Raw genomic sequence first — 66,421 nt, 5'->3', positions numbered from 1 at the left:
TGGTATCTCTTCTAACAACGACAGATTACCTTGCTCATGCTATGCACCAAGTTACCAAGTAATTTTTCTCTTCTAAATAATTAGTAACACTAGGTGCTACTGCCTGCCCTCGCTTTGTGTTCTTTGTATGTTGTACTAAACAGAATGTACTTAGTCTGGTTTGCACCTCTGTTTTCATATATTATACATTTCAATTAATATTAAATATATATTTTAGTTTGGTAAGTGAGATGCTAAATGCCACCACATTGTAACATACTCTGTATGTACATATGGAAAGTGTGCCCTAATTCCAACGTGTTTCATAGTCAAAAAAAACAGTTAAAGACACACAATTGTGTTTTTGTTGCTCTTGTGTATATTTTAAGCATGAAGTGTAGACAGTAAATAGAAAACTGGAACTTTCTCTTCAAAATCATTGTTTTGCTCTAAGCAGTGTTCACATTTTTTAATGTTCCTGTTTGTAGAAGGAAAATAAAAATTGTTAAATGTTTGGTTTTGTGAAGAGATTGGAGGACGTTTATCAGAAACACATAATTATGACTTCATAAAGTATGTTAAAATGTTTTGTACTGTGAACACTGAACATAACACTTTCTTAGCATGGAAGTAACAGTTTTACATAGTATATACACAAATGTGTTTCCAAATTTGTAAAGCATGTTGGAAGGACTTTCACATTTTGATATATTTTTAAGAAACAATCATCTATTATACTCCATATAATCATAGATTGTTAAAATAAAGGTTCTCTTCTAATTAACTAATGTGTAAAGGTCACTTTATTATCCAAATATATGAAGATAATCAAAATATATATATATGAAAACAGTTTCAGTGTTTGTGGTATTCTGTATATATATCTGCCACTATTAATGGTAGATATATTGTTAAGTACAATATGTCTTGACTGATATAGATCAAGTCATGCAGCTCTTTCCAAAGTATATACCCGAAGTCGTTGTCCAGACAAGTTAATTAAGATAACTATTATAATAAACATAAATCACAACTTGAAGATCCCAGGAAACTAATGATACTATACTTGTCTTTGCTCTGCTGTAGATGTTTACCAGACATAAAGGTTGCTTGAAGAAAAGAAACGCTAGGCTTAACAAACCCTGTGAGAACATGGATGTTGTCAGTGGTTTTCAGCCACCACTACCACCTATAACGAAAAGTGATGGTGTAGATATGTTGATTTGTAATAAAACAAAAGTAATTGATTTCAAACCGAAAGATTTTCCAAGGAATCTAGTGTGTGGAAGATGTACAAATTAGAAATTGCATTGTAAGCAATGAGTATCATGTGTAATTGCGATTGTTACCTGGTTCGCACAGACCTGGAAAATTCCTCCAATTTTAAGGTAGTTTTATATAACACATTTTCATGAGTGTAAGGTTTTTACCCTTAACTTTGAGTAAAATAAATCATTTTTTGCTGAAACAACCCTTGAACACTTCCTAGAAATAAAATTACTTTTTAAATTTTATTCCAATTCAATTTTTTTTAAGTATTGTTAAGGCGCTGGTGTCGCAAAACGTACATTATCTATAACTACAATTTCTTGGAATGTTCAGTACTGCGTGTTTGTATTTTGACGTGTCGTTTACTTGCGTCTAAAAGCTGAAGATAGTTTAGGTGTTTGCATAACGTGACATTCCGTCGAAATGAATTATTCGTCCAACTAACTGGTTAATTATGTAAGAATTTCCCATTTTAGTGAATTTTAAGGGTACAGGAAGACGAATACGACTCGCTAGTGGTAAGTAAAGAAGTATACATTTAAATAAAACTTTATTCAAGGCCTTAATATATTTGATTAACTTTTCCATGAACTGAGAATTTAAACTAGTTTGTAGGGTGAGTAGTAACGAATCAGAGTAATTTAAGCCTACAGTAATCTTCATTAAAATTCTAGTTTTGGTGGTTTGGTTTGTGTAGAATTTCTCACAAAGCTGCACAAGAGCTATCTACGCTAGCTGTTTCTCATTTAGCAACGATAGATTGAAGGGCAGCTAGTGTACAGCCCTTCCCCCACGGGCAAATCTTGGACTACTTTTTTCTTTTTCAACCAATAAGTAGGAGGAGTGAATGTAACATAATAACGCCACCACCACTGAAATGGTGGGTATATTCGATGTGATATGATAGAAAAAACAACCTTCGCGTATGCATAACAACACATTGATTCTAGAACTCCAATACTCGTAATATTAGCATTAAAGTTTTTAAATGCATGGTTTACAACAACATTTTAATAATACTTTTATTTGAATTATGGGTTTTCTTTAAGTTTAATTAAAGTACCATCAAGAATATATTAATACAAATATAACAGAATACTTAAGGGAATGTTACAGCATATCTGCTTTAAAAAGTTTACCAACTGCGTCGTCCTTTGCTGGCTGAATGAGTGGCGTCTGTATGCAACATCTGACAGATGCTTCGAACGTTCAATCAAATGACAACCCAAATAATACGATGTTTTGTGAATGATCGGAGCTTTTATCCTTTAAAAAGTTTTACCCAGTTAAGAATGTGTTTAGTTCATCATGAGAAATGGAAGGATATATATTTACTGAATAAGCCAGTAAAGGCCTACTTGTTCACAAACTCTTTGTGTATAATAAATATTTTCATCCTTCTTCAAACATGTCTGGTCTGTTTATTTCTCAAATAACTTAACTCACCCGAGTTTTCAGATTCGTATTACTCTCAAATATCCTGCTTCACCCTGGTAGTTATTACGTATACCTATCTACTATTTGTATTGTGAAATCAGTTCTAGAACACCACATAAAGTTATTAATTTAAGTTAAAAAAACAAGTAGGGAAGTTGTTATATACAAAGATGATCGTAAACCATTCTATGATAAGTTAAACTTTTCAGGTATCAAACAATAAAGTTACTTCGTTTATTTAAGATAAAATTACTATCAATGAGGTCAAATCTTAAGATCAGTTAAAAGGTTTCCTCTTTCCAATAAGAATTGTAAACCAACATAATGTCATACTGAATATCCTAAAAGTACCTCTAGTTTAACTCAATGGTTTGAACATATAAATGTGACATATTAACGTTTAACAACAGAATCCTTTCGCATCTTGAACATTTTCCTTCTGAAGAAAGAAGTCTTTGAAAAATGCATTGCTGAACAACACTCACGATCTGTTGTTGTGGAACATGATATATTAAAGAAAGTGTTTGAAAGGATAAAACAGAATAATTAAACCAAAAATGGATTATCATAGTTCTATGTTGTTGTTTTTTTTCCTTTCTAGTTAAATAAATATCTAGAATTCAAAAGTGTTTGGAGAAACTGCAAGACATAACGCACAAAAAAAAAAAAAATATATTTCACTTACGTAAAAAGTATAACACCAGTTTAGCCTACCTAGTGCACATGTCAGAACATTACAACTGGGATTGTATTGTTAGATCCACAAAATGGATAACAGATGGTGATATTCCATCTCAGTAAATCCATGAGCTCAGCTTTTACATCACAAGTAAAACATAATGGTAAACATCATCCAATTGTATATATGGTTATATCAACTCATGATCTACGAAATAATATACCTTGGGTAGTTGTTTTTTTGTAATAGGTAAATACCACGTTCATTAGTTTGTGAGAGAAAAAATTTATATCACGATAGCTAATGCAAACGTGAACAAAACTTTCCTATAAAAATAATTTATTTTCCTTTTTTAATTAAATTACATTAAACGAATATTTAAATAGTTAAGAAATTTTGAGACTAATAAAAATCTATACACTAATCAATGATAATTTTTAAAAAATTTTGGAAAGAGGCCGAAATGAAGTCTTCATTCTTTGTAAGAAAGATGAAACACAAGATGTGTGAGAGATTAATGGAAGAACTTGAGGCATCTGCGACTATCAATAAGAAGCCATAGAAACTAAACACTATTCTGTATGTCACATTCCAGCAGAATATAAAATTTGGTCAAGATCTGAAAGTGACATTTAAACTGTATTTGTTCTGAAAGCAGACGTTAATGAATTCATTTAAAAGACACCACTAAACATTTAATAAGAAGCCAATATGTATTTACTTAACCATATTTAAACTTCGTAAAAATTCAAAGTCAGAAGTAAATGTATGAGTATTGATTCAAAGAGAATGCTGTGAAAATGGTCCAAATATGGCCCAGTGGTTAGTGTTCTGGATTATGGATTTGTAGCTCCATTGTTTGCATTCAGTTACCACCCAAAAACTAGTCCTGCACTTTATTGTGGACCATTAATGCGTTATAAAGATTAAAGGCTGTTTCACCTCTAGTTTATCAGTAGAAAATGAGGATAACTAACGTAGATAGCTCAAGGTAACTTTGCACGAACGAGTATCTGAGCAACAGATACGTATGACATTAGAATTAGTAATAATCTAGCATGTACCTCTTTGATAAGTACGTCTTATGTCTCCAATATTTTAAACAGCAGTCCAATATAAATTCATTTGCAAATCTAGTCCATAACACTATCATGGTAAACAAAAAATCTTTGTTGTTTCCAGCAATTTATTCCACAGAATAAACGTTTGTTGTTTAGCTCGGATAAAATGAATTTGTGTTAAGGATTATGTAAGCATCCATTTCTTTGCTATTTCGCTTACAATGCTTTTAGTCAGTATACAAAAATTCAGTATTCATGTTAACACTCTCTGAAAGAAGCTTAGCTATTTGCATTTCTATAAAATCGTTACATGACTCGGCAGATAGAACTGTCTTTTGGTTTTACATATAGCTCTGAAAAAATTTTTATGTATTTTTTACACCACCAGGAGAATGTGTGTGTGTTTTCTTATAGCAAAGCCACATCGGACTATCCACTGAGTTCACGGAGGGTAATCGAACTCCTGATTTTAACGTTGTAAATCTGTAGACTGGCAAGTCTCTACCAGCGGGGACCACAACACAGGAGAAAAATTACAAAACATTCTGACCGATGTGCTTATAAAAATGTAAACTTGACTTTATAACATCAGTCACAATCTATCACACTTCATGGCAAACATTTAAATAACTCCATTATGTAAGTTCAAAATGAGGCCAATTAAAAGTCATGTGACATAAAGTAAAGATTTGATTTGTTTCCTGAATCTACTGTATTTTACTGCTAGTTTAAAATATTACATTCGAAACATATATAAAATTTGGTAACTACAAAGTCCATGAAAATATGTAAATAAAAGTCGTTTTTGTACACAACTCTACTATGTAAAGACGAAACGTTGCGGTACTTTCAAAACTAAACGATAACGTTTTCTGCAACAAGAAGCAAGTGTTAAAATACATTTTCCAGCCATGTATATACATACACATATAAAGAACGAGGCGTTTCTTTGGATATGTATTCAGATGTAAAGGCAGGTTGTAAATATGACCACGTGATGAACGAATTATACACAAAAATATCTGATTAGTTTAAAAGTTAAAAGAATATTTTTATAAAAGGACAAAGTGTGAAGTTCCTTGAAGATACATTTTGAAAGAGGTATATAAAAATGTGTATCATATTACAACAATAGTTAGTATGCTAATATATTAAATTTTATAAACAAATAAGACTAATTACAGTCTAAGAAAACGAACGTGTTTTTTTTTTCCCATATAAATTTTATCCAGTGGCGGCGCCAGGATATTTCCGTGGAGGGGTTTCCCAAAATACCATCAATATGAAGTATAGATGGTAAATTATAATAATGTAAATACCAAGGTACATTTCAAAAAGGTGTGCTATTTTGAACTGCGTTTTTAATGCAGTTTACATTGGAAACTCGTACTCTGATTAATAATTCATTATTACAAATTAGAAATAATCTTTCTTCCTGACAATTAGCCGGTTCAACTGGTAGACGTCCACTGCAAGGTCATCCTCTACCACACCATAAGTTCACATTGTTCATACAGGCCAAACTGTGATTGTGATATTGTTCTTGTTATCATAAGTGTGACAAGCACCTGTTATAATAATGTAACTACTACATTACATTAAATTAGCCACTTCTAAATAGCCCAATGACAACTTCAAAATTCATTCTAGAATTTAGAAATATTATTTGGTCAGTTAACATGTAAGGTTATTATCTAATCATAAATATAACAATAATTGGATTGTAAGTCACAATTTTAAGTGTATGCCACAATGATTTTAGATGGCTGATACACAATGCAAAATGATCTCACAGAGGACACAATATCGGCTAAATGCTTCATAGTTTTGACCTATACACAATACACTTATGCATGCATGCTATGTTTTACTTTTCAATAAAAGATAAATAAAATTAATGGGTAAATACCTGTGAAACCTTTGGTTTATCAAGTAAAATCCCTGATAATCTGTTGTAACTTGAAATCAACGTGGTTGTCTAATCTTCGTCAAAGCTCAAGATAGAATGGCATTACACAGGGAGCGGCAGTACAGTGCATGAGTTTCAGTGCATTCAGTACGTTGTTATGGGACGCATGACACATACTTCCGTTTTAATGAAGACGTTGGGTTCTACAGATCTAGGTCTCTTTGATGTTAATTGTTAAGCAACAACGACGATTGTGTTTTCCATATTTTATGAATATACATAGGTAACAATATTGGGGGGCTTGGCTTATTTGGGACGGGGGCTTAAGCCCCCCTTTGGCGCCGCCACTGATTTTATCAGTAAATTATTAAATACTACATATGTTGTAAGATAAATATTAGTTTCCAACAGATTAAATGCAATTGCATCATCAAACCTGATCTGAATTCCAAGTGATTGGACACTGGAGTTTTTAATATATACGGTCTACAAATACACCTTCAGAAGTAAATCCATTTCATACAATTGACAAACACGAAACAATAAACTCAAAATCGGAATTTGGTCGATCTGTCCTTTCCAATTCCTAAGCCAAAAACACATTACATTTACAAGATCTCTGATTAAGAACTGCACCCCCACTCCTATCAATTGTTTGTTTTGAATTTCGCACAAAGCTACTCGAGGGCTATCTGCGCTAGCCGTCCCTAATTTAGTAGTGTAAGACTAGAAGGAAGGCAGCTAGTCATCACCACCCACTGCCAACTCTTTGGCTACTCCTTTACCACAGAATAGTGGGATTGAACGTAACATTATAACGCCCCCACGGCTGAAATGGCATTTTTGGCGCGACGGGGATGCGAACCCGCGACCCTTAGATTACGAGTCGCACGCCTTAACACGCTTGGCCATGCCGAGCCACTCCTGTCAAAGAACTTGAATGAGGATGTCACTAGAAACTGGTTATTTTGAATCTTTCACTGATAAATGGTTAAGAATGGAGTATACAAACGCACACGCTAGATTGGGTTCATACTTGGTACCATATGAGAGAGGTTGAGGTAACACTTATTTTGAGCTATCGTTTTGTGACTTGGGTCGAATGAACAAGTCTGATCTTTTGTTTTTGAATTTTGCGCAAAGCTAAATGAGGGCTATCTGCTCTAGCGTCCCTAATTTAGCAGTGAAAGACTAGAGGGAAGGTGGTTAGTCATCACCATCCACTGCCAACTCTTGGGATACTCTTTTATCAACGATTAGTGGAATTGGTTGTCACATAGTAACTTGCTCACGGCTGAAAGGGCGAGAATGTTTGGTGGCAGGAATTCGAAACCGCGACCTTCAGATTACGAGTCGAGCGCCTTAACCACCTGGCCATACCAAGCCCTAATCTTACATGAGAAAACTGCTTTGTTCTGGTAAGTTGTTCATTGATGTAGACATTTTGGAAACTGTGATGTTAATAGACAACAGTGATCATTTCTTAACATAAAAAAAAAAGAGAGACTGTCATAGTTTTCAGATGGTTCAACTAAATTTCTTACAAATTTTGTCACCAAATCCACATGCGTGTACTACCAGATAATTGTGCAGCTCTGCACTCATTGGGATAAAATAAAAATTATCATAAAAGTCAGGAAAGCGTAGCCAGTATCTCTTTTATCCAGTAATGATCAAGTACAATACTTCCTGAAGCGAGTTCTCTGTTTTAACAAAGCCACATCGGGCTATTTGCCGTGTTCACCAAAGGAATCGAACCCCTGATTTTAACATTGTAATTGGGTTATATCTAGTTACTATGCTATTACAACCTATATCATGAAGCTAACTTCTGTTGATACTGTGGCTGTTGTTGTTTATTATAAAGCACAAAGCTACACAAATGGCTGTCCTTTATCACCCACAGGTATCGAAACTTGATTTCTAGTAGTATAAGTCCGTAGACCTACTACTTTGCTACTAGGAGACGATACTGAGAGTAATCGACTTTTTTGAGTAGTTTTTTACCCTTCAAAACTATTTTATTACAAGTTCTGGTTGTCCTTTGTTTTCAGCAATATTCAATATACATCATTACAAATAATGTTCTACCAACTTACACTTCAGAGATTAAGTTATTCTATATCAATCCTCAGTTTTATGTAGAAAATCATAATTTTATTATCTGTGGCTCGTACAGTATTAGTTTCTATACCTCATACATAAGTATATATGTAAATATATTCATTTACAGATGTTTATTTATCTGTGGCAGGTGCTGATAACCGTTTTGGTGCCTTGTTTCCAGTTGAAACAACAGCATAATAATATATCCAAAACATGTCATCTTCACCGAACGAATGTTAAACACGCACATGGGCGTCCTTTCAGTCGTGTGGGCGTTATAACGTAACAGTCAATTGCACTATTCGTTGGTAAAAGAACAACGGTGATGACTAGTTTCCCTGTAGTTTTACACTGATAAATTAGTGACGGCTTGCACCGATAGTCCTCGTGCATTTTGGCGTGAAATTGATAATGAATCCGAACACTTTTCCCTTGTAGTACCTCTCAGTAAATAATAATCTATTTTTATACAATATATTTTTAACTTGTTTCAGTAAAGTACGAATAATAAGGTTTCCCGACCCGCCGCCTACAGTGCGAAGTTTCTGCTGGTGTTAATACGAAGTATATTTATATATAGAGAGAAGGATTTTGAAAACTAGCCTCTATCCTGGATGGGTCTCTTTTTGTATATTGAGATATTTCATAGGAAATATACCCGGTAACGTAACAAAATAACCAATAATCACAGAACTATGTAAGTCACTTAACGTGTAAACTGTAGCAGTTTATTTCGTGAGTGAATCTGTGTTATGTTTGCTGGTCGAAATTAAAGACGTCCAATGTCAGGAGCAGTTATCATTCACGTGGTGCGTTAATTAATATCACTGTTAACACTAAGATTCGTTACAAGGCAATAAGTTTACGCATGAGCAGTCAGTCACTACAATACACGTGCTTGTTAAAAAGTATGTTTACGTAGTAAACAGAATCATAAACAGGGTGTATTTAAGTGCAAGACAAAGTCATAAAAAGTAGATTTTTACGTGTGAGACAAAGTCATGTTCAATAATTACAATCACAGTTAATAGGGTGGATATCGGACCTGTAATTGTTGGAAACTAATAACAGTGATATTTGTTGCTGATGGTTACGGTGCAGCACCAGTAGTGTAGATACAACCAGTGCTATGTATTAACAGTAATACAACAGTTGTAGATGTTCAACCAGAACCCATGGTCAAATTGCTTGATCAGTGTTGGCCAAACAATATATTGAATATGCCCATACCATAATAGTAAGAGGTACATAAAAGTGTGTATGACTTAAGGGAAATTAACTTGTACAGAGGAGAAAGTATTCAATACTTTATTTAATGTTGTGTATAATAAAAGAAAACGTATTATAATGAATATTAAGTGATGTCCTTAACAATCCATGATTACGTATAATTCCTACAAATAAGGAAATGTATTATAAGGGTGAAGTAGGAAACCCATAACTTCTGATTAAGAACTAAGCACACAGAATCACACATAAATGTTGTATTGGTTTTCAAACGATACCCAAAACGTATTTTCAAATAGTTCACTATTCTTTTTGCTTTTTTCCTTTCTTTTCATGAAATTTGGACAGCTGAGGTCAACTGATTCCATTGTCAATCTTGGACCTTCTATCTTTCTGTTGGTGATTTCAATTTGTATTATTCTCTCTGTTTTCAGTCTCTTCTCTGCCTACCATCTTCTCTCTCTCAAGTTTTTATTGCTCAACAAACTCCCGATCTTTTAGTCCAAGTTGCACACTTCTTTCTGTCCATTTATTAAAATCATTCCACATGGTTACGTACAGTGATTGTAACTTCTACATCACTTTTGTCACAACTACAGTTGTGCGTACAGAGGCCTACTTCCACTGTCGTTCATGCCGTTTTGTTTCTGTTTTACCCACCATTTACCACTGTGTCATCCTCGCTGGCTCACCAAATGTCAGATTTTTGTATGGACCAGATTCTGTGACGTAAGATAACTTTCAACAATAAATGAACAGCATGCAATCTACTTGTTTAAAAATAATATATCTTTTAAAATTTGTCAAAAATTCGTTACATTATTGTTTATCACAGTCGTATCCAGAACTCTAAATAGTTACATTACATTCACAACATACAACTTGCATATCAGGTCTTGTCATAACTATCAGTTTTTAAGTAATTAACTTTTGACACTTATACCATCAAACACTAGTTCACTAAATAAACCAAACAACAACTCTTAAGTATGATCCTGTCATGATCTTACTGTTGCTGGTCAACCAAACAAGTACAATCTCACTTGCTTCGGATTCTACTGTGAATAAACTGAATCACCCAATTTCTGCCACTGGCCATTCACCCAACAACATCGCTCTCTCCACACAGATTCTGTCCATGCAGTTACATCTTTCATGACTACTCTTACGATCAATGTTACTACTGATCTGTTCTTCAACATGTTAAACTTAATGCTATCTACTTGGATTCAATCAGTACTCATGAAGTTTTCCTGTGGATAAGTTTCCTCAGACTTCATCTTGGCCTCATTGACTCATAACTGGACGAATTTCAGTCTCTACGGTACTACTTCATTTGTAGACTAATAGATGTTGAATTATGGTCAGTACAAGACACAGAGGGAACTGAGAAACAATTGACAGTCGAATAAAATAATCATTAATACAAGTAATCATTAGGATAGAACAGATGAAGAAGCACAAATGATTTTATAAATAAAAGAACAGTTGATAAGTAGCTGAAATATTTAGTAGAGAGAGTAGATAAGATGAAACTTTTGAGTTTACTACTTAGTTTAGGATGTGTCACAAAAGACGGGTTAATGTTCTGATAAAATCAATTCTGTGTGTTTGTATCTGAATTAATGTCACCATGTAGGTTTTAAATGAATGTGCTTGTGCATACAGTTGTTCTTCCATTTACCCATCTTTATTTTGTCCACGTACATGATCAACAAGGGGCTCAGTCCCCTCCCCTCTCCTGGGGTGTTAACATTTAACAAGGTCATGTGTGTAATTTTATCTTCCGAGATTTTCCCTTTGTCTCAAATAAATCTTAATAATTAGTATTATGTACTTTCATAGAATATATTTCTAACCTGACAAAACACTCTGGATCAACAGTTCTAATCTTAAAACCTAAAACATTATTTTTCCAGTAATAGTTGTTGTTTTTTTTTATATCTTGCTTTATAATATAAATCCTGTCAAGTACTGAGCATTTCAAATAAATAACTACATAAACCAGGAAGTAAAACATTCATCTCACTTTGATTTACTTATGTTTAATGTCTCTATATTGATATACCTAATATAATTTGTAGTCATATATTTTATTTGTTGTTTTGGCTTTAAATTACTGTAGAATGTATTCGTTAAATATGGACAATATAAACACGATTTTTTCAAATACTTTAGAGTCAAACTGATACATATTACATAATGAGTTATGAAATGTACTGAGTCAAACTGATACATATTACATAATGAGAGTTATGAAATGTACTGAGTCAAACTGATACGTATTACATAATGAGTTATGAAATGTACTGAGTCAAACTGATACGTATTACATAATGAGTTATGAAATGTACTGAGTCAAACTGATACATATTACATAATGAGAGTTATGAAATGTACTGAGTCAAACTGATACATATTACATAATGAGAGTTATGAAATGTACTGAGTCAAACTGATACATATTACATGATGAGTTATGAAATGTACTGAGTCAAACTGATACATATTACATAATGAGAGTTTACTGTTAAACACTCATTTTTAGTTCCAATTCCATTACAGCTTTGAATTCTGTCTTAAGCACATGCTGTATAAATAATTTGTTTCTCAATGTAATTACTGAATGTTTTTAAAATCTACCACTTGTTACGTTTCTACTCATATGTAATACTTAACAGTAAAATGACAAAATAACTTACAAAATTATCAACAAGTAGTGAATAATACCTATTGTATTTATTGAAACACCACTTGTATAGGATTAGCCAGCTATGATGATTGTACTGCTACAGAAATGTTTTGGTACCTGTATAAAGACTTACAGCCCTGGTGTTTAAACCTTACAATACTTTCATAATGTTACCACATCTAAACAAATCTAGGTTTACAGGTGACTAATTTTACCAACTTGTAAGGCCATTTATAAACATCCTAGCCTGCATAAACATGGCTTACAGACCACACTGTTGGTATTTATTAATGTTACCAGTGGAAGGCAGCAGAATTCTTTAACAATTACTAAATATTTACACTTTTACTTTTTCCTGACTGTCCCAACATCCTGTTCTTTATCTTCAAAAGTTATTGTTACATCACGAAAATTATGAAGATCTTCATCATACAGTTCTTCAGGGAGTGGATTTGAACTGTCTGGGTAGTAAGTAGGAAAATACGGAGGTGGTTTATCTTCTGAAAATCTTCGGTTCTCTGCACTTGCATCCATTATGTAGACGTAGTGGTGTACGTGACCGGGAACAGCAGGCCCATGCACCCATATCACATTATACTTGGTGTTGATACGCCAAATCTGGACAAAAGATTCAGTAAACTACTTAAACACACTATCTTTGTTCACCTGAGGACCTTCAAGTACTAGAAAACAAATGAGGGATAAACCTCAAAATGTGCAACTTTTTTTACAATATTTTAAAATCATTTTATTATGTTAAAATTAATTTTGAAAGGTAGATTTAAAGTGTCAAAAAATTTCCAATAAAAATTCCTTTTGCATAAGACAGAAAACACAATAATAAAATATGATTTTGCAAAATTATTCTATGATGTCATGTGAAATTCATTGAACTGTTGAAAACAATTAATTACGAGAAAAACGTTACATGCTACTTAATAGTTACCTTCAATCCTCGAAGAATTCTCTTTTCTTGTCCCATGTGTCCTGGCATCTTTTTTCCTTTCCATATATTTGCCTTTTTCTTGACGAACAATTCATATACATTTTAATATATGCTAAATTATATTAAAAAAAGGACAACTTTCCCATTTATTTAATAATGAAGTATTAACAACGAGGCTGGATGATAAACACTGCGATAACACTTAACAGTTAGCAATCTTGTATAGAAGATTTCAGTATAATTACTGGAGAATGGTTTTCATAAGATCACTAAAACTGCAAAAGTATTAAAAGATATAATGAATAAATCTTCAGATATATAACTAAACTGAATTAACAATGGATAATGAACTATATAACTAAACTGAATTAACAATGGATAATGAACTATATAACTAAACTGAATTAACAAAGCGATAATGAACTATATAACTAAACTGAATTAACAAAGGGATAATGAACTATATAACTAAACTGAATTGACAAAGGGATAATGAACTATATAACTAAACTGAATTAACAAAGGGAAAATGAACTACATGACTAAACTGAATTAACAAAGGGATAATGAACTATATGACTAAACTGAATTAACAAAGGGATAATGAACTATATAACTAAACTGAATTAACAAAGGGATAATGAACTATATAACTAAACTCAATTAACAAAGGGATAATGAACTATATAACTAAACTCAATTAACAAGGGGATAATGAACTATATAACAAAACTGAATTAACAAAGGGATAATGAACTATATAACTAAACTGAATTAACAAAGGGATAATGAACTATATAACAAAACTGAATTAACAAAGGCATAATGAACTATATAACTAAACTGAATTAACAAAGGCATAATGAACTATATAACTAAACTGAATTAACAAAGAGATAATGAACTATATAACTAAACTGAATTAACAAAGAGATAATGAACTATATAACTAAACTGAATTAACAAACGGATAATGAACTATATAACTAAACTGAATTGACAAAGGGATAATGAACTATATAACTAAACTGAATTAACAAAGGGAAAATGAACTACATGACTAAACTGAATTAACAAAGGGATAATGAACTATATGACTAAACTGAATTAACAAAGGGATAATGAACTATATAACTAAACTGAATTAACAAAGGGATAATGAACTATATAACTAAACTCAATTAACAAAGGGATAATGAACTATATAACTAAACTCAATTAACAAGGGAATAATGAACTATATAACAAAACTGAATTAACAAAGGGATAATGAACTATATAACTAAACTGAATTAACAAAGGGATAATGAACTATATAACAAAACTGAATTAACAAAGGCATAATGAACTATATAACTAAACTGAATTAACAAAGGCATAATGAACTATATAACTAAACTGAATTAACAAAGAGATAATGAACTATATAACTAGAATGAATTAACAAAGAGATAATGAGCTATATAACTAAACTGAATTAACAAATGGATAATGAACTATATAACTAAACTGAATTAACAAATGGATAATGAACTATATGACTAAACTGAATTAACAAACGGATAATGAACTACATAACTAAACTGAATTAACAAGGGGATAATGAACTATATGACTAAACTGAATTAACAAAGAGATAATGAACTATATGACTAAACTGAATTAACAAGGGGATAATGAACTATATAACTAAACTGAATTAACAAAGAGATAATGAACTATATAACTAAACTGAATTAACAAACGGATAATGAACTACATAACTAAACTGAATTAACAAGGGGATAATGAACTATATGACTAAACTGAATTAACAAAGAGATAATGAACTATATGACTAAACTGAATTAACAAGGGGATAATGAACTATATAACTAAACTGAATTAACAAAGAGATAATGAACTATATAACTAAACTGAATTAACAAAGGGAAAATGAACTATATGACTAAACTGAATTAACAATGGGAAAATGTACTATATAACTAAACTGAATTAACAAAGGGAAAATTAACTATATGACTAAACTGAATTAACAAAGGGATAATGAACTATATAACTAAACTGAATTAACAAAGGGATAATGAACTATATAACTAAACTGAATTAACAAAGGGATAATGAACTATATAACTAAACTGAATTAACAAGGGAATAATGAACTATATAACAAAACTGAATTAACAAACGAATAATGAACTATATAACTAAACTGAATTAACAAAGGGATAATGAACTATATAACTAAACTTAATTAACAAAGGGATAATGAACTATATAACTAAACTGAATTAACAAACGGATAATGAACTATATAACTAAACTGAATTAACAAATGGATAATGAACTACATAACTAAACTGAATTAACAAGGGGATAATGAACTATATAACTAAACTGAATTAACAAAGGGAAAATGAACTATATGACTAAACTGAATTAACAATGGGAAAATGAACTATATGACTAAACTGAATTAACAAAGGGAAAATGAACTATATGACTAAACTGAATTAACAATGGGAAAATGAACTATATGACTAAACTGAATTAACAAAGGGAAAATGAACTATATGACTAAACTGAATTAACAAAGGGATAATGAACTATATAACTAAACTGAATTAACAAGGGGATAATGAACTATATAACTAAACTGAATTAACAAGGGGATAATGAACTATATAACTAAACTGAATTAACAAATGGATAATGAACTATATAACTAAACTGAATTAACAAACGGATAATGAACTATATAACTAAACTGAATTAACAAGGGGATAATGAACTACATAACTAAACTGACTTGACAAGAGGATAATGAACAATATAACTAAACTGAATTAACAAGGGGATAATGAACTATATAACTAAACTGAATTAACAAGGGGATAATGAACTATATAACTAAAGTGAATTAAGGGGATAATGAACTACATAACTAAACTGAATTAACAAAGGGATAATGAACTACATAACTAAACTGAATTAACAAAGGGATAATGAACTACATAACTAAACTGAATTAACAAAGGGATAATGAACTATATAACTAAACTGAATTAACAAGGGGATAATGAACTATATAACTAAAGTGAATTAAGGGGATAATGAACTACATAACTAAACTGAATTAACAAGGGATAATGAACTACATAACTAAACTGAATTAACAAAGGGATAATGAACTACATAACTAAACTGAATTAACAAGGGGATAATGAACTATATAACTAAAGTGAATTAAGGGGATAATGAACTACATAACTAAACTGAATTAAGGGGATAATGGACTACATAACTAAACTGAATTAACAAAGGGATAATGAACTACATAACTAAACTGAATTAACAAGGGGATAATGAACTATATAACTAAACTGAATTAACAAAGGGATAATGAACTATATAACTAAACTGAATTAACAAGGGAATAATGAACTATATAACAAAACTGAATTAACAAACGAATAATGAACTATATAACTAAACTTAATTAACAAAGGGATAATGAACTATATAACTAAACTGAATTAACAAACGGATAATGAACTATATAACTAAACTGAATTAACAAATGGATAATGAACTACATAACTAAACTGAATTAACAAGGGGATAATGAACTATATAACTAAACTGAATTAACAAAGGGAAAATGAACTATATGACTAAACTGAATTAACAATGGGAAAATGAACTATATGACTAAACTGAATTAACAAAGGGAAAATGAACTATATGACTAAACTGAATTAACAAAGGGATAATGAACTATATAACTAAACTGAATTAACAAGGGGATAATGAACTATATAACTAAACTGAATTAACAAGGGATAATGAACTATATAACTAAACTGAATTAACAAATGGATAATGAACTATATAACTAAACTGAATTAACAAACGGATAATGAACTATATAACTAAACTGAATTAACAAGGGGATAATGAACTACATAACTAAACTGACTTGACAAGAGGATAATGAACAATATAACTAAACTGAATTAACAAGGGGATAATGAACTATATAACTAAACTGAATTAACAAGGGATAATGAACTATATAACTAAAGTGAATTAAGGGATAATGAACTACATAACTAAACTGAATTAAGGGGATAATGAACTACATAACTAAACTGAATTAAGGGGATAATGAACTACATAACTAAACTGAATTAACAAAGGGATAATGAACTACATAACTAAACTGAATTAACAAAGGGATAATGAACTATATAACTAAACTGAATTAACAAAGGGATAATGAACTATATAACTAAACTGAATTAACAAGGGGATAATGAACTATATAACTAAACTGAATTAAGGGGATAATGAACTACATAACTAAACTGAATTAACAAAGGGATAATGAACTACATAACTAAACTGAATTAAGGGGATAATGAACTACATAACTAAACTGAATTAAGGGGATAATGAACTACATAACTAAACTGAATTAACAAAGGGATAATGAACTACATAACTAAACTGAATTAACAAAGGGATAATGAACTATATAACTAAACTGAATTAACAAAGGGATAATGAACTATATAACTAAACTGAATTAACAAGGGGATAATGAACTATATAACTAAAGTGAATTAAGGGGATAATGAACTACATAACTAAACTGAATTAAGGGGATAATGAACTACATAACTAAACTGAATTAACAAAGGGATAATGAACTACATAACTAAACTGAATTAAGGGATAATGAACTACATAACTAAACTGAATTAAGGGGATAATGAACTACATAACTAAACTGAATTAACAAAGGGATAATGAACTACATAACTAAACTGAATTAACAAAGGGATAATGAACTATATAACTAAACTGAATTAACAAAGGGATAATGAACTATATAACTAAACTGAATTAACAAGGGGATAATGAACTATATAACTAAAGTGAATTAAGGGGATAATGAACTACATAACTAAACTGAATTAACAAAGGGATAATGAACTACATAACTAAACTGAATTAACAAGGGGATAATGAACTATATAACTAAAGTGAATTAAGGGGATAATGAACTACATAACTAAACTGAATTAAGGGGATAATGAACTACATAACTAAACTGAATTAACAAAGGGATAATGAACTACATAACTAAACTGAATTAACAAAGGGATAATGAACTATATAACTTAACTGAATTAACAAAGAGATAATGAACTATATAACTAGAATGAATTAACAAAGGGATAATGAACTATATAACTAAACTGAATTAACAAAGGGATAATGAACTATATAACTAAACTGAATTAACAAAGGGAAAATGAACTATATGACTAAACTGAATTAACAATGGGAAAATGTACTATATAACTAAACTGAATTAACAAAGGGAAAATTAACTATATGACTAAACTGAATTAACAAAGGGATAATGAACTATATAACTAAACTGAATTAACAAAGGGATAATGAACTACATAACTAAACTGAATTAACAAAGGGATAATGAACTACATAACTAAACTGAATTAACAAAGGGATAATGAACTATATAACTAAACTGAATTGACAAAGGGATAATGAACTATATAACTAAACTGAATTAACAAGGGGATAATGAACTATATAACTGAACTGAATTAACAAAGGGATAATGAACTACATAACTAAACTGAATTAACAAGGGGATAGTGAACTATATAACTAAACTGAATTAACAAGGGAATAATGAACTATATAACTAAACTGAATTAATAAGTGGATAATGAACTACATTTCAGATAAAACATAAATTAAACCTACTGTACTTCCTGCACAAAAAGTTCACAACGTTTGATTTAATAATCATGTTAAGGCACATGGTAACACTTGACTCTAACTACAAATTCCATGAAGAGAGTTTAGACACAAAACTTCAATCATGCACAGAAATGTTGGGTCATTCCCATTAAAAATATAAACAAAGGCATTACATGTATTTATGTTTTCCTGTTACTGACTTTTAAACAAGGTTGATTTGCATATATAAAGATAAGTTCTCAAGGCACACAACTGTTTAACCAATCTGATCCAACATGCATACCTACACAGTCTGTAATGAAATGAAACATGAGTTTAATCATCAACAATGAAGATGTAGATCTGTCAAGGTTGATTTGCATATATGAAGATAAGTTCTCAAGGCACACAACTGTTTAACCAATCTGATCCAACATGCATACCTACACAGTCTGTAATGAAATGAAACATGAGTTTAATCATCAACAATGAAGATGTAGATCTGTCAAGGTTGATTTGCATATATGAAGATAAGTTCTCAAGGCACACAACTGTTCAGCCAATCTGATCAGTCCAACATGGATACCTACACAGTCTGTAATGAAATGAAACATGAGTTTAATCATCAACAATGAAGATGTAGATCTGATGATATGTTCAGTAACTCTGTGGTGAGAAGTGGGCTCACTCCATTGTAACCTGCAAACAAGTGCAAAGTTATCCACACATGTGAGCAACCAAAGTTTCAGATATCGCAAGAAGATGAAACCTATATTCAAAATAGAGGAAAGGAAGCCAAGTAGATAGATTTGGGAAGCAACCTACCAAACATAGTTCCCTGGCTCAGAGACTGGGTGTTAAAAGCTCAATCCACAAAAAATGTATGTACTTCTATATTTAATACAAGAATTAGACATAGTTATTTAAAATATAAAAGTATGCTAAGAAGTAACTTTAATAACATTTACAGTAATTGTGGACTCACCACTCCTCCACCTATTGCTCCAGGTCTGCGATGTGATTTCGTGTTTCCATGAGTTTTGGGTCCTCCTTTCATTCCCCAACGTTTCACTACCCCTTGGAAACCATGACCAATTCTACAATAGTGAACAAAGTTACACATGAATATTATTAACTAAACCAAACATTCTATACAGATAAATCTCTTCATAATTCATTAAGATGTCTATCAAGGTCCTATAAGATGGAATTATAATAATTTATTTACAAAAAATCAGTATGTACAAACATAGTTTGATCTTAAATTTAAATTAAAGTTATTTTCATATAAAAATGTATAATTAGAAATTTTATGATTCAGTGGTGAAAAATCAAAGTGACACTGCCAGGGCAGCATTATAAAGAAATTCACACATCTTGTATTTCATGTGTCAGTTCTTGAATAGTAAATTACACAAAACATTTAGCGTAAATATTTCACATTCATCACAAAATTCTCACCAGATAAAACAGAAAATAATCATTAAACAAGTTGAATTATGAAAAATAGAAATCACGTGGAAAACAGTAAGTTATTACTGGTTTGTAACAAATAATTAAGTACACAAGACAGCTAAATATGTTGTATTAAAACAATTTTGAACACACAACTCATCAAGTCGCATGACAATCATAGCAAATATGAAGTTGCAGTGGAATGGTATGTATAAAAACTATATTTTTACATTGTTTAGAATTTATAGGTAGTGTGGTGCCACCAAAAAGTTCTTACTGTTGGGAAGAGTATGCGACAGTCCTTTCGAATGACATTCAAATACTCAAATTATTTTAATGTGTTCAGAATGAAGACTTGGTTATATCCAAGATGCGGCTATCTTTATACATAATGGTGTTGAAAAAAGAAGGAATACTGATCAACTTGGAATTCTGGGATCTTCCAAAAAGAGATTTGTAAGAAGTTTAGCTTCAGTTGTGGCAAGAAAAGTGTTGAATCTTGAAACAGGTGAGAATCAGTGGCAAAAGAAAGCAGGAAGGAGTGTTGTACTATCGACAATGATAGCCTTACAATGGAACCTTTTGCAGTGGAAAATAAGTTTCAGGACTGTTGTAAAGATACGTGGTTGTCACACAGATCAGGAATAAATTCCAAAATTGTTTTGATGTGTTACACTCCACCCTCTAGAGCAAGTTTTATGAAGTTACTTTTGATTTGAAACATAAGTTGCAACTAATGCTGAGTTTTATGAAGTAGTCAAAAACAAAAATACATAATGTGTAAACATTATTACACTGCAAAAAGCATACAAACTACTGACTCAAAAAACCAAGATACATCTGAATTTGTGACTGAAAATGATTAAGGTTCAATAACTTGATAAAAAATAAGTACCAACAAAATCTAAGTACCTAAGACAAGTTACCATACATGTGTTTAATTTCAGCTAAGTACCTAAGACAAGTTACCATATATGTGTTTAATTTCAGCTAAGTACCTAAGTTACCATATATGTGTTTAATTTCAACTATATACTCTCAAGTAATTTAAATGCATATCGCTTAAACTGGAAACTATAAAGTTTACAGTAATTTTTATTAATACAGAAATACTTAAAAATTTTCATGAAGTTTTACTTCTGTTACTAAATGAGAGCTTTTCTATTCATAAACTACAGCTTCTACATGTAATTACTAGTTATTACCTACTGAAATCAATCCACGAGTTATCTTCAGCAATAGCAGATGCATAAATGTAAAGGAGTTTGAGGAAAGGCTTTATAAATATCTCAAGGGAATGTTTCATCTTTCTAAGCCTAGTTTAGTGTCTGGGAACAACTTTGATTGACCTACAGACTCATTGTTGTTCTTACATATTATGTTTATATATATAGACATGCACACACCATATATATATATATATATATAATTGTACATAAATAAATATATAACATGTCAGAGCACAGACAAAATAGGAATGTTTGTTTATTTGAATTCTGCACTTGAGGGCTACCTGTATCAGCTGTCTCTCACTCTGAAGTGAAAGACTAGAGAAGGCAGCTAATCATTATCCACTGTCAACTCTTGGACTATACTTTTATTTATGAACAGTGGGATTGAGTATCACATTATAATACCTTGTTGACTCACATCCAAAACTTTATTGGACTACTATGAATTCATGTCAGTAAGTTTGGACTTAAAATGTAGATAGATTATAATTCAAACTTTAATGTTATATATGAGTTATTTTTTCAATTTAAAAGTGAATTTTAGTGAGTCATATGGTATGTTGAATTCAGCATTGTTTAACATTAGATGTTTGTGATGTCAAAATATGGAGTCTCTAATTTTCTACAAATTAGGAACTAAAGTTAGTAATATAGACAAGCTAGAATATAAAATAAGAACCTTGTATATTTTTGTTTTGTTTGTGATGTCCATCTTTAAAATATTAAAGATGTGGTGGAACACATCCATGTTCTGCTGTTTTTGTATTTAAATTCCTTCTGGTCTATCCTGCAAAACAACTTTTGCAATTTATAAATTCTACACTTTTGCTTCATAATAGTTACACGTTAACTTACCATGATAGCTGTACGTAACCTGGGTTACATGTTAACTTACCACGATAGCTGTACGTAACCTGGGTCACACGTTAACTTACCACGATAGCTGTACGTAACCTGGGTCACACGTTAACTTACCACGATAGCTGTACGTAACCTGGGTCACACGTTAACTTACCACGATAGCTGTACGTAACCTGGGTGACACTTTAACTTACCACGATAGCTGTACGTAACCTGGGTTACATGTTAACTTACCACGATAGTTGTACGTAACCTGGGTTACATGTTAACTTACCACGATAGTTGTACGTAACCTGGGTTACATGTTAACTTACCACGATAGTTGTACGTAACCTGGGTTACATGTTAACTTACCACGATAGCTGTACGTAACCTGGGTTACATGTTAACTTAGCATGATAGCTGTACGTAACCTGGGTTACATGTTAACTTAGCATGATAGCTGTACGTAACCTGGGTTACATGTTAACTTACCATGATAGCTGTACGTAACCTGGGTTACATGTTAACTTACCATGATAGCTGTACGTAACCTGGGTTACATGTTAACTTACCATGATAGCTGTACGTAACCTGGGTTACATGTTAACTTACCATGATAGCTGTACGTAACCTGGGTTACATGTTAACTTACCATGATAGCTGTACGTAACCTAGGTTACATGTTAACTTACCATGATAGCTGTACGTAACCTGGGTTACATGTTAACTTACCATGATAGCTGTACATAACCTGGGTTACATGTTAACTTACCATGATAGCTGTACGTAACCTGGATTACATGTTAACTTACCATGATAGCTGTACATAACCTGGGTTACATGTTAACTTACCATGATAGCTGTACGTAACCTGGGTTACATGTTAACTTACCATGATAGCTGTACGTAACTTGGGTTACATGTTAAATTACCATGATAGTTGTACGTAACCTGGATTACATGTTAACTTACCATGATAGTTGTACGTAACCTGGGTTACATGTTAACTTACCACGATTACTTGGATTACTTTTCATTTACATTTTTCATTATTGTTCCTTCTGGTTATTTTTGGTTCGTACCACTTCTTTAATTTCCAGATTGTTTTTTTGTCACTGGTGGTGCTTAAGCTAAACTAAACTAACAAAGATGTCCTCTGTATCATTTCACTGTTATGACCACCACAAGGTCAGGGGTGACTGGTGAAGTCCTGTTTTCTAATATTACAAATATTGACAAGCTAGAATATAAATTAAGAACCTCAAATCTTTTTATTTTGCTGAGATATGGCTTATGTACTGAATCAAACACAGTTGCCCTACTCACCTCTTTCCATTTTCAGAAACAGTTCCTTATACATACATACTTCAATATATGAGATATGAATAACCAATACACAGATTTCAATTATTATACATTATATATGCGTATATAAATTATTATTATTTAGAAATAAATTATTAAACTTATTTTTATTAAAACAGAGAACAACAAATCAAGAAATATAGTAAACAGTTACTTTTCTTGCTACGACCTTTGAACTTGGTTGCTGCTGGACATAGGTTACTAAGCCTTTTAATATTTCACATGTAGAGGATTATCAAACAAAATTTTAAGTATTGTATGTACAGGTGAATAGCCAGCAAATGATAAACATCTATTCTGATACTATAGGTTGGTTGGTTGGTTTGGCATTTTATGGCACAAAGCAGCTAGGCTATCTGCACCAAACATCCAGTAAAAAGTTAAAATTAAAGAAATTGATTGATTGATTTAGTGTTTTATGGCACAAAGCAGCTAGGCTATCTGCGTCAAACGTCAAAATAAATTAAATGTAGTAAAATACAAAAAAGAAAATGAAGGTAAAACAAAACAACATTGAAAAACAGAAAAAGCATAAAAACAATGTTGACACCTAGTCTACAATGTTAATAGAGAAAGCAGAGTAAAAGAAGTTGTAAAGGACTTACTCCAGCATAAAGGTAATGATCATAACCCGCCAGGAAGACTAACAGTAAGTACAAGAACCACCGTCAGTCACCTGAAGATAGTGCCTTTCCAGTCCTGGTTCTGAGTTGTGTCATAAGAGCCATTATCAAAAGGTAAAGTAATAAAAGTTTTAAAAGACATGTAGCAAAATCGTAATAATAATTAGCCAAATGTCCAGTAAAAAGGTAAAAGTAAAGTAAATGAAGTAAAATACATAAAAGGAAATGAAGGTAAAAACAAAACAGCAATTAAAACATAAAATGACATAAAACCAATGTTGACATCCAGTCTACAAAGTTGTAAAGGGCTTTCTGTAGCAGAATAGTAATGATCATAACCCGCCAGGAAGACTAACAGGTAAGTACAAGAACCACCGTCAGTCACCTGAAGTTGGTCTTTCCAGTCCTGGTTCAGGGTCATGTGTCATTATGACCAGTACCAAAAAGTAAAGTAATAAAAGTGTTAAAAGACATGCAGCAAAAGTGTAATAGCAACTTGCCAGGACGACTAACGGGTAGTTCAAACGAAGGATGTTCAGTGCTCTTGTGCATTTGACCCGTAGCTGCTTTAAGTGTGGTATAAAGGTCAGCTTACGGTCAAAGATAAGTCCCAAGAACTTGGTCTCAGGGACCAATGGCAGCAGAACTTCACCGATACGGAGTTCAGGAACAGGGTGGATACCCCGTTGGCGGTATGCAAACGGTTTTAGAGAGAGAAAAATTAAAGCCATTCGCCAAAGTCCACTTCAGTACACGATTAAAGGCAGTTTGTAGTTGCCGCTCAATATACCTGATGTTCAACGACTGACACGAGATGCGAAAGTCTTCAACATAGAGCCCGTTTGCAACAGTGAGAGTGAGTTGTTCAGTGATGGCATTTATCTTTATACTGAAAAGTGTGACACTCAAAACACAGCCCTGAGGAGCCTCAAGTTCCTGTACAAAACAACGGGAAAGTGTCGAACCCACACGAACTTGGAATCTCCTGTCCATTAAAACATTTTTAATAAACATCGGTAAATGGCCACGTAAACCATATATATGGAGGTCTCGCAAAATGCCATACCTCCATGTTGTGTCATAAGCCTTCTCAATGTCAAAGAATATTGAAACAAGATGTTGGTGTTTGAGAAAGGCTTCTCTGATTGATGTTTCAAGTCGTATTAGATGGTCCGTGGTGGAATGCTGTCGTTGGAACCCACACTGGGTGGGCGAGAGGAGGTTGTTTGATTCGAGAAACCAAACAAGACGAGCATTAACCATTTTCTCTAAGGTCTTACAGAGATAGGTCATTAAAGCAATTGGACAGTAGTGTGAAGGAATCTTGGGATCTTTCCCAAGTTTAGAGAAAGGTAAGATAATAGCCTGGCACTAGGCATCAGGAAAAACATTCTCCTGCCAGATCCAGTTCAAAACAATTAGAAGAATATCAAGAGAAGCAGGAGAGAGATAGCGCAGCATGTCATAGTGTACATCATCAGGTCCAACAGATGTACTGCCAGACCAATGAAGGGCCATTTTCAGTTCCACCTGTGTAAAGGGACAATTATAGTCAAAAAGACAGTCAGTACGAAAAGAAAGAGGTGAACACTCTGCCTGAGTCTTGATGGCCAAGAAGGTGGAGGAACAAGCAGAAGTGCTAAATACCCGGCAAAGGCTTTTGCCTAGAGTATCAGCGATGCTCCAGACATCAACTACCTCTTGCCCATCAGAGAGTAAGATGGAGAGGGGGACAGAATTGTAGTGCCCACTGACCTTTCGAATCCTGTCCCATATGACCTTGGAACTGGTTGTAGAAAATATGCTAGTTGTGAATTTAATCCAAGATTCCTTCTGGCTTTGACGTCTTACCCACCTAACATGTGCAAGGGCCCATTGAAAAGCGATGCAGTTCAAAAGTGTGGAATATCTACGGAAAGTATTCCACTCCCGTTTTTGAGCTTTCCATGCCAAGTGGCAAGCAGGATTCCACCACGGACGAGGATATCGTGGAAAACGTGTATAGGTTTTAGGAATACACTGAGCAGCTGCTTGTATAATACAGTCAGTTACTGCTACTACACAGTCGTCTATTGATGGCTGATTCACGATGGCAGGATCAAGTTCTGTGAGAGCAGTGAAAGTGGACCAGTCTGCCTGATCCAGCTTCCACGTGGGTAGGGTGGCATCAACCACGGCCAGTCTCTCTAAAATGTATAGGAAAATGATCACTGCCTAGTGGATTATTGTCAACCCTCCATGAAAAAGGGAAAATAATGAAGGGGAGCAAACCAAGAGATCAATAGTGGAAAAGGACTGACTAGGTACGTGAAAATAAGTGGAAGAACCAGTACTGAAAAGATTGTGTTCAGAGAGCATATGCTCTCCAGAGGACCCGTCCTATCAATAACAGCACTTCCCCAGAGGGGATGATATTCATTAAAGTCCCCCAGGATTAAAAATGGAGACAGCAACTGTTCAATGAGAGCATCATGGTCTGATTGATCATAGGTCTCTCCAGGCGACAGGTAGAGAGAACAAACAGTGATTGTATGACCCACATGGAAACACGGATGGCTACAGCCTCCAAGGGTGTGTTTAGTGACAAAGACAGGGTGGACACATGCTGATCAACCAACAGTGCCACCCCTCAATGCACTCATCCAACACACAGCTTGTCATTTCTGCACAAAGAAAACTGCCAAAAAGTGACTGTATTGGCAGGTTTCAAAAATATTTTCTGTAAAGATATACAGGATGGTAGGAAGCAATCAGTGTTTTGATATCATCCAGATTAGAACGTAAACCTCGACAGTTCCATTGTATCAAGTTGGCCATTTTTAATGACGGGTAGGCGAAGTGGCTGGAGAACCCTTCTGTTTACGACCATGTCTTTTTTCCTTACTGTCCTTATTCGGAGGAGGTCTATCAACCACCATGGATCCTGCCCTGGGTCGATTGGGCCGGTCTTTGTTGTTGGAAGGGGATTCCAGTGACTGAGAACGCAAACGAATGATTGTTTTGCATCGTGGGATTGGAGAAAAAAATGTATCAAAAGAAATGCCTGTATTTGAAACTGAAGGATGTGAATCTTGAGATTTGTTGGACTGCATGGGAGGAACAGAGATGGGTGTAGAAGTTGATTCATCAACTTTTTTAACCATGGAGGTCAAAAGTCTTTTCATCTGTTTTGAAAACAATTCTCTTGGAGGTACAGAGAGATCTGTCTGCACTCCCACTGTAGTTGTGGAAAGAAGTGCAGCAGCATATGTCTGAGATGGAGTGCCAGACAGCAATTTCCGAGCCTCAGGATAACTAATGTTATGGGTTGTTTTCAAATGCTGCACCTCTTTTTCCTCCAACCATTTTGGGCAAGAAAAAAGTAGGAAGGGTGGGAACCATTGCAGTTAACACAATGTGGGTCCATGTGACACTCATAGGCATCGTGGTCCTTGCCACCACAATGAGCACATGAGAGGGAACCACGACAGGACGTCTTTGAGTGGCCAAACCTCTGACACTGGAAACATTGAAGAGGGTTTGGAATGTACGGCCATACCCTGCAAATTAGATAACCTACCTTGATGGTGGCAGGTGCACGTGGTGATGTAAATGTCAAAAGGAGGATATCTGTCGGCAGTGTAACTCCGTCTTTGCGAGTGGAAATGCGTCTCACTGCAGAAACACCTTGAGTGGAGAGACCAGCGAGAATCAGGGATGTTCTTCAAATCCCTCTCAACAATAACTCCTTGTGATGAATTCAAGGTAGCATGAGGGGTAACCTCAATAGGTACATCCCCAATTGCCTTTGAATTCAAGAGGAGTTCACTGTGTTGGGATGTGGATGTTTCAACCAATATGTCTCCAGATCAAAGCTTCTTTACTGACTTTAGAGAGCCAGCAAATCCCTCTAGTCCCTTCTGAATAAAAAAGGGGGACATTTACCCTAAAGGTTTTTCTGAAAGAGAATGAAAATGGGGTACAGGTGTTACAGATGTTGAAGATTGCTGCTCAAAGTCTTCAAGACGTGGTCGTTTACCTATTGACTGTTTTTCGCTATTTTATTTAAACATTTTTTTGGAGGATCCATAGGAAAAAAGGAAAATTTCAGTACCCACTGACCCCACCCACCATGGAGCCCTACAAGGGGAAATACTACAATGTCATGCAAGGACATTGCAGCAATGCCAGGGTTTCGTGAGCACTATACCCAAACACCGGCATCAGACACAATGTACATAACACCTGTTGAGAACTTCCAACACTGGTACTTGGTTGACTCTAGCCCAAGTGGACCAGCCGATTGACCCAAGGGGTCCACCCAAAGGCCGTCCGTCTACAGGAATTCAAGGCCAAAGTAGTGTGTTAGGGTTGGACCCCTCAACCACCAGGACCCTCTCTTCCCCTTCATGGGTCGCCACGCACTGCAAACACGTGGGTGGATGTTTAGATCCCAGAGGAAGTAAACTGAAAGAACAGAACCTTCTCTGGGAGGTCGCCTCACCACGTACAGGAATCCACACCAAGAGAAAATTTAAAAAAGTTTAGTAAAATTCATAAAAAGAAATTAAAGTAAAACAAAAGAAAGTTTAAACACACATAAATAGCATAAAACCAATGTTTACATCCAGTCTACAGCAGTAAGAGAAAAATTACAGTAATACCTATTGTAAAGGACTTTCTGTAGCATAACTGTAATTATCATAACTCACCAGGAACAGGTAAGTTCAAAAACCACTGTCAGTCACCTGAAGTTGGCCTTTCCAGGCCTGGTTTTAAGTTATTTGGTGTTACAGCCATTTTCTAATTTCAGGTCTAACTAGATGGGCTTTGATTCTTAAAAGGGAGTTACATTATATATAACTTAAATAGCATTGAAAAGATTAATGGCCTTTAAAAAAAATTAAAACATTTCCTCGGTGGACAGTGCCACCATCATCAATAATACTGTCTAACATTATGGACAAACCTTGGGACAAAACATGTTTAAAATGGTGCCGCCATTAAGTCATACTGATGGCAAAACAGTAAAATGTGGCTTACTGTGACCTGAGTGTTACACAGACTATACACTGGTGCATCAGTTCCAGATAAAAGAAAATGATGAGTTAAAAAACTGTGACCAATGCGTAGTCTAGTTAGAACAACTTCCTCTTTTCCATCTTATGGAAGAAAGATGGCCAAAGTCCAATATAGGGTTTTATTTGGAAAAGCTTGTTTTCATGTTGCTTACTCCAAGTCGACTACCAACTACAGGACTATAGTCCATGAATGGAACAGGCACAGTTGTGACAGTGCCAGAGCAGATAGATTTAGTTGAGGTGTTGGAGAGCTCGTTCCCACGAATACCAACTGGCCCATTTCTCTTTAACATATACTTCTATCCAGTATTTACCAAATACTGGGCCACATTGGTATTCCCGGGAATATCGGTGTGAACTAATGTGAAGTGATTCCAGGGCCGGTACAGAGCTAAGCGAATCAGTATAAATAGTGCAGTTTGAGTACTGCTTAACTTCTATGTGATCTAAGGCAAGAGAAATGGTATACAGTTCGGCAGTGAACACAAAAGGGATTCTGTGCATAACCTCTAAACCACAACAAACCACAGCAGAGCCCACAGAATTACCTGATTTTGAACCATCCTTATAAATGGGAATGGAATGATGATTTGAAAGAAGTTCAGCAAATAACTGACAGTATTTCCAAATAGGAAGTGTGTACTTTTCTCAGATGACTTAAAAATAGGACACATTTGGGAAATGTAAGAAGCCATGGTAGGATGGGCTGACCAGTAGATACAGCAATGTTATCCAAGAACAGACCTAATTCATACAAAGACCAAAAGGAGTAATGGCAGATCATCTGTTCCAAAAAGTATGGCCCATTGAAAAAGGAAAACACAACTCCAGGTGGGATGCTTTGGTAAGGAACAAAGTTTTGAAGCATACAGTAAAGACAGTTGCAAATGCAGAGGTTCAAAGAAGGTTCATGAGACTTTACATATAAGCTCTGAACTGGGAAAGTGCAGAAAGCCCCAGTGCAGAGCCAAAGTCCTTGATCATGAATGGGATCCAGCATATTTAAGGCTGAGGTCCCAGCAGAGCCATAGACCAGTGATTTATAGTCAAGTTTTGAATGAATAAGAGCACAATATATCTTTAGCATAGAACATCGATCTTTTCCCCAGGTGGTGAAAGAGATGACACAGAGGATGTTCAGTGCTCTTGTACATTTGACCTATAGCTGCTCGATGTATAGTATAAAGGTCAGCTTATGGTCAAAGATAAGCCCAAAAAACTTTGTTTCAGGGACCATAGGCAGCACAACTTCACCAATATGGAGTTTAGGATCAGGATAAATACCCCATTGTGGCAAAAGTGCATGTACACAGTTTTAGGAAAAGACAAGTTAAAACCATTTGCTGAGGTCCACTTCAGTAAACAATTGAGGGAAGTCTGTAGCTGCTGCTCAACATACCTCATATTCGATGGCTGACATGAGATGTGAAAGTCATAGACATAGAGCCCATTTGCAACAGTAAGAGGGAGTTATTTAGTGATGGCATTAATCTTTATACTGAAAAGTGTGAGACTCAAAACACAGCCCTGAAGGACTCCAAGTTCCTGCAGATAAGAAATACCATACCTCCATGTTATATCATAAGCCTACTCAATGTCAAAGAATATTGATACAAGATGTTGTCATTTGAGAAAGGCTTCTCTGATTGACATTTCAAGTCGAATCAGGTGGTCCATGGTGGAGCACTGTTGTTGGAACCCACACTGAGTGGACTAGAAGAGGTCATTTGATTCAAAAAACCAGACATGATGAGCATTAACCATCCTCTCTAAGGTCTTGCAAAAACAGCTCATCAAAACAATTGGACGGTAGTTTGAAGGAATCTTGGGATCCTTCCCAGGCTTAGAGCATCAGGAAAAACATTCTCCTGCCAGATCCTGCTAAAAACAATCAGAAGAATAGCAAGCAAAACAGGAGAAAGATGGCACAGCACTTCATCGTGTACTTCATCAGGTCTGGCTGATGTACTGCCAGACCAATGAAGGGCCAGTTTGAGTTCCACCATTGTAAAGGGATGATTATTGTCATAGAAACAATCAGCTTGAAAGGAAAGAGAAGATCTCTCTACCTGGGTCTTGATTGCTAAGAAGATGGAGGAAGAAGCAGAAATGCTAGATACCTGGCAAAAGCTTTCACCCAGAGTATTGGTGATGCTCCAGATACGAGCTACTTCCTGGCCATCAGAGAGTAAGAATTATATTGCCCACTGACCTTTCAAATCTTGTCCCATATGACTTTGGAACTGGTAGTAGAAGATATGCTGGTTGTGAACTTAATCCAAGATTCCTTCTGGCTTTGACATCTTACCCATTGAGCACGTGCATGAGCCTGCTGGAAAGCGATACGGTCGAGAGTGTGGGATACATATGAAAATTATTCCAGGCCCATTTTTGAGTCTTCCTTGCCATGTGGCAGGAAGGATTTCACCACGAGTGAGGATATCATGAAAAACGTGTCAAGGTTTTAGGAATACATTGAGCAACTGCTTGTATAATACAGTCCTTTACTGATGCCACACGTTGATCTATTAATAGCTTACAGATAATGGCAGGATGAAGTTTTGCGAGAGCAACAAAAGAGGGCCAGTTTGCTTGATACAGCTTCCACCGGGGCATGTGGGTCAGGTGGCATCGACCACAGCCAGTCTCTTTCAAAATCACAGTAAAATGGTCACTGCCTAGTGGATTATTGTCAACCCTCCATGAAAAATGGGAAAATAATGAAGGGGAGCAAACTGAGGGATCAATAGTGGTAAAGGACTGACTAGGTGCATGAAAATAAGTGGAAGAACCAGTATTGAAAAGAGAAAGATTGTGATCAGAGAGCATAAGCTCTGTGGAGCAACCCCTCCTATGAATATCGGCACTTCTCCAGAGATGTCGAGTGGCAGTGACTGGGTGGGCACATGCTGATCAACCAACAGTGCCACCTCTCCATGCATTTGTCCATCACACAGCCTGTTATTTCTATACAAAGAAAACTTGGCAAAGGTAACTGTATCAGCAGGTTTCAGAAATGTTCCCTGTAAGGAAAGACATACAGGATGAAAGGAAGCAAACAGTGCTTTGACGTTATCCAGATTAGAACGTAAACCTCGACAGTTCCATTGTATTAAGTTGGTCAATTTTGTTTATGTGTAGATGAACTGGGTGGAGAACCATTCTGTTTATGACAATTTCTTTTTCCTTTATTGTCTTTATTCAAGGGAGGTCTAATGGTTGAATGGGCAGGTCTTTGTTGTTGGAAGAGGATTCCAGCAACTGAGGACATGAACAAACAATTGTTTTGCATCTTTGGGTGGGAGAAGAAGATATACCCGAGGAAATACCCGTACCCGGAACCAAAGGAAGTGGATCTTAGGGTTTGCTGGAATGTACGTTAGGGACAGAGATGGGTATTGAAGTAGATTCATCAACTTTTTTAATCATGAGGGTCAAAGACTGTAAATTTGGTTTGAGAAATATTCTTTTGGAGGCACAGAGAGATCCACCTGCACTTCCACTGTAGTGGTGGAACAAAGTGCAGCAGCATATGTCTGAAATGAAGTGGTGGACAGCAACTTTTAAGCCTCAGGGTAAGCAATGTTTTGTATCATTTTCAAATACTGCATCTCTTTTTCTTCCAACCTTTTAGGGGAAGAACAAAAGTAGGATAGGTGAGAGCCATTGCAATTGACATAATGTGGATCCATTTCACACTCATTGGCATCGTGGTCAAGGAACCACAACTTGACGTCTTCTGGTTACTGAACCGCTGATCCATAAAACATCTGAGAGGATTTGGAATGTATGGCCATACTATAATAATTAAGATAACCTGCCTTGATGGTGGCAGTTGGATGTGGTGATGTAAATGTCAGAACAAGAACAATGGTCGGCATCGTATTTCCATCTTTGAAAGTGGAGATACGTCTCACTGTAGAAACTCCTTGGGTGGAGAAACTAGCAAGAATCTCTGACTCGGGGGATGTTCTTCAAATCCCTCTCAACAATAGCTCCTTGTGATGAATTCAAAGTAGCATGAGGTGTATCCTCAATCGGCTTTGAATGCAAAAGGAGTTCACTGTGTTGAGACATGAATGTTTCCACGTATGTCAACAGATCAAAGCTTCTTCACTGACTTTGGAGAGCCAGCAAGTCCCTTTTCAATGAAAAAGGGAGACATTTGCCCCAAGGGCTTGTCTGAAAGAGAATACAGTGTAAGAAAATGAGGTACAACAAGTGTTGAACATTGCTGCTCAGAATCTTCAAGACATGGTCGTTTACCTATGGGCTGTTTTTTCACTATTTATTTAAGTTTTTATTTGGAGAATCCATAATAAAAAAAGGAATATTTTGGTGCTTACTGACCCCACCCACCATGGAGCCCTACGAGGGGATGCACTACAATGTCAAACAAGGACACTGCAGCAACACCAGAGTTTCGTGTGCACTCTACCCAAACACCATCATCAGACACAATATCCACAACACCTATTGAGAACTTCCAACAATGGTACTTGGTTAACCTCAGTCCAAGTGGACCAGCCAATTGACCCAAGGGGGGCCAACCCCAAGGCTGCCCTTTTACAGGAATTCAAGGCCAAAGTGTTGTGTTAGGGTTGGACCCCTCAACCACCAGGATCCTCTCCTCCCCTTCACGGGTCACCACGCATGGCAAACACGTGGGATGTTCAGATTCCAGAGGAGGTAAACTGAAAGAACATAACCTTACCAGGGAGATCCCCTCACAACATACAGGAATCCACACTGAGAGGACCTCCCAGGGAAGGTTCTGTTCTTTCAAATGAAGACTTCAAGAATGTAGATTGTGTCTTCATTTGAAATTTCATCTTCTTTAAATTCTAAATATATCTAAGATAATAAGCTTAATAAATTACAGTAGAATTCTATGGTATTAATGTAGATATTTATCATGTTTGGGGTTCATTACTAGATGTTTGTGAGAAAGTGATTTAATAATATGGGATAATAAGGTTCATTATAGTAGAATTCTATGGTATTAATGTAGATATTTATCATGTTTGGGGTTCATTACTAGATGTTTGTGAGAAAGTGATTTAATAATATGGGATAATAAGGTTCATTATAGTAGAATTCTATGGTATTAATGTAGATATTTATCATGTTTGGGGTTCATTACTAGATGTTTGTGAGAAAGTGATTTAATAATATGGGATAATAAGGTTCATTATAGTAGAATTCTATGGTATTAATGTAGATATTTATCATGTTTGGGGTTCATTACTAGATGTTTGTGAGAAAGTGATTTAATAATATGGGATAATAAGGTTCATTATAGTAGAATTCTATGGTATTAATGTAGATATTTATCATGTTTGGGGTTCATTACTAGATGTTTGTGAGAAAGTGATTTAATAATATGGGATAATAAGGTTCATTATAGTAGAATTCTATGGTATTAATGTAGATATTTATCATGTTTGGGGTTCATTACTAGATGTTTGTGAGAAAGTGATTTAATAATATGGGATAATAAGGTTCATTATAGTAGAATTCTATGGTATTAATGTAGATATTTATCATGTTTGGGGTTCATTACTAGATGTTTGTGAGAAAGTGATTTAATAATATGGGATAATAAGGTTCATTATAGTAGAATTCTATGGTATTAATGTAGATATTTATCATGTTTGGGGTTCATTACTAGATGTTTGTGAGAAAGTGATTTAATAATATGGGATAATAAGGTTCATTATAGTAGAATTCTATGGTATTAATGTAGATATTTATCATGTTTGGGGTTCATTACTAGATGTTTGTGAGAAAGTGATTTAATAATATGGGATAATAAGGTTCATTATAGTAGAATTCTATGGTATTAATGTAGATATTTATCATGTTTGGGGTTCATTACTAGATGTTTGTGAGAAAGTGATTTAATAATATGGGATAATAAGGTTCATTATAGTAGAATTCTATGGTATTAATGTAGATATTTATCATGTTTGGGGTTCATTACTAGATGTTTGTGAGAAAGTGATTTAATAATATGGGATAATAAGGTTCATTATAGTAGAATTCTATGGTATTAATGTAGATATTTATCATGTTTGGGCTATTCAATTGTACATACAATACTCAAACAAAATTTTGTTTGATATTCCTCTACATGTGAAATATTAAAAGGCTTAGTAACCTATGTCCAGCAGCAACCGAGTTCAAAGGTCATAGCAAGAAAAGATAACTGTTCACTATACTTCTTGATTTATTGTTCTCTGTTTTGAGAAAAATAAGTTTAATAATTTATTTCTAAATAGTAAAAATCTATATACATATATATATAATGTATAATAAGTGAAATGTGACTGTTTATTAGTAAATATTAGTCCACTAAAACACAGCCAAGACAGGAAGACTAAAGGTCAGTTTTATATTATCTGATATGTAACATGGGTGCACATATGCTACATCAATTCAAGTTATTTAATGTTAGCTAGGTATGACTGGAAGGTTAATATAATTTGAAAAAATACTAAATATATAATGTTATGAGACTTAAACTACTTAGACTAAACATCTGTATTGTTGTGTTATAATATGTAGTTATTCTAGCATTAAAAAAGCATAATTTGTATTTTCTAATTTTTTAATGGTGGTGGCAAGGTTGGTTAAGTAACAGACTTCACATAGATTATAGAAAATAACATAAAATATAAAGTATAATTCAAAATATATGATTGATATGTATTTAGGAAGTTCTAGAGTTTGTTTGTTTGCTTTGGAATTTCGCACAAAGCTACTCGAGGGCTATCTATGCTAGCTGTCCCTAATTTAGCACTGTAAGACTAGAGGGAAGGCAGCTAGTCATCACCACCTACCGCCAACTCTTGGGCTACTTTTTTATCAATGAATAGTGGGATTGGCGCATGTTTGGAGCGACACGGGCGCGAACCCGCGACCCTCGGATTACAAGTTGCACGCCTTACGTGCTAGGCCATGCCAGGCCAAAATTCTAGAGATAATGTTAGTAATACTTGTGGGATGAAGAATAGTTTTATTAATCATAACATTAAATCACTTTGCACTAATATTGAAACAGATTTTAGTTTCACAAACAGATCTTTAGTAAAAATAGTTTTATTAATCATAACATTAAATCACTTTGCACTAATATTGAAACAGACTTTAGTTTCACAAACAGATCTTTAGTAAAAATAGTTTTGTTAATCATAACATTAAATCACTTTGCACTAATATTGAAACAGACTTTAGTTTCACAAACAGATCTTTAGTAAAAATAGTTTTGTTAATCATAACATTAAATCACTTTGCACTAATATTGAAACAGACTTTAGTTTCACAAACAGATCTTTAGTAAAAATATTTTATTAAAAAATCCAATTTTTTGTATACAAAATACTTGTAATCTTTACTGAAAGTCCAACAAATTTTCTGAAGATACACGTGTTGTACCAAACGTTATAATACAAACACTTAACGTGTACAAATGTGCAGACAAGATCATATATATTACACAGATCCTGTAGTGAAAGGGTTAATTCAATGACAAACAGAATATAGTGAGTGATTTATCAGATTTTAACTTTGTTAACAGTTAGTTATTTTACTGTTACTTCATATAATAAATCCTTTTTTAACCTGCCTCTTTTCTCACATCTATACATAAGGACACACACACACAGAAACAGGTACAGAGAGAAAACACAAGATTTCTTCACAGAATTTAATATTTTTGTACTTACGTTTTCCCAAAAACATTCACGTAATCACCTGGTCTAAAGTGTGCAGCAAACAGTGGCGTCCCTGCAAAATAATTATGTCTCTTGTCACCTACAACACACTGGGAATATCTGGGATCATAAACATTTGTAGTAAAAAGATACCCACTCTGTTATCTTATGTAAAACTTTGGAAATAGGATATCCTTTTCTTGAATTTTAATATTATTCATTTCACTACATACCAGAACTGTATTATATGGTTTGTAGAGTAAAACTACTGAATGAATCTTAAAGGTAAGATATGAAGTTAAATAAAAATATTTTTCTTGAGAGAAAAGTTATATATTTTTTGTAAACTAGAAAGTTACTTTTAATTCATGTGTTAGTAATAAAATCTATCACACCAACCTTTCTTGTTTGTATGAATTGTTAACATCAATAACACTTCTGGTACCAAAATTTCATATTAGAAATACAATTATTTTTTTTCTAAAAAACATACCACTTATTGCACAAGTTAGCTTGTTGTTGTTACATAAATAAAGTTCATTAATAATACCTAAAAACTATAACAAAATTAAAAACATCTCACATTATAATCTAATTGCTCAATTCAATTTCAGAGGTTCACAAAAAGACATACAAGGGCTATCTGCACAAGTGTAACATATTTACTGGTATGAATTTATTTTAATACCTACGTTTAAGTTTGATATCTGTGACATATATTGTTGGATGTGTATTGTCAAAGTGCTGTCTGTTTTCTAAATTTGTAGATTCTTGAGAGTAAGAATCAATAAAATAAAGTTCTACGAAAGCACTAGCATATTTTTGAACATTGTTGAACTTTCAAGAATCTTGCCTTAAAGTATATAAACCAACTCACTGAGAGACAGTAATAGAATATTGTTGGTCAGCTATAGTCTGTATACTATAAGCCTCAGTAGTTATAAATGTGTATTGCTTATTAATCATAAAACTAGAGATTTGATCAGGAAACATTTATAGATTTTGAACATTACAAACTGTTCAATTTCAGTGAATTAACCTTGGACATTAGTATTTCTATGAGGATATTAAATATCTTCATCGGTAAAAGCTTGTAAGTGGTGTGAGTCCAGCCAAGAAAAGACAGCTAGCTAGCTTAAGTGGGGTGTAAAAATATCAACTGAGATATAATTTGGACTAGAACTGTTAACAAAATATTCAGTTCTAGATCAGATGGAAGACTCAGTAAAGTTTGTATGATTGTAAACTCTTGTATATAAACCAATATTTGTAATAAATCTTATTATAAATTGTATTTTTTGTTTGCATATTAAAATATATTTGTGTTAAGAAAGAAAATTGTATGTATCAATCTTTTTGGAAAATATCATAAATTTGATACAAATCAAAATTTAATTAACTTCTAACTTAAAATTTCTGACTATGAATATTGTAATACATAACTTACATAATGTCATAAATCGGAGACTTGTCTGAGATAAATTATAATACATAAGAATAAACCATCCCAAATTTTATACTGATAGACTAGAGGAAGGCAACTTATTGAAATCCAGTCAGCAAATTTTGAACTGCTTTTTTATATGACCAAGAAATGGGATTTGACTATTACTTTTATAACACACATACATGGTCCTAAAGTCAGAACACGTTTTCACAGTAATTAATTTCCAGATACACTTCAGACAAACTATCCAATAGGCCATGCCCAGCTCAATTCACTGTTAGAAGAACCTTATGATACCTTAAGGTTATAAGGTTTTATGACCTTTAGGAGGACAAATGCTATACTAGTTCAATAAATAGATAATCAAAAATATTTTTAAATGAAATACATCAATAACTAAACTATATGACAAACAAATATCTTAATCATTTAATTTTAAAAAAATTAACATTTTCTTAAGCTGAAAGTATATTTCCAATCTCAATTTATTCAATCCAATGATCAGCAAGCAGGGATGGACAGGATTCCTTATACTTTACTCATGACAGTGACAGTCCAGCACAGTCACCCAAGCTACCTCTAGGTTGTCTTATGGAACACCTCATTAATACAGAGTTTGTTGCAACCTAGATAAAGTATATTGTGCTAATAGTTGCTAGTGTGTATTTCGTTTGATAAAGGGACACCAACTGAGGCAACACTCATCAAAGAGTGCAATCCTGTGAATAAAAGGTAAGGGTCACTGAAAAGTACAGAAGAACAGAAAAGTTACAGTCAAAAATCCTCCAGAGAAAGATATGAAATAATCTGAGATAAAAGCTCTGGGGAAAGTCTAAATACCTTATGCCCATACAATGTCCTCCAACAGCCAATTCAGCCAGGCTTTTAAGAATATAAAAATGTGACAAGCCTGATGAGACATGACTCACAGAAATCTCTTCACCTCCAAAGAGAACTGAGAATACGTGGTGTGAATAAATTTTTGTCACAATAAGCAGGAATACGTTCTAGAAAAGTGAAAGATCCCAATGATTAAACATCATTGTCTAACACCTCTACAAATATTAATGCAGGCAATAGAACGACTGGGATCTATTCCATCATAGAGATGAGAAACAGTTGCCAGATGAATTGGTGAAAAGGATTTATCCTCTTCCCTGGCTTTTAGTGTCTTATGTCAGAAGGACCTGTCCTGGTGTACGAGGACATAGGTAGAATGATACAGCATCCTGTGCACATGTAGCACAAACAATTATGACTTATGATATCAACAGGCCAGCAGCAGTAAAATATAAACCTTAAGGGAAAGTTGATACATGGTACATGATGCTGAGAGATCAGAGATGTCAAGAAAGAGCATGTAATACCACCTTAATATATGAGTTAAGTAACTGAAATGTCATTTAGGATGAAGGACCTGAAATGACTTCAGGAAGCGGGAGAGCATTGGTAACTCTAATAATTTTCATCTTTTGAAATATCTAAAGGCAGATGATGAGACCACCTTACATAAGGTAATTGTGAAAGATTTGAAACCACTGTCAAAGAGGCAGGTCACAAAACTATTTATGGATAACACTTCTGGATGAAGCGAGTTCAACATACTTGCAATACACCATTGCATGGTTCCCATTGATAACTGTCGATCTTGGAACTATGCATAGACTGAGACAAATCCATGGCAACTTTAAAAGTTAAATCCTGACACTGCATGAAGGACTGCAGAATATCCATGCACGAGGCTCAAATTTTATGATGGCTGGGTGTATAATGTTGGATCATGGTTGCCTCAACAGAGATAGTCAAAGAGGAAGTAGGAGATGTAGGCACAACTGAAAGTACCCTAGAAGCTGAAACCACTGTTCAGCTGAACAATCTGGTGCTACCAACAGAACACGGCAAAGGAGTGACCAAATCATAGCTAGTACTCAGCATAATATATGATTCAGTGAGAAGGCACAGAGGTGTAATTTCATCCAGTCCTGGTTGGATGCATCTATTGTCAATGCCCAAAAGTGAAGTACTGAAGACCACAATACAAGCAGATGAGTGTTCCAATGAGTGGCAAATGCATCAATCATGTCTGTCCCAATCCAAATGCAACACAAAACCTTGAGATGTAGTATCCATTCCGTTTGGAGAATCCAGCTGGTTCAAGGCAATTGATTTATCATCAAATTCACCACCCATGGAATTGTAGTAGGATACAATGGGAGTGAACCCAGTAAAAAAAAAAAGGTTAAAAAGCAAAAAAACCTGAACCAAGTGTTTGCTTGACAAAAGGTAAGACACCACTATAGAACTGACAGAGTGCAGAATGACAAGTTTTACCCCACCTATGTACAGGTAAGACACCACTATAGAACTGACAGAGTGCAGAATGACAAGTTTTTACCCCACCTAAGTACAGGTAAGACACCACTATAGAACTGACAGAGTGCAGAATGACAAGTTTTTACCCCACCTATGTACAGGTAAGACACCACTATAGAACTGACAGAGTGCAGAATGACAAGTTTTTACCCCACCTATGTACAGGTAAGACACCACTATAGAATTGACAGAGTGCAGAATGACAAGTTTTTACCCCACCTATGTACAGATTTTGAGATATTGTTCTTTGAACAAGTTCTAAAACACTGATATGTAGGGGAGTCTCATTGTCTATTCATAAGTCCTGATATTACTGACCATTGAAATATGCATCCCATTCCTGAAATAAGGCATCTGTGAAGAGGTGGCAGCAGAGGAACACTTATCATTGAATTGTTCTGATCTAACAAAGACCAAAGTTGATGATCCTGAATAAGGAGAAATCCACTGATCATGTAGAGACCACTGAAGGGATCTCATATGCACTCCTCTCAAAGGAATGAGAGTAATGCTCACATCCCATAAGGAGAAAGAACTGTTGTGCAGTGAGACAAGGAGATGTTAGTAAAGAGTCAGTTAGTCTGTTCCATAGCATGCAGCCATATGGAAGTCAGCTCAGTCCATCCAAGATGCATGTTGAAAAAACCCCCAGATGGACAATACACAGTGTTGGAATGAGAATAGATACTTCGACTCTGATAATAAAGCTTGCCTTGGGTGCTTCTGAAAGTAGGATTTGGGTGTGACAAACCAAACCACCAACTGATGAAATTGTACCATCAGTAACCAGACATCCATGTAATAGTGTCGTGCACAGGCATGTAGATTGGAGGTGATGTTAGCCTAAAGGGCAAAGCCCAGAACTGCATATAGTGGCAGGAAGTCTCCACTCTTCTTAGTCACAACAAACAAATGGAAGTAATATCCTGGAAGAACTGGAAAGACTCTCTCTACTGTCCCCTTGATCAATAAATCTCTGATACTCCTGAAACGAAGTTCCAAAGTCTGAAGAAATGTGGGAAGCAGAAACATTGCACGTTGGATGAATTGTGATGAGGAAGATGTGAACTGAATGAATAATCTGACAAAAGGAGCTGTAGTACACGTGTATCCATATTAAAGGGTTTCTGCACATCCAGAAATTCTCAGAGCCAAGCTCTCACAGACCCCAAAGGTATACAGTAGTCACCGCCATCACTGGGCGAGCAGAAAAACCTTGTGGATATGAGTATAATCTATTCAGGGTACCAATGGACCAAGATGCTGATGTTAAAGGTTGAAATTTTGTTTGTTTGTCTAAAATTAAGCACAAAGCTACATAATGGGCTATCTGTGCTATGCCCACCACTGGTACTAAAACCTGGTTTCTTGTGGAGTGAATCTGCAAACATGCTGCTGTGTCACTGGGGAGAATTAGAGGTTGAGACACTTGAATAGGGATGGAACTATGTCCCCCTGTAGGAGCTAAGGAAAGTCAAGAAACCAACAACTATGGGGGTAAATGAAGATGGGCAACATCAACCCTCAATTCCAAAAAGTCTCTAATGCCCCCAAATATCAAAGGTCAGCAAAAGGGGGCATTGCATAACTCGTGGAGGTGACAACCAATTTTCTGTGTATTATTAGCTTATGAAACATGCATTTCAAAACTCACCTGGTTGGATTGCTGCATTTGGTGTAACAATAAAACGAGTCAGTTTTCTTTATTATTGTTGGGTTTTTTTTTCAATGGTAAATGGGTTTCTGGTTTTCTGTGTATTATTAGCTAATGAAACATGCATTTCAAAACTCACCTGGTTGAATTGCTGCATTTGGTGTAACAATGAAACGAGTCAGTTTTCTTTTAGGCATTACCCCAGCTTCTTTGAAAAGTCCATTATATTCTGCTGTGAACTAAGTACAAATAAAATAAAATATTTATTTACTGTTCACATTTTGAAATAAAAATTATTTGAAGGATGTTATCAATCACACTCATGTCATAAATAAGTTGATTAATAACGTTTCATATCTAACGTTTTATAAATTTGTTACACAGAGTTTATATAAGAAGGTACACGTTTTATTTACAACTGGGCACATTTATTACTGGTTGAGATTATGCATCTTTTTCTGTGTACAATGAAAATAAAAATAAAACATCAGTCACTTACTTCATTTTAACTTTTTTTTACACTTGAGAACCAACTGTTTTTATATGTTCACATTTCTTAGTATAATTCTAAAACTGTTTTTATTTTATACACTGTAAGTTATAAATCTTATTTAAACTCTGAAAAAATTTTCAAACACATCAGAAGTAATCAGAATCCTACTGTTGATAAACCCAGGATCTCAGACCAAACACATCAGAAGTAATCAGAATCCTACTGTTGATAAACCCAGGATCTCAGACCAAACACATCAGAAGTAATCAGAATCTACTGTTGATAAACCCAGGATCTCAGACCCTACTGCTATTCTACTTTTTCAAATACATTATTACTTCAGATATTTCATGTAAACATACGCTGCTTACCTATAACGATAATGACTTTTACGTGCTTACCAACTGAGGATCAGAACTTTCAGCTCCAACCACAATACATCCTTTTCCTTCATATTTTTTTCCGAATGGTGTATTGACATATGTTTCTGGAGGATGGTACTTAATTACATGGTTATCAACAACCTGAAAACAAACAGATGAAGATACTCACAAACAGTCTAACTTTAAACATCTGAGCATTTATAACTAGAAGTTAGTTCTAATAACACTATGTAACAAAATTTGTACTTTTTCTTGTTCCTGAGCAGAAAGTTTCATTTCTAAATTACTTAAGCCTAAGTCAATAGAAAAGACCTATTTTTCTCTTCAAACTTTGCATTTTTGTGACCTGGGAGCAACTAACAAAAACACGATGGGAGACTATATTTGGGGGCTGGTACGTGAAAGTGATTTACATTACAGTCACAAATCTCGAAAAAATCACTTCTAAATATTTTTGTTCATTTTTGTATAGCTTTAATATAAATACATGTAAATCTTGATTCATATGTTGTTTTATTCAGACCTTATGTAAATGAAAATGTACAAATTTGCCTGTTTTTACACAGAAAATAGGTTAATTTCTAAATTTCTTTATCCAGGTCGCAAAAGCAAAGTTTGTAGGGAATAATGCTCATTTTCTGTACTTTTACAACATAAGTAATTAATAAATAACACATACTATCCAGGAACATAATTTGTGTCACATAATGTAATAATTTATGTTTAAAATTTATACAGTTTTCTTCCACTATATTTGAATAATTTTTATATTTAAGTCATTCTGGTCATGAATTCATTCCAGGTGAAATGCTTTTAGTGAAACCTCAGTTTAGAATTGCCTAGTAAAGCTGTGCTAGACTTTAAAACTTGAATTAAATTTTCAGTGCCAACTAAGATGATGGCACATTTGTATTTTTCCAAACTTTTCTTTTGCATTTGTCTCTCATAATAAAACTGAGTTTCTAATTAAGATAACATGAGAGTAATTACATTACTCATATAAAAATCTGAAATTCCATCTACTCACTAAAACTAGTTAAACAGGAAAATCTAGTTTCAGTTTAAAACCTTAAATTCATAACGTTTGAGCAGTTTTTGCTCAATAATAAACATATTTGTTACTTCAATAATGTAACAACTACCATGCATTTGTTGCAAAATGAGGTAATCAAATACTTAATGCAATAGAACTTATATTTGACATTTGTAGTCTATTACTTCATAGTTATAATCAATCAATAAGCAATTGTAACAGTGGGTTTGTGAATGTATTATTTTCTCACACAAACACAAAAATAACCTACACTTTAAAGAAGTGAAAAATGCATTGGAAATGGACAAAATGTTTGACCTTGGATTTTCATTCAACAAAGAATTAACACAAGGTCATGATCCTCACTTCTGATAGCTTGAGTTTCAACTCTGATTAATTTTACACCAAACTCACGAATAGAATAAAATAATTTCTCTATTTTCAATCTTTTCTTTACCTGCAACTGTAAAAAAAGCAGTTTCTTCAAATAACATTTTTTAAGATAACATATGAGAACAAAGGCCTATTTGATCCTTCAAGATTGTCCATGTGCACCCTCTCAAGAAAGGTTTATTTAAATTTATACTTTCTATTCTCATAAAATAATTTCCCTTTTTAAACTCATGTGAAGTGTCAGCTACTGTTAACAACAACTCTTTCCATAAGTAAATTAAAGTTATTTATTAAAGTAAAGTAAATGTTAAAAAACCCAACTGTTTTAAATAGAACCTATGCAGTCATTTTCCAAAGTTAAAACTCACTATTTCTTTAACAGTAGAGCACAAAAATATCAGACATTCATCTTATCAGTCTCTCTAATAATTGTAAATTTCAGTAAGATCCTCTCCTAACCTTCTTTTCTCTAGAAAAATAAGTCTTAACCAATCTATACAAGTTAAGCCTTCTATCCCTAGAATCATCATAACTCTCCTCTGAATGCTTTGCAAGTCAATATGATATTTTCTAGATAAGTAGACCATAACTGTACAGAGTATTCCAAGTGAGGCCTAACTAGCAATCTGTAAAGAGATACCTCTTTTAAAAGACCTGTAATCAACTTGTCTATAAGTGCATCTTAAAATCCTAGTGATTTTACTGCTGTCAAAAGAAGTAATTGCAATCCAGTTCTTACATACATTTCCAATTACTCAAACTGTGTATTGAAAATTTGTGTAACAAAAGCACAAAGATACATTATTATTAAATACAGGTGGGTTTTCATGTATTCAGTATACACATTTATACAAGTGAAATTAGCTTTGGGCTTTAATTTATTATCAACAAGTGTAGATAATATCTTTATCTTAGATTTACAGCACTTATGACAAAAGACTTTTTGAATAAAGACATATCCTGAAAGATTTATGAAATATCATGTTGGAAGAGACCATGTGATGTCTCACAAACACGAAGGATAATGTTAAAATAAGCAGCATAAAGATTACTTTCAGAAACAGTAAGTAAATCTAACATAAAGATCCACTTTCACATGTCTTATTCAGTCCAACTTCTGTTTGTGTTTCTTTATTGGATTCTGATAATGATGCATGATAGTGTCAAGATTGGTTTCCACATAAACGTGTTTCATAAGAACAAATCTTGAATTTATCTTACATTTTTAAGATTCTACAATGAATCTATAGAAGTTACAATAAGGAGTTCAGTGTTAAAGGTCAATTATTCTAGTCCACTTGATCAAACTGGAAATATTAATAATAATATTAAGATTAGAGTTGTCACTAATAACAATATTGATGCAATAATTATGATACACTGTAATTAAAGTCACATTTTGTATGGATTTGAAATGATTTAGATGTTATTCTATATCAAGTAGCCAACCAAAAACTTTGTATTTGTTGTGAATCACTAATGTTTGAAATGAATGATAATTTGAGAAACAGAAATCAATGAAATACTTAGGTTTTGATGTTTTCTTATACAAGTTAAATTGTGATGTACAAAATTTACAAAAATAAGTTTCTTCTAATTCAAACCAGAAACATTCACAAAAGGAACAAAATTATATAACACAAGATACACACCTGACTGGCTTACTAAAAACATAAAACATTCATTTTGAAAGAAAGATCAGGAAATTTATAAGAATATATAAAAACCTTCAATAACTGTAAGTGCAGGGTAGAGCATTATCAAAATTCACATCATACAGGTGGGAACAGTTCCAAAATGGAGTAGCTATCAAGAAGTTTATATCAGAGAAACATAAATGAAAAGAGAATCACATAAAAACTCTGCCATCTTTATTTTTATTAACTCAATAAACACTGAATTTAAAGAAAGAACCTAATATGAATAAGTGTAATATAAAAATTCTGCCATCTTTCTTATTATTAACAACTTAATAAACACTGAATTTAAAGAAAGAACCTAATATGAATAAGTGTAATATAAAAACTCTGCCATCTTTATTATTATTAACAACTTAATAAACACTGAATTTAAAGAACCTAATATGAATAAGTGTAATATAAAAATTCTGCCATCTTTATTACTATTAACAACTTAATAAACACTGAATTTAAAGAACCTAATATGAATAAGTGTAATATAAAAACTCTGCCATCTTTATTATTATTAACAACTTAATAAACACTGAATTTAAGGAACCTAATATGAATAAGTGTAATATAAAAACTCTGCCATCTTTATTTTTATTAACAACTCAATAAACACTGAATTTAAAGAAAGAACCTAATATGAATAAGTGTAATATAAAAATTCTGCCATCTTTATTACTATTAACAACTTAATAAACACTAAATTTAAAGAAAGAACCTAATATGAATAAGTGTAACACAAAAACTCTGCCATCTTTATTATTATTAACAACTTAATAAACACTGAATTCAGAGAAAGAACCTAATATGAATAAGTGTAAAATAAATAAAGCTATCTTAATTGAAGAAAACTACCCAACCCTAAATCTAAACCCTTGGGTACCGAGACACCTATATCAGACACGGAAGCAATATTCAGTCATGTAATATTTTTGTTCTATACTGCATATATACTCATGTCTATGAAAACTACTTGGACTTGACATAATCTTGTCGAATGTCGTATATTTATAATAAAACTTTTCATTACCCAGTCATCTCAAAATGTTTATGTGATGTCTGTGTGCTGTATTCTGAAGAGAAAAGAACAGTGGGACAAATATAATAGTCAGAAAAGACATCAGATTCCAGCTAAAAAGGTTTTATTATTTTCCACAAGTGAATGGTTTATAAACTGACTTGATATAAACAGTATTAAAGGTCAACTTTTTTGAAAGTTTAAGAGGTTATTTTCTCAAGGCTAGGAGTGTAAGAAGAACCAAAAGACCCTTTGTTGTCTGTATTATGTCAAATATTGTTATCCTTTATCAGTTTGTGAAATTCATTTAAAAATAAAGAAAAACACATCAACATTTGTTTTTAACTAACTTATTTCACAGTTTTTCTTACATATGAAGATACTTAACCTGTAACTTTAGATACACACCTGTAATAGTGTAGTCATTAATCTTGTACCTGATTTAGCCCACATAGGGTAGACACCAATCTTTTTAGCTATGACTCCTGTCCTCCATGACCTGAAGTATTGTATCAGTATAAATTAATTTACAAAACTTGTTAGAAAAAAACAACTCAGTATCTAACTGAAATGACAAAGTTTTAACATACAGATCTGTTTTCAAAATTACTAAAATTAAAGTTAAACAAGGTTTCAAATAGTCTGTCACTAATTTCTGTACATTTACTGTCTCACACATGATAATAATACGTAGTGTTCTTTTCTGTCTCCAAAGATCTTGGTCTTACAAGTTTAACTTAACAGCAAACGGGAGTTAAGAACACATATTTATATGCTTAGACAATTCATAACAGACCTACTGGCCTGAATGCCATTTAGTGACAACTTGTCTTCCATATATTTTTTTTACGAATTGGATTCTTTACTTTTAATCTGAAATACACAGAAATTGGTACATAAAAAGACAGAATTTTATAGTGATCAATTTTGGTTGAAAAGAAACAAAACGTAAAATTTTTCCATATTTAATACTGTACTGTGCAGACTTCTGAATTCTATTACTTTCTTAAGGCAGTATATAAAATATCAAAGTAGCAACATAAAAATTGTTCAATGTAGAAAACATCAAAGACAGCATATACATACACATCATTTTAATAAACCATTAAAGAACAATGGACTAATTTTACTATAAAATCCATAACATCTTTTAACCCTTTCACTATGAGTTCAGTGTAATATACAAGTTATCTACACATTTGCATATGTTAAGTATTTGTACTATAACTTTAGGTACAGAGTCTGTTTCATGATTTCATGTTATGAGTGAAAAACTATTAGTTCCCAAAACCTCAATTATTAATCTCCAAATCTTTCTAAATACATTTCAAATGTTTGTTTTCAGTAAGCCTTTATATATCATATTGTTTTCTATACCCAAATTATGCATAGTCTGTCAACTGATCAACCTTGTAACCATCATAAAAAAAATTAGGAAATAAATATAAATTATGCTTTTTTGTGCTAGAATAACTACAGATTATAACATGAAAATACAAATATTTTGTATAAATAGCATAAGTGTCATAATGTTATATATTTATTATACTGATATATTAGTCATGCCTAGTTAACGTTATATAGCTTGCACTGACACGATGCATGTGTACTCAGGCCACGTATCCAGTAATGACCTTCAGTCTTCCCTGTCTTGGCTATATATTTAGTAGTATTTTGTAATATATAGTCACATTTCAATTATTATACATTAGATATGTGTATATTGATTATTACTATTTAGAAATAAATTATTAAACTTTTTTTTTGAAATATAGAACAATAAATCAAGAAGTAAAACACAATTATCTCTTCTTGCTACAACCTTTGTACTTTCAAAATTTTGAATGTGGAGTACATCAACCAAAATTTTTTAGGTTTTACACATATAGTTGAATAACTAAAAAGTCATAAATAACTACACAGATACCACTTTAGGGGCATTTGAGTTGTTGATCAGTTATTCATATCTCATATATTGAAGGAAATATATATAAGGGACTGTCTCTAAAAATGGAAAGAGGTGAACATGGCCACTGTTTGATTCAGTACATATGCCGTATCTCAGCAAAATAAAAGATATAAGGACCTTATATTATATTCTAGGTTGATACTATTAGTCAATTGAATTTCTAATTTGCACTAAACTACAGACTTAGTATTTTGGCATCACAAACATTTTAAACAGTGCTGTATTCAACATATGTGACTAACTAAAATCTATATTTAAATATGTTCTTTTAATATTTAATTTAAATTAAGAAATTAACTCATATGTAATATTAAATTTTGAATTATAATCTACAATTTGATTCCAAACTTATCAACATAAATTCATAAAACAGTAGTTCAGTAAAATTTTGAATTCAAATTAACATATGCAATGACATGATCATTGACCTCTGACCAATTGCAAAAGGGTTAAATGATTCTGAGATAGTCACACTTCAAAGATACCCTGGAGTCCATTCTCCTTTCTCCCATGGGGGTTCTTTTAAAGGACTTTCTCCAGGAGCTAGAAACTTGTTTTTAATGACTTCTTGAATACTTTGCTTGTTTTCTTCTGTTAAGCCTTCTTCAAAAAACTTCCTTTTTCTTCTAGGCCACCAAAAAGGAGGTTTGGTCTTCCGTCGTTTAGGAGTATTCCGACCAAGCCATCGAGTTTGTACATTTCCTCCAAGGACACTAAAGTGAGAACAAATTAGCCTGCAACTAAACCTATTCTTAGGTATGGCTCCTATCTGTTTTAGTTATAAATTAACAGCATAATTTATCAGCCAACATTCATAATTAGGTGTTGGATATTATGATAAAAGAATGCATACTGGTGTTGCTTAATAAATTAAAATTTCTATTATAGTTTTACATAAACCAGGATTTTTTGTTTTGTTTCTGGATAGGTGCTATACAGATAAACCATGCTTTGTTTTGTAGTTTCCAAAATGGTTCTGTTAATTAACAAAGAACATTATTTTCTATTGCAGTTTTTGTGTAATTTTCCAGTTGTTTATGTTTAATAAAATAGTGATTTCTGCTTTTTAGAATTTATTACAGGTGGTGTCAACTACAGCAAATTTGCCACTCATGAAGGCCCTTTAAATAAATTCTAGACCAAAAAATCAATTTAAAACGTGTACTTATCATACATTGTTTTATTATTTTTAAATAAGTTTGATACACAGTATCAGCTTATGCATTTTAATTTGGACTTGACTTGTTGGCTAGATGAACATTGGTAAATAAGCATTTCTAGAGCTTATAAGAACTCATTAACTTTTACCTTAATCCCCTGTTGGATCAGCAGTATGGATTTACAAACATACAATGGCAACATCCTGAGTTCAGTTCCCTGTGGTGGACAGAGTATTGATATCTTATTATGTAGCTCTGCCCTGAGAAAATAATGCCATTTACCTTAAAGAATTACCATTTGTCACACATTACACATTTCTATAATAGGTTTTGCATTGGATTTGGTGCAATATGCTCAGATGACTTAAACATACCTTCTCATCTGCTGAAGTGAAAATTTAGCTCATGGTATTTTCTATACTGTATTGAATCCCCAATCACATTACAATCTATTTCAGCAATAAATGAAATTACAATTACTAAATAACAGACAAATGTAAGAATAACGTTGCTGAAGGATAAAAGCATCTTCAGAATGTTTACAAGCACTAAATGGTAACAACAAACGTTTATGCTACCTAATGATATTTATAACCTACAAAAATTAATTCTTGAGTGGACATTTAATCAGAGTTTTTAACTTGTCAAGGACCCAATTCTACTTAGGCCTGTAATTTAATTTTAAAACAAAACTATTCAAAACATGCTTGGAGTAGATATATAAATTATAAAAACTAACAAATTGCTTCTAATGGTACGTTATACTTAAAATGTTAAAATACTGACACTGATGTAGTATTTAACACTAAAGAGTAGAATAAATGAAGTCCTATAGGTTTTACAATACAATTTGTGTTACAGACCACACAGGATATTATGAAAAATTATCATGCTTTTATTTTGTTTACAGTGATTACACTTTAATTACAAGAAATTCTGCTCAGGTGAAGTAATCACAGTCAAACATAAACATAATCACGGGGCTAATGCACATTAATCCTTTTATTAATATCTTTTTCATTTGTCTATATATGAATTTTTGGTATAAGTTAAACCTTCATTACCGTTATGGTTACAAGCAGTAACACATTTTTTTTTCATTAAAATTTCAAATTCGCATAGTAGTATTAGTAACAGTGCTCAGGTTAAATTATTCCATAATAACTTAAGAGTTATGTGCAAATACGACCAAATCATTGTTGCTCACTTATATTTCAAACATACTTTAAACTTACCCTATACATCCCACAGAAATGTTATTTAAATTTATCTGAAAATTATAATATAATAAGTGAGATTTTCGACACACCGTAACTAATCCACCAAACGCCATGCTTTCTAAATATACTCTTTATACACTTTTAGTTGTAAAAGTACAGTGTCCTCTGTTGTCCGGCTAAGAAATTATATTTTAAAAAAATAATTTAAAATATGTCACTAAAAAAATATAGGCATAACTCTAATTGCACAGGCATGCGATGGTTTTATTATCTTAAAATGTTTACAAGCTGTACAACAATTTCTCTGCGCTGAATCCGCAAATGATATCCACTTTTCTCCATTATGTACCGATTTTTTTACAAAACGTCATATAGATATGTAAAAACGGCTGGTGTGTATAGAGAAAACTCCATGAAGAGGAGCGAACAACGTTTCGACCTTCTTCGGTCATCGTTAGGTTCACAAGGAATGAAAGAGGTAATTTACCGATAGCTGACTACGTATTGGTTTATTTTGGGGCTTGAGTTGTTGTATAAGTAGAGTTTCTTTAATTTTGCGTTTGTTTCTTTATTTAGTATTTAGGTGTTTTCGATGGTTATGTTTATTTGACTTGCAGTATTCGAAAACGTGTGAAGGTGACTTTATGTGTTCTTTGAATTTGGTTTCAATTTTTCTACTTGTTTCTCCAATATAGAAATCGTGGCAGTTATCACATTGTATTTTATAAATAATGTTGATGTGGTGTTTGTCAGTGTAGTTTTTACGTAGTATAAACCACTCCTGTACATTATTTTGTTAGTGATATACCTTTTCCCAGTTTAACGTACACTTACAATTCTCAATACTCAGATGACATTGCCATCTGGAGTATCTCTAGAAACACACTAATGGCCATGTCTCGCGTTCAAGAAACACTAAATACTGTCTAGAGCTGGAGTAACAAGTGGAGAGTGGTTTTAAATCCAACAAAAATGCAAGCAATCACTTTTTATAGGAAATTAAATAAGACACAGAAAAACACTGTAAAAAGTAAACATCTCACTTGGCAACTCGCCTATTAACATGAGCAAACACATTAAATTCCTCGGCATCACATTCGACACCATATTAACATGGAAAAATATGTCAACAACACTCATTTATCCATCCAAAAAACGTATTTCACATTTGCTGACCATAACTAGCAAGCACTCTAGCTTCTCACCTGAAACCATCATTAATATATACAAGGCTTCCATCTGCCCGTTAATAGAATATGGGTGTAAGGTCACATATAACATGTCTAACAACACACAACAGGAGTTCCAAATACAACGAAATAAAATACTCAAAGCAGCAAACCGACTACTAACATACACACCTGTCACACAAAACCAGTAACCTACCTATCCTCAGAAACATGCTCACAGAAATATCATACAAATATTACATTGAAAGCAGAACATAGAAATCAACTCAGAGTCATTATACAAATTAGCCAGCGCTCCTACAAAATACACCTCACCATACAACATAGTTCAACAGTCACAAATCACTCAATAAAACACACAATATAAATAAGATGTATGTATGTTTATGTTTATATATGTTTTTTCTCAGCTCTGGGCACAAGACAGGCAGAATATTCGGCGCCTGTCCTGTGAAAGTGGGTTTTCTTGACACACTACCTGGATTTATAATCTCAGCCACTCTGTAGCCCTGATCGCTGGACATTCCACAGATTATTGCGGAGTTGGTCTGCGGCTTGCTTCTTTTCTGACTGCGGGCTCCGGACTTGTCCACTTCCTTTTACCCACCTTTGTTTTGCTCAGCGTTCTCACTCGACATTTTGATTCTGCCCCACCTCACTTCATTGCCTCAAAGAAACCAAATTAACACTCCTACGAAAAGACGTTTCTAGTCCTGATTTCTCCAAGCCCGTTCCCCTGGCTGTGGTTTCGCTAGATAGTAGATAGGGACAGTGGGAATCTCGTTAATCCATTCGTTAATGGATTTAAATGGCAATTTCATTTAAATACAAAATTATTAGCCTAATATTAATGACCTTTCAAGTTACTCTGGGGCCTATTAGGCACTACTTTTCGTAGGAGTGTTAAAATATAGGAAAACCCCCACATGCAGATAAATAATCTTCCATGAGCGGAGACGAAGAGAAAGTACAACGTTTCTGACCATCCCTGTTGGGGAGAGAATTTATCAGACTTCTCTCTCTCTGAACTGAGCCTCTGCCAAGGTTTCGTTCATTCGTTCACACATATACACTGAAAACTAGCGCAGCACCTCACGCCATTAAAAATTGCCACTTTTCATCGCCCAGGCTATGTCTGGTGTAACCATCGACCATTTCAGAACTCGAATACTATGCCGAGAAGGTATTCTTCTCCAGCCCTCTACTCACGAAGATTTATCTTATCCATGCAAGTCCTGGAACACTGAAATGAAGGTCAGCTATTCGCCCACGAAGAGCCCTACCAGCCTATTTTCTGTTTTTCTCAGAGGCGTTGACACATTTATTCATCCCGTAGAAATCAAACATGCCATAGAAAGTAAAATTAAGACTGAGATATAAGCAGCACACAGAATTTTCTACAAAACTTCCAATCGACTCACCAACTTCATGAAGATAGTTACTACCTACCTCGAAGCACAATGCCGACTACATTCTACGTTATGGGTGCTGTTATCACATATTTCACTACAGTGCCAAACGCCCTCATCATCCTTCCACCAAGCCCTGGATACCCAAACCATCTAGATAATCAACGGACGTCTTACCACAACTAGCAATTAGCAAGCTGTTAACCTCTTCTGCCAGCAACACTCACCAGCATGACGAAAGACAACTACTCTTAAACTGACGACGACATGAACCTTCAGCAACGACCTAACCAGATGAATAAATGCAACAAATCCAGGCAAACACCAATGAATACTCCATGAAAGACAACCACACGTCAGACTCAAACCACGCAAGTTATGATTACCGATACAGCAATTGCAACAGACAATCAGACCACAAACTTTCAGAAGACTCAAACTATAACAGACACAAATCATCCCAGACAATGGCCTTCTCTTCACAACTACTTTCACCACTTTGGTCATCCGGTCACGTTATTTCGCCAACCAGTTACTTTTACATTATTGTTTTAATTCGTACGTGCCCTCTTCCTGTATGTATTATTAAGTCTGTTTTTTTTAATTTCAGGGCACGGTCAGGGAAGGTTATTCGGCGTCCTGGTCGTGAAAGCTGGTTTTCTCGGAGTAGTCCCGTTTTCCCCACAGCAAAATTCATGTTTTATTGGATTTATTGATCTCAGCCCTGGAAAGAGGCCAGTTTTTAATAATTTTGTTTTTTTTAGAATTTACTTTAGCAGCTTCGACCGACGCGCTCCACTGTGACCATTAAACGACAACCAAGGTAATTACTATTATTACTTCTATTCTCCAGCTATGCCAATTAACGTTAAAACTTCCTACCTCTTGAGTTATGTCAAACCTCTGAACGCGTGCGGGGCTGAAGAGAAACAACAGTTTCTGAGCGCCCCTGAGTTGCCTCCAAGGCTTTTCCTGTGAGGTTTAAAAAACAAGAACCAATATCATGACGAATTGGATTGGACACACACACTGACCTGAGAACGAAAGGCTTTCAAAACGTTGTCCTCTACACTTGTCTCCATAACAGGCAGTCAATGTCCATTCTACAAAGTTTCATTCATTACAAAAATATTGTCGTGTTATGCATATTCATGCCATCCAAGGGTCTATAATGTCAAAAATCGGGTTTCGATAGTTGCAGTGGACAGATAACCTACTGTGCTACTTTGTGCTAAAAAGTAAACAAATCCTAATCTCAATGTCGAATTCGACCCGACATGACCAGATGGTTTGGGGTGTTTGACTCGTAATCTGAAAGTCACACGTTCGAATCCCCGTCACACCAAACGAGCTCGCCCTTTCAGTCGTGGGGTCGTAATAACGTGACGGTCAGCCCTATTACTTGTTGGTAAAAAGAGTTGAAGGTGGTAAGTAAAACACAAATAAAGACTGTACAGCCCACCGCCAACTCTTGGGCTACTCTTTTACCAACGAATAGTTGGACTAACCGTCACATTATAACGCCCCCACGGCTGGGAGGGCGAACATGTTTGGCGCGACTCGGGCGCGAACCCGCGACCCTCAGATTACGAAGCGCACGCCTTAACGCGTTAGGCCATGCCAGGTCTGCAGAAGAATGAAGTTAGAAGCCAATTTCACAACTATTTAATGTGTGGAAATGGGATGATTCAACTTATTACCGAGCACAAGTACCCTGTTTCATAAAACAGTGAGAGGTTCGTGGACCTAATTTACAGTGAGTTGTGACAGGTGGATTAAAACAGACAAAAAGGTCAAGATAAAAATGAAATACTTTATCAAGTGATGTGAGAAGAAATTTGAAGGGTAAGTAGGGGTGGTTGTTAGGAAATGTAATTAGTGCCAGCTCTCCAGTAGCTCAACGATAAGTCTGAAGCCTTATTACGGTAAGAACGAAGTGTCAGTATCCATAATAGGTACAGGACAGGTAGCCAAATGTATGTTTTTGTGCTTAACAACTAAACAAACAAAGAGAAACAATGTGGATTATACAGAACAAAAGGTGGATTTTTGTGGCAGATTTAAAACTTTAAATAAACTACCTATACCCAGTACATTGTCTTTACAACTTACCAACTAAGGAAAGTAGTACCAAAATACAAAAGCACTTCTACTCTGCATGATGGTTATAAGGTATTCCCAAACAACAATAATATTATGCAATTATCCCATACAACATCGACATTTCTTACCTGCTCTCAACCAAATTTCAATATTTCCAAAGAAAACTTTTAAAGCTCTGTGAGTTAGACACGCAATATGTGCATACTACAATTTTCCTATCCCTTATCTTGGGCTTACTCAAAAGCCAACATTACTTTATATGAAATACCAAATTTCAGAAGTTACAATGCAATCTGATAAAGTCGTATGATAATCAAAATAAAATTCTAGTTAGACTGAATATTAACATCACAGAACAAGAAACACGTTAAACACTGACAAAACACGAACCCTTAAAATCAAAATTGCAACATAACAAACCTTTCAAAATGAAAATACACCGCTGCACACCGAATTTCGATACCAGTGGTGGGCAGAGCATAGAGATCCCATTGTTTAGAGTTTTGCTTAACTCTAAACAGACAAAATAAAAATACAATGAAATAACCTCCTACAAATAAAAATACAACAACAATAACAAATTAAAACTTAGATATAAAATTATAAATTATTAAACAAAGGAAATTAAACCTTTGAATATCGAATTCACAATAAAGAAACAACCTCGAATGACATGAGAATAGGCTCCTCAACAACTTACTCATTAGTTCATAATCGGTATCTTGACTGAATGTCCTGCAATACATAGTGGGCCTATTGAATTGTTTTAAGGTAAATTTAATTTTTACCTGAATTAACCATATACGTTTGTTTGTTTTGAATTTCGCGCAAAACTATAGTGAAAGACTAGAGGGAAAGCAGCTAGTCATCACCAACCCCCGCCAACTCTTTTACCAACAAATAATAGGATTGAGTGCACGTTATAACGCCCCATGCAAAGAGACGGCGATTCAAGTCTGCGACCCTCAGATTGCAAATTAAATACCCTAATCACCTAGCCATACCATAAATGGCTGTGCATAGTTCCTCATCCACGCAAGGTAAAGACTGAGATATGTTACTTAACAAAACCTTCTCATTACAATTAAATCCACTACCACTAAACTTATTACTAATTTTAAACTTCCCGAAAGTCATCATTAGCTACTATATCCTCCAAACGCATAAGCTTAGATTCCTCTAGAAATCATGCTTCTATTTCTCATATTTTATCACTTTTTATATTAATTTTCTGCCCTATTTAAGATATCCTACAATTTATCCTTCAACCAACAAACTATACATACAAATTCTGCAATTTCACTACCAGCTTCCTTAAATGTGCAGACTGGTCCTTAATTTCCAAATAAAACCCACTTCTTACACTTATCACACATTATAAACTGTGAATGTTTAACACTCATACTATTCTTAATTATTCTAGCATAGTGATTAATAATTGACGTTAAATGCAAGTAGTCTATTGACAACAACATTAAGCCTAACATTAGTTTTAAACATATTAAGCTATTTTATTTCAAAATAAGTGACAAAACTACTCTTTAGATTACGTTGATGTAATAAAATGTATTTAGCATGTTTTATAGTTTACAAATATCTTAAAACAAAACTTGTATTTAAACTTGTTAAACCAAATTATAGATTAAACAGTATCAAACTGTGGCTAAATGCAACCATAATCATCTACTAATCCAATGTTTCTTAACCTTTTTCTGACTTGCGGCACACTACGACAATCTGAAAATTTTCGCGGCACAATGGTAAACCTTAACGATTTTTTTAGGTACACTTTACGGCAAGCGTTAAAACCTTTAGAACGAAAATCACGACCAAAGCAAGCGATGTTAATGTCATCTGCACATTGACAACACTATCGCTTGTTTTGGCCGTGAGTGTCGTTCTAAGGCTTTTTAACGATTTTGTGGTACAGCAGAAAAATCAAAACTTTTTTTATTTTTACTTATGTTTTCAACAATGTGACGCTTGTGCCTGCTTCCGAGAGCAAATCAAATTGAAGCGAGGCTCTAACGTAGACAAACAAGCTCGCATTTCATCATCGACTGTAAGAAGCCTCTCTCTCTTTCTGGCTTTAATTTCAGTCAATGATGAAAATCCAATTTCGCAAAACTACGAAGATGCAAATGAAAGTAGAACTTCAACTGCTTTTGAACTGATTGTAGAATATGGATTTTTAATAGAGATCCAAAACTCATCCAAGCTCTTTTCAGGAAACAATGACTGATAAAAGCTGTCTTTCGTAAATCAATGAGCTGTTCTTCCTCATCAGTTGTAAGAATAGATAGGTCACCCGGATATATTCGTCGACAGCAAGTGACGGGAAGTAATGTTTTAGTACGAATTGTAGGTCGCTTAATGTGTCCAAAATTTGAGGGACAATTTTCTTCTTTGACGAACATTCGTTAACAGAAGGAAAGCAATCAAGGACTCCTTTCGAGATCTTATTCTTCCACAGCGTCACCTTTTCATCGGAGGCCTTCAGTTTGGACGTTGCAGTAATAATGGTTTCAGATGGTCCTTGGAGACTTAAGTTCAGAGAATTTAATTTGTCAAACAAGTCGGAGAGAAATTGAACCTTCAGCTACCAGATCTCATCATGAAAAGAAAATTCAAAACCTGCTTCCTCAACCTCCAAGAAATAATTTACTTCAGTTTTTAGTTGGACAAGACGTTTTAACACCTTTCCTTTCGAAAGCCATCGAATTTCAGTGTGGCACAGTAGCTTTTTGTAGTCTGAATCCATCGCCTCACAGAGAAGAGAAAAGAACAGCCATCGGTGTAAATGCTGACGCAGTTATTTCAATGTAATTTGAAGAGCAAAATGTTTTCATTCACCAACTCGAAAATGTCTTGGCCTTTCACTATACTTTTTAAATCTTTGCAAAATAAGTATACGTTTATGATTTTTCCATCTTTTATGAATCGAACAAAAGCCAGAACTTAAGTTTTTCCACTAACGTCAGTAAATTCATCAACTTGAAGAAACCATAGCAGAGACAATTCATCTTCAGGCGCTTCGAAGTGTTCGCAAACTTGATCCTTCAAATCCGACAAGTTTACAATTCTGCGCGAAATTGTGTCATTGAACAGTAGAACTTGCTTAACCTTTTTGGCAGCATCCGTTCCAAGCATAGTTTCAACGATGATTTCTAACGCTGGTGCAATGACTGATTTGGCCTCCGTATGCGCTTTCTTGTGTTTTGCCAACAATTGAGCCGCGAGATTCTCGAAGTATACTTTTGGTTTATCCTTCACAGCTGAATGTTTTGTTTCAAAGTGTCTCTTCAGTTTGCTAGGAAACAAGGACCTCGTTCGATAAAGCTGCATTGCAGAGAAGGCAGAATAGTAATTGAGAATGTTCCGATTCCAAAGTGATAAAACCGTATTCGATGTATTCGTTTTTGTACTTTCGTTAGAATCCTTGCGTTTGATTCAACACATTCTCCTTTGCAGCACCAGACTTACTTAAATATTTTTCCGTGAATAAATGATAAAGCTAATTCATACACGATAAGTACGAAATTCTGCAGTTGATACAAAATTCCTACCTACAGTGTAGTAGCTGTAGCTTATAGCAGAATGAAAACGTGTTCCAGAAAGCAGTTTGATTGTTTGGTGCATCATTTATGACGTAGTTGCAGAGATGCCAACAATTTCAAATGACTGAGCGTAATGATTGTGGACAGAGCCCTTACAGATATCGTACAACCACTGGATGCAGTTTTGAGTCATCCACGCCTGTTGATCCATCTGTGGCTAAACTGTAAACACTGTAAGTAAGTATGCTTAAAATCATTTTGTCATCTTCATAGCCCAACATTTGTACAATGGCTGTAGTTTTGGTTCTAGCACCGTCATATTTTTCATTATATCACTATATGGCCGGATATTTTGCACTATATTTTTTCCTAAATTATTGATTCACAGTTTTAGTCCTTTTAAATTTGCCAGAAACAAGAAAATCCGGTGAACGAGGTTTCTTTTTTTCCCATCTTGTGAACGATCGCATTGGTGTTTCTATGCCGCTTAGGAAACGAGGAATACCCATCTACGCGAGCGCTGATTGGCTGATGACGTAACTATGGATTCCCCCACGTTCCCAGGATGGAAAAGCACCACACTCAAACTATTGGTAGATGTTGGAGATACAAATATTTTTTTTATTATTTCAAGCACAAACATGATTATCGCTAGTAGACATTTGGACTATGTCTTTTATTTATTTGTATCTCACTAGAAATTTTCTTTTCACCCATTTCAAGCCGTGGGGGAACAATTTATCACTTTATTGTATAGACCTATATAATATATAATAATTTGGGAGTTTCAACAAGTTGTAATATTTGTCTGTATGAGCGTATAGTCGTAAGGTATACACCAAAATCGTAATGGTTGGAATCTCCTTTGTTGTGCTACAATTAAACTAACAGTCGAGAATAAAATTTAAGTATGAACTTCTTAGTGCTCGAGTTCAATGAAAACCATCGAATGTTTTGGAAGGTTTTGACTTTAAAAAATTTGAAATAATACTTTTCTCCACATAGCTACAACTACTCTAAAACCCAATACTCTAAAACGCTCATAGAAAAGAGAAAACAACAAAAAATCTAGCGACATCACTAGATAAAAATTCACTTACCTCCATTTTGTTAAAAATATAACTTTTTCACTAATATGTTTATCAATAAATGTTTCCACATTTATATTAAAAACAAAAAATTATATCTCGTTATCACTTGTGATGTCAACTTGAAATTTTGTTACGGACAACTGTCTGAAATATTTCAGATAATGTAATTCTCAGAATATAAAAGAATTAAATACAATAATTATTCGCGCATTTATTTCTGAAATTTGAAATTAATGTGCAACATTTATGATTTTTAATTACATATAAAACTATTTGATACTATTTTTTTTTTAGAACACACGTTTTTTCCAAGTTAAAACATACGTTACATAGTATGTCCCATAGGGATGCTCTAGAAGTGAATATACATATGTCCACAGTAGTGACAGAGCTGAGGAGACTTCCTCGAGAATTAGTAACTGAAGGAAACTATTTTATCACATGCTTTTTGAAAGTAGGACTATTTTTTGAGCCAAGTCCTGTTCTTCTTCTAACAGCCAGCTCAAACTGGGACAACATATGGAAACTATTGTCAACATTTTCTCTGATGTCAATTATTTCATTGTATAATAATACTTATCTCTGTGGTGTTTGTTTTGAATTTCGCGCAAAGCTACGCGAGGACTATCTGCACTAGCCGTCCCTTATTTTGCAAGGTGAGACTAGAGGGTTTGTTTGTTTGTTTGTTTTGGAAATTTCGCACAAAGCTACTCGAGGGCTATCTGTGCTAGCCGTTCCTAATTTAGCAGTGTAAGACTAGAGGGAAGGCAGCTAGTCATCACCACCCACCGCCAACTCTTGGGCTACTCTTTACCAACGAATAGTGGGATTGACCGTCACATTATACACCCCCACGGCTGAAAGGGCGAGCATGTTTGGCGCGACCGGAATGCGAACCCGCGACCCTCAGATTACGAGTCACACGCCTTAACACGCCTGGCCACGCCGGGCCCTCTCTGTGGTGCATTTAATATTAATTGTAACAGGAACTTGTGGTGATAATGTAACAAACAGTATTTTCTTCAATCTCAGTTTCATAGCTTTTCTTTTTATCCTTCCTGTTTATTTGTAGTACTACTTTATAAACTAGCAATTTATAAAATATATAGACCAGGAAGTTGGTCTCATTAATTTGACCAGTATAGGTTACAAAACTTTAATAATTTAAGTTGACCATGCAAAGTAAAAAGTAATTTCTGGAAAACGTAATATTTTAATTGTTTATTAATTTTTTGAAGCAATAACTAATATACTTTTCAGGAGATGGAAACTTGAGTTTGTATAATTAAATAAGTAAAAATCAATTTTTAAATATATGCATCATTTTGTCTTGCATTTATTAAGAACAAAAAATGTAACTTTTACAGATACATAAAAATATACATAGACCTTTAAATTTATGCATAAAAATAATGCATGACAACCAATTTTGATATGCAATGGACACTAACAATTAAACTATGACATTCACAATTTAAAAAAATCTATTACGTCAACATTATTTTTTATAAAATATAACACGTGTACATTTTTAGCAAAATAGAATAGATAAAATACATCACTGTGGACATTTTTCACAACTTAAACTGCAGTTGGTTGTTGAAAATACATACAAAACCACTTTTGTTTTTAAAATCAAAGTTGCACTTAAAATACAGTCATTAAAACACTCCAAAGAAATGCATACAATTTAATGTTACTCATGTCACCAAACCACAGATGTAAAAGAATGTTGCACCATTAGGAAAAAACTGATTTGTAAAAGCATAACACATGGTTTGTACTGGTATTTTCTTACTCCAAAATGTTTCATCTATTCTCAGAAGAAAATTTTGGCAAAGGAGACTAGAACATTATTCCTACAATCACATTATTTCACATTCGCATATGAATAATCTACAACTATCATCATTTGATGTTATATTTCAAAAAGTTAGTGTTACTCCCTAGAAACATCAAGTTCTTTCAACAGTAAGCAGTTTAGTATAACAAATAAGTATTGCTTCTATGGTAAAAAAAACAATATTGGAGGTCATTTTTAAAATAGGTCACACATGAATCCAACCAGTTTTAAACTGGAAATAACAGTGATGTAATTTTATAAAACTGTTCAAATTAAAATTTCAACACAAGCTGACAGTAAAAATCGTCAGGTATCCTTCACTTTGTCAGTGTTTTGAAAACACATTACTCACTTTAAGAATTACAAAGTTAGAAGTAAACATACATTTTAGAAATTCAAACATCAATCCACTTTTGATAGTACCAGAAATAATTTTATAACGTAATCAAAATCTTAAATTGTAGTGTCAACCACATAAGCCAGCAAGCCCTATTTTAAATATTAGTAGCATTAATAAAGACCAATGTATAAAAAAATTTAAATACCTGTACAACTAAATGATAGCACAGTATTAGTTACAAAAGTTTAGTAGTTCTAAAAGTTTTATTAGATTAAAGTAAATAAACAGATGGCAGTGTTATTATGTATCATTTACTAATTAAAATTTCACTAAAACTTGCAAACGGTTGAAAAATATACAGTAAACAGATTAGATTATTTCCAAATTGAAATGCCAGAAAAAAGTAAAAACTGCCACAAGAACATCATCACCTTAAGTCTTGAAGGATATAAAGTGACTTTTCCTAGAATAAACACTGTGGTACAATAATCTCTAAATGTATTAATATAGACAGACGTCATTTAAGTATTTACTTTTTTTCTTAGTTTATCAAATATATTAGATTAATCTGATCAAATTCTAACTTCTTTTCAAGAAAAAAAAACAATTTTTTTCATTGCAAGCAGACAGCACAAGAATATAACAGTCAACTACTCATGTTCATATTCACTATTTGCACTCTATTAAAAACATTTCTCAAAAATAAACTACATCCATTGTACAGTGTATAAAGCTAAAAGTCATACTCAAATATAAACACTTTGAGAACCCTTTTCATTACTCTGAGGAGGTGTTAAAGTTCCATTTCCTGACTTTGGGCTGGCTTGTGTGGTAAACATATTTGTTTCTGCTTGTCTAGCATGGACTTTTTCCTGTAATTTGTAAATATTTTCTGTAGTAAGTGCAAGAAAAAACAAAACGTAACATATTTATACATTTATCAACTGTTAAACACACAGTAAGAATTATAAAATAGAAATCCAATAATTTCTGGTCCAAGCTAATTTTCACAAAACAAATAAACACAAAAATGAGATACCCCTTTTTTGGAGCAAGCATTTACATTAAATGATTAAACTTTTATTTTTTTAATATATATAATTAATTTCCATAAAGTAACAAACTATTAGAAATAATTCCAACAAAAATAGTCAAGATGAATCTTCTCAGGTTTGAAGTCTTAAACTTTTGTAAAAAACAAAGCATTTTGCACTGAGAATACAGGCATGTCAGTCACAGAAGCCTCAGAATGATATAAAATTAAATGAAGTGGCCAGTTGTGGTTGTGTTAATTCAAACATGTTTGTGGGTTCTGTAATAAAGGCAAAACACGTATGGATAACTGTCATAAAATTAATCAATTCTCAGGGATTTAAACATGTTTTTCTGGTGCATATGAACATATTTGGTTCAGACTGACTTCGTACTGCTCCATCATTAGAGGAAGGTAAAGTAGGCATACTTCGAAAAATATGCATCAATGTGACCGTTAATCTTAAAAGGATAAAGTAAGACTTTCTCATGTTATATTATTTGTTAAGTAAAATTGACAATCTAAACTTGACCATATCCACAAACTGCAGGAAACCTAAATCTTTCAAATAAAACATGGGTATTCAAGAAATAACCACAGATATTTCATAAGAAGATAAAACTTCTTTCCTTAAATGAGCTTTTGAAAGGTACAATTATTTCACTGAAAGCTTAAATTTTGTCTTAAAGAAATTAAAGTGAACATTTTTTACTGAATGAACATGTCTATTATTAAGGATTTAATACTAACATTTTATTCATTTACCATCATAAATAATTCAGAATACTTGAACTTTAATGACATATTAGTGGTGGTTTTGGTGATTATTTCTACATCAATGGTTATTAATTTATATGTTTGAACATTTTATTTTGTTCTTACTGGAAGTGTCATTCTTATTTCTATTTACTCTAAGAACATTAATAACATTTTAAAGGCAACCCTTGTTGTAAGTTAATACTCTATACAACCATCACAATTCTGTTTATGTGCCTGTCTTCATGCACTAAACAAGAGGGTTTGCACCTCCCATACCAAATATGCAATAATGTTAAGGTCCTCAGGATCTATAGATTCATCAGATAGGGGGTTCAGTCAAGAAACAGAAAGGAGGCCACATGATGAGGTAGGTAGGTATTTCATGTTTATTGGCACAAAGCTACTAGGCTATCTGTGCCAAACAAGATGTAGTATACTATAATGGTATTTGGAAATTAAGGTAAAAATATGTAAAATTAAGATCCACCAGGAAGACTGAAACATTAAGTTCAAACTTGTTGTTAGTCACCTGAAGTTGACCTTTCCAGTCCTGGGTTCAGATTGAAATAAAATTAAAATGTGTGAAATCATATTAAAACAGTGTTTAGTCCAATAAAAACCTTAAGTTAAAAATGTAAAAACATGAGTGAGGCAGCCAGTATCACCTGACATTGGCTAACGTCAAGGGCAAACCTACCTGAAAAATATGTTTGAAATGGTATCGTCGGTCTTGGTTGTAATGACAGCATGATACTAAAATGTATATGATTGTGACCTGACTGAGTGCCACACAGACCACATACTGGTGCATCCAGATAAAAGGAAGTGAGTTAAAAAACTGTGACCAATGTGTAGACAAAATAACTTCCTCCTTCCAATCTTTACAAAA

At 33.7% G+C, this 66,421-nt stretch overlaps 1 protein-coding gene across 1 annotated transcript; it reads right to left on the bottom strand.

The window, feature by feature from the left end:
* Positions 1 to 12,390: 12,390 nt before the first annotated feature.
* LOC143231690 (large ribosomal subunit protein uL3m-like) lies at positions 12,391 to 52,375 on the bottom strand. The gene is made up of 9 exons (XM_076466281.1): positions 52,223 to 52,375; positions 50,313 to 50,540; positions 48,267 to 48,357; positions 43,745 to 43,867; positions 42,990 to 43,089; positions 37,389 to 37,449; positions 20,069 to 20,180; positions 13,306 to 13,383; positions 12,391 to 12,977 (listed from the first exon to the last, which is right to left on the bottom strand). The coding sequence occupies exons 1-9, from the start codon at positions 52,318 to 52,320 to the stop codon at positions 12,705 to 12,707; spliced, it is 1,164 nt and encodes a 387-aa protein (XP_076322396.1). The 5' UTR covers positions 52,321 to 52,375; the 3' UTR covers positions 12,391 to 12,704.
* Positions 52,376 to 66,421: the final 14,046 nt, after the last annotated feature.

Source organism: Tachypleus tridentatus, chromosome 11, assembly GCF_004210375.1.
Source record: "Tachypleus tridentatus isolate NWPU-2018 chromosome 11, ASM421037v1, whole genome shotgun sequence".
In the NCBI taxonomy this organism is placed as follows: domain Eukaryota; kingdom Metazoa; phylum Arthropoda; class Merostomata; order Xiphosura; family Limulidae; genus Tachypleus; species Tachypleus tridentatus.
This window is presented reverse-complemented; position numbering and strand designations above follow the sequence as displayed.

Coding starts and splice junctions, on each gene's coding strand:
- LOC143231690 (XM_076466281.1), bottom strand. CDS start 52,320: ATGGCGTTTGGTGGATTAGTTACGGTGTGTCGAAAATCTCACTTATTA. Junction 43,090..43,744: donor AAAGTTCTGATCCTCAGTTG/GTAAGCACGTAA, acceptor ATTTGTACTTAG/TTCACAGCAGAATATAATGG. Junction 37,450..42,989: donor AAATGCAGCAATTCAACCAG/GTGAGTTTTGAA, acceptor ATTATTTTGCAG/GGACGCCACTGTTTGCTGCA.